The sequence below is a fragment of the Lolium perenne genome, chromosome 6 (assembly GCF_019359855.2).
Source record: "Lolium perenne isolate Kyuss_39 chromosome 6, Kyuss_2.0, whole genome shotgun sequence".
Classification (NCBI taxonomy): domain Eukaryota; kingdom Viridiplantae; phylum Streptophyta; class Magnoliopsida; order Poales; family Poaceae; genus Lolium; species Lolium perenne.
In genome coordinates this window covers 212,892,314-212,964,402 of record NC_067249.2, presented here as the reverse complement: position 1 = coordinate 212,964,402, position 72,089 = coordinate 212,892,314, and positions in this window count along the sequence as shown.

Genomic DNA, 72,089 nt, shown 5'->3' with positions numbered 1-72,089 from the left:
GTGGAAGAAGGAAGGCCATGGCTTCCCTTCTCATGTTGGTCTCGTGGGAGATTTGGAAGGAGCGCAATGCAAGAACTTTTAAGAATGTGGCGACCATGCCTACTATCATCTTCGCGGGGATCAAATCGGAGGCTAGAACTTGGGTTGTGGCCGGTGCTAAGCACTTGGGTTTTTTCATAGCGGGAGAGTAATCCTTTTGCCCTTCGCAGGGTTGTAACCCTAAGACCTTGACTATCGAACTTTCTTTCCTTCTCTATTAATGAATTAAGGCAAACCTTTTGCCTTTCTTTCAAAAAAAAAAAAATAATCTAATCAAGAGTTACATTAACATTAGAGTGGAACCGGCACTTTCATTAGCAAGAAAGAGATAATTCTAAGAAATCTTGAATATAATTTACTATTTCAACTAAAGTTTAGTTTTAGGGATCGACTTTCTGCCAAGCTCCAACGATGAATTCCACAGGCTTTGACTGTTTTATTATCATTTTATTAGTGGCCATTAGACCCACTACAAGGTCTGCTTGACACCGTCTATAGCTCCCTCCGCCTTAATATAAAAACCATAGGGGCTCCTCCCCTTGCTCATATTCAGGTTTTTTTGGGTATACTTGACACATACATAAGTTTCTTGACTTTCTTCTTACTATCTAGGAAATGGGGCAACTATATTGGAGAAGGAAATGGAACCTGAATTGGTTCAACCAATATAGTGTTCTTTTATGTATGTCAACCATTGCATGTAAAACTCGAGGTTTTAGATGAAATAACACACAAGGAAGTCTTCACGTTCTTTAGCAAGAATTGTACTTGTTCCTACTAGAAAGTGACGGGAGCAATGCACTTTTTTTATTGACAAAGAATGCAAAGCTATCTTGCTCTTTCCTAATGGTAATAGAAGGAAGAAAATGCAACTGTGTTCGGGCCTTTGTTTCTCAAGAAAAACAAAAGGAAGAGGTGGGCAAGTAGCAGCACAGGGATGAGAAGAGGTGGGCGCCTGTGGGCAACTAGGTGGTGTTGAGAGAACACCGAGGATAAAAGGTGGGGAAATTTAAACGGTCACATTGTTGCGCCGAAACATCGACTATGATGCTGCACTACCAAAAACTAAAACAATTTGTGGAACTAGCAGTCACTAAGTTCTCGTGGATATCATGTACCGACATTATGAAACCACACTAAAACTCACTGAAAACTATATGAAAAGAAATTAGTTTGTTTCAAAAAGTTCCAGAAGTGATGTTTCAAAACATGGAAAATATGAAAACATAATATTGAACACTGATCTTGTGTGAAATGTCTCGTGAAGGTAAAGGTAATTGTGAACGTGGATCATAAATCAGATGTTCGGTTTAAACAAATGGGTTTTTCAGTCTGGAAAAAGGGTAAATTACATGCGTTGATGGATGGAGGGAGTCACAGAGAGGTGAAGCGCGAGCTGATTTCGACGAAGTACGTACATAACTCTAAGACTAGTCACAATGAGAAGTATCATACACTAGTATCATGCACATGATACTAGTTTATGATACTACCCCCACAATGCATAATATCATAAGATAGTATCATAGTATCATCACATTTAATATTTTATAGAATCTCAATGTAAATTTGTGTACACTAGTAAGAGTGCACGTGCAACGCACGCCTCATGAATAAACTAATGCCTTTGAAATTTGTATCTATCTAAAAACGTAAAAAAAAATTAACAATGTGCACTCTCTATTTTGATTTTGCAAGTGTTTTCCATTAATCTCAAGTCTATCTTGCAAATAACAATTACAAGCCCAACATACTCCATCGAACCACCTAAGCTAAGCCCAAAAATACACTCATAATTATAGTGTATAGGTTCACTATACCTGTGACAAACTGACAACTAATTTGGATCATATGTAGTAACTAATTCTCATTTGATCATTACAATGGATGGCAGAGAAAGAACATCGCTCAGGTTGTAGTTTGTTGAGAATGTGGAAAACATTGACGGTTCAATCCATACAAGAACATATCATCCCACAAAAAAGCCTCCATGAGCAATCCATATCAGGAACATGGCTATGCAATGTTATTATAACGGATAGCAGAGCTCTAACTTGGTGATGCTTACCAAAATAACAATGCCATCAATGAATACAAAAGCAAAGACCTACAACGGATGATGGATCAATAAGCGAGCACGTTGGTATGTATAAGATGAAGAATCTCTAATGGTGAAAATTTAAACTAAATAGCAAGAACGTTTAAAAACTTGGAGCACACAAGTCACATTATACTTCAGTTGCCAAATCATAAACCAAAGAAACCTGGTGTCCTTGTGAAACCACATAACAAATGGGCACTTAATAATTATGCTTGACTTCCCATTGTCACAAAAGTTCATCTTAATTTCTCATATCATATCGTCACAAATAATAGACAGCCATAGTACACAGATGGTACATTTGAGGTATATCTTAAGCTTATACCCTTCATTGCTAAAATTATTTTCCACATATCTATACATGACAACCGAAATAAATTAGCCAAACACAACTGTGGACAAATATCACATATACCTCCACAACCACCAATCAAATCCATGATTCGTTACGCATGGCAAAGCTTGGACCTGCAAAAAATACTGGTTATACATACAAGAAGAAATCTAAAAACCAATATTATAGTGACTTCACAAACCTTGATGGCAAATTTGCTTATTACATAATACACACATGCCAATCAAACTGATTGGTGTAGCAGCTCCAGAAGACCGAATAAGCAGCAACTACTCAGAGAGAGTACATTACAACTCAATATTACTTTTTTTGCAAAAAACTTAATCACTATGTACATGCAAGCATCGGCCAGCTGAGTCATATTCACCATCTCTAATTTTTATCCGCTCAGTTGGAGAAGGATTTGCTGACTGTCTAATGGAGGTTCTTCCAATTACAATTTCGTCATCCCAGCCTTTTCATTCATGATTAAAAAGGAAATCATATTCTGATTACCTTTTCTGATAGTATCTTTGAGTTAGCTTGCATGTGACAGTTAAGTGCAGAAATTTTAGGCAACCAAAACTGAACTTACGATTATATGCGTGTATGAAATACTGTTAATATCTCTTGTTTGACTAATCCCTGCATCGGCTGAAAATGAAATTCTATGGCTTTGGGAGTTGCGGCTGGAAGCATACTTGGGTGTGGGTGTGTTGTGATTGATCCCTATGTGTATCTTCTATGAGCTGTAGAAGGTCAGGTACCGCTACCTCCACATAAGGGGCAACTGTAAAAAAATAAATGCACTAAAATTAACATGTAATTCCGAACATATGTTGATATCTGGATTTAATTTTCTTCGGAAATCTGCAGGAAGTCCTCCAGTGGTAATGACTGTAATTTCTGTGAATTTGTTCCAATGTTGTTAGCTATCAGATCTTAATTCAATAATAAACTTCTCTACCTTGAGTCACAGCTTGCTGAAAATATTTGAGATTTCTATGTTAAATTGGATGACCTGATTGACATTTGCAGTGAACATGATGCTCCGTAAGAACATTTCAAATTCAAATGACTGACACATGCCAAGTATTTTGCATTACAGTAATATCTAATTCTGAGCTATAATACTGCAAAATGATGCTTCTTCAAGCCACCGTAAGAAATAGGCTAAAATTAAGTGCAGAGAAACACATCAGCAATTGGATTGCAGGCTACGTACTTGCAGGGTGTTTGTACGATTGCACCAGCGGAGAAGCACAGAGCAGTTGCAAGGTGTTTGAGCCCCAGCGAAGAGACTCCCTGGCGGCCGGGACTGGATATGCTGCGGAGGGATAACGGGCGACGACGGTTCCTCGATGGGAATATGCGAGCGGGCAGGCGGGCTGCCGGCGGCGAGGACGCGGTGGATGACAGACGAGCGCGCACGACTATGTGGTGAGGAGGGCGGCGTGACCGAGGTAGTGCTGGATCTCGCCTTGGCGGTGGTGGCACCGGGCGCCGGCGGCCGTGGTGGTGCTGGATCTCGCCTAGGCGGGGGTGGCAGCGACCAAAGTACGATGTCCTCAGCGCCTCCAGCGTGGGGTCGTCGATGTCCATTGCAGCCGCGTTGGCAAGAATCGTTCATGAGACTTCATGAGAGCGGCGAGGATGGCAGGCGGAGCGCGACGATGGCAGGGAGCCAGGGATTTCGGAGCCAGGGAGCTAGGGATTAGACGAGCCGGTTAGGGAAGGAAAGAAGGGAAATAGGGAATGTGAGAAAATTAGGGAGGAGATCGTGCGAGAGAATTATTTCTTGAAGGTGGGACGGAAAGTTTCACATTATCCTCTGCGGGTGGAGTAGGGTCAGTCAACCTAAAATACAAAGCGCACACAGGCAACGGATTAGGCCAATGGTGGCTGTTAGATTGTGTTTAGTGGGCCTAATCATGCGGTGATAATCGTTCTGTGTACAGTAGATGGTGTGGTTTTAGAAAAATTCTTGTTTGCTCTTTTATTAGTAGTAGAGATGATATGTTTGCCACTAAGCTTTCTAGTTTTACGTGCTATGATACGGTATCATATTATGATATCACTTTCATCTCTCACCTCATTAATTGTTGCGCCACATCAGATTTTTGCCAACATGACATGCATGATACAGTACTATTTATAATACCTCCAGTGTAAGATATACTATCTGGTAAATGATTGCTGTACTGATCGTGTCTTGATTGCCCGAGCATATTTAAATCCTTGGTATTATTAATGTCTTGACTGAAGAAGAAGTTTTCTTGGATGCCCTTTCCTAGGTTCCAGGAAAGGACACGGCATATCGCCACATCCAGCCATCCGCGGCGCCCACATTGCAGTAGACGCGAGCGAGAATACAGCGAAGCGAACCAGGCCTTCCGGCGTGACTCTCCTAAACCTCGTTCAGTAATCATGGTCACGGAGTTTTAACGTTTGGCTCTGCCCTCTCCGACGTCTCAGAACGTCGAGCGAACCAGCCGGACTCCGCCCGGCAGATAGATTTGGGACGTTTGGCGGCGTCCGGGCGTTTTTGGGCGGCGATTGATCTGACACCAGCTAGCTCATTGTCGCATCGTATCGCTGGCAGCCAAAAAAACTCCAGATCGCAACTGGCTGTGCTCAGGCGCGCCCCGGCCGCCCTCGCCGTCCATCTGGCATGTGCGGCCAAACCGTACTACTCCACCACTCAAACACAAGAGAAAAATACATCATTAGTCATTAGTCACTGGACTCGAGCTCATCGCGCGCTTCCATCACCGTAGCTTGTAGCTTGTAGACTAATCACGAAATACGGTCAACTGAATACACGTTGGGCGCGTTTGGTAGCTTGTAGACTAATTTTTGCATGAGCTGAGAAGGAAAACGGGTTGTTGATTGCCTCAAGACAACCATGATTGTTGTACGAACCGAGTTTTAAAGCACCTTCAGGAGGTGCCTCGGAGGAATGCCTGGAATGGCAGCTGTGGAACTTGACCCGTTATCGCGAGAAGGTTGCACGCGTGGGGAAGGGAGACGGAAAAGTCGTGTCCCTTCGGCAACACGCGTTATAACTAGTCTCACCGCCCCCCCCCCTCTCCTTCGTCTCACCCGCGTCTTCACTCTCACCCCCCCCCCCCCCCCCCCAAACTGTCACATCACCAAGGCGGTTCCTCTACCGCCGACAAATCCTCCGCACCGCCGCAAGGAGGAGCAGCGGGACCGGAGGAGGAGACAACGGGGAGAAGCACCGCGACATCGGCTAGAACCTGCACCGCGCTCTTCACCGGCATCTCGAGTTCGGGCGCGAAATCGAGCTCATCCTCGACCGGAACAATAGCGGTAAGGTCCTCTTTCTCTTACCTTCGTCTTCGTTGTGCGAGAACAGGTCATGCCTGAGCATTTGCGACAACATGTAGATTAGATCTGCTAGAGTTTCCATTAGAATTGGGTTCGGATAGACGATTGCTTGGTGTTCGTCGCGATTTCTTGTTGTTCGTGTCGATTTCTTAGTGTTCACGGTTGTGATTTGCTTAGATCTGTTAGTGTAATCGGCAATCGCGGTAGATCTTTTATAGATCGGACTGAGATTGGTCAAACTGTCAGATTTTACTGTGCATGCAAAGAGAATAAGGGTTTTTTCGTGCTGGGGTTTTGCATGTTGTGATTGTTGTGCCAAAGATTAAGTTGAGTCGCGCTAGTTTGTTCAGACGCAAGAGGAGATATACGACTTGAAGAACGAGGTTGCTCTGCTCAAGAATCTGCAGAGAACTCAAGCACAAGTTATGAGGACTAAGAAACAGGAACGGGGTAGAAAGAAAGATGTTGGAGTCTGAAAAGAGAAAGCTAGAGTATGACATATACGATCTGCTCCAAGTAAATTTTGCAATCAAGGATAAACTCAAGAGGATCAGGGCTATTTGTGATGAGTAATGAATATGTTGTAGATGTATAGTAGGATATTGTGTTAATGGTTGAGTTAGGTAGAATTTGTAATGTACCCTAAGTATTATTTGTAATGTACACTGGCCTGCATTTGTAATGTACCCTAAGTACCACTCGTAGTGTACTCTATTTGAACTGATACTTGTGTTGTTTGTGATTGAACTAGGCCGATGATTATAACCAGTGATCATAGTATGAGGAGATGATTGATCATAACCTATGTTATGACTGAACATGACCATGCCATTGGTTCTGATCAAACACATCCCCCCCATATGTCCTCGTATTATGAGGCCTATGGTACCTTGCTTTGCATGTTTCTGCTTCAGTTCTGCATTGGCCAATGATTCAACAATGGCACAACGGAAGGCAAGGTGTTGCCCTCAAACTTAGTTGTGTGTTCTTGATGCATGTAAAATGCATACATGAACTTTTTCCTTTATCATATTGAATTCCCACATATTTGCAACATATATTATGGTAATACCATGTTTTACATTGATTTATGGGGATTTACCAATGATCCCCTTTATATGGTTTCTAACCCTGCAAAACAGGAAAACCCTGTTTCGCGTATTTTTCACTTTCAGAGATCTATACGGAGTTAAATTGATCTGGGATTTTTGGAGCATCATTTTTTCACCGGGAGGAACATAATGCACTTTTGGGGCACACCTGGAGAGGAACGAGGGCCGAACAAGGACAGCTAGCACGGCCCAGAAGTCTGGCCATGCCACCCACCTTCGTTCGCACCTCGATCGTCCGATTGCGCTGATTTTTTCGCCCACCGACGTATTTTCCCCTAAAAACGACTATATATATGGCTCTGAAGAATTATCGGAAGGAGAGCGCCGCAGAAAGATAGTAACACCAAAACGGAGGCTGCTGCATAGAAGATTGGAGGGGAAAACTCTGCCAGGATCACCGCTGGAGGGATCTCCACCTTCTCCAACGTCGTCATCATCATCACCATGACCAAGAGGGAGTAGTCCACCTCTGGACTACGGATTTGTGGCAGTAGCTTGATCTATTTATTTCATGCTGTTCATAGTACTTAGTGCCACATGAGCTGCCTATCATGATCATGGTCATATTTGTAATACCTATGTGGTGGATCCTTGTTATATGAGATCTGATCGTATTATATTTGTGAGATGTGTTGATATATGCATATTATGTACCCCATTCTTAAGTTCATGTTATGATCCAACATATATGCAAGAGCGTGTGTGGGGTGATGTGTGTGTTAGATGGAGTAGCAAGGTTTTAGTGATTGGATAGTGACAATATGTTCATGTTCTATTATCGATTTGCCTTTCTTTTGCTACCTCACTAGGGATAAAGTGAATGCATGTGCTATGTTCATCATGTGACATCAATTTTGATCTTGTTTATTCAAGGTAGCATATTTTATATGCAAACTTCATGTCAAAGTACTTATTGCTATGCTTTGTTAATTCTATATAATATTGATGAAGTTTCATTCTTGTGGAGTATAAGAGCAAGAACAATAGTATAGCCGGCAGTCGGCTATAACAATTTGCCACATCATCTATAGTCAACTTATAGCTAGCATGTACAATAGTAAGCTATAAAAGTGTAGTACTTTTACAATACATGGCCCACCATTTAGTCTCACATAGTGCCTAGGAGCACGTGCTAGAGCTGGCTATTAGATAGTAGCCCACTTCTCTTCTCTCTCCTAATCTCTCTCCTCCAACTAAGCAAACTTATAATATTTTATCTCTTATAGTCAGCTGACTGTACCTTATTGTACTTGCTCTAAGAGAGGTGTGTTGCATCATCTCTATGTTAGGACGTGATGCCCACATTAATATCTTATCTTACATATAATATGATTTGTACCTTCATATCTAATTCATGAATTGCTTTTTATCCACCACAACTTTACGAGAGAATAGTCAAGTGAACCCATAAACCCCGATCCACATTTTATCATAAGAAACACCTTTACCTGGCATTTACATTGTTTTTTTAGCTGCACTATTTATTCCGAAAATACAAAACATTTATCTTTCTTGTTTGCATCCAAAACACCAAAAACAATCAACCTCTTTACAGTTCTTACTTAGTTATTTTTTCTAGTTTAGTTTACTACTTATGTTATTTCCTTACTCGAAACCTTGTGTTGACAACCACATGGTGGAGTTGGGGACACAAGGCATTTACTTACTTTGCATAGTATTTTATTTGTCTTGTTTTTAGTCTTTGTTTGCTTGTTTTAAGTTTTGCTTGTTATTTCTCTTTGTTAAAAAATGAAAAACACATAAAAATAGTATCTATCATGATTAGGCAACACAAAAAAGTGAAAATGGCAACATGATACGCGTACAGCACGCGTCCGTTGGGAACCCCAAGAGGAAGGTGTGATGCGTACAGCGGCAAGTTTTCCCTCAGTAAGAATCCAAGGTTTATCGAACCAGTAGGAGTCAAGAAGCACGTTGAAGGTTGATGGCGGCGAGATGTAGTCCGGCGCAACACCAGGGATTCCGGCGCCAACGTGGAACCTGCACAACACAACCAAAGTACTTTGCCCCAACGAAACAGTGAGGTTGTCAATCTCACCGGCTTGCTGTAACAAAGGATTAGATGTATAGTGTGGATGATGATTGTTTGCAGAGAACAGTAGAACAAGTATTGCAGTAGATTGTATTCGATTAAAAGAATGGACCGGGGTCCACAGTTCACTAGAGGTGTCTCTCCCATAAGATAAATAGCATGTTGGGTGAACAAATTACAGTTGGACAATTGACAAATAGAGAGGGCATGACAATGCACATACATGATATGATGAGTATTGTGAGATTTAATTGGGCATTACGACAAAGTACATAGACCGCTATCCAGCATGCATCTATGCCTAAAAAGTCCACCTTCAGGTTATCATCCGAACCCCTTCCAGTATTAAGTTGAAAACAACAGACAATTGCATTAAGTATGATGCGTAATGTAATCAATAACTACATCCTCGGACATAGCATCAATGTTTTATCCCTAGTGGCAACAGCACATCCACAACCTTAGAGGTTTCTATCACTCCCCCAGATTTAATGGAGACATGAACCCACTATCGAGCATAAATACTCCCTCTTGGAGTTAAGAGTAAAAACTTGGCCAGAGCCTCTACTAATAACGGAGAGCATGCAAGATCATAAACAACACATAGGTAATAGATTGATAATCAACATAACATAGTATTCTCTATCCATCGGATCCCAACAAACACAACATATAGCATTACAGATAGATGATCTTGATCATGTTAGGCAGCTCACAAGATCCGACAATGAAGCATAATGAGGAGAAGACAACCATCTAGCTACTGCTATGGACCCATAGTCCAGGGGTGAACTACTCACTCATCACTCCGGAGGCGACCATGGCGGTGTAGAGTCCTCCGGGAGATGATTCCCCTCTCCGGCAGGGTGCCGGAGGCGATCTCCTGAATCCCCCGAGATGGGATTGGCGGCGGCGTCTCTGGAAGGTTTTCCGTATCGTGGCTCTCGGTACTGGGGGTTTCGCGACGAAGACTATATGTAGGCGGAAGGGCAGGTCAGGGGCCACACGGGGGCCCCACACGCTAGGGCCGCGCGGCCCCCCTGGGCCGCGCCGCCCTAGTGTGGCGGCGCCCCGTGGCCCCACTTCGTCTTCCCTTCGATCTTCTGGAAGCTTCGTGTGAAAATAGGCCCCTGGGCGTTGATTTCGTCCAATTCCGAGAATATTTCCTTACTAGGATTTCTGAAACCAAAAATAGCAGAAAACAGCAACTGGCTCTTCGGCATCTCGTTAATAGGTTAGTGCCGGAAAATGCATAAATATGACATAAAGTATGCATAAAACATGTAGATATCATCAATAATGTGGCATGGAACATAAGAAATTATCGGTATGTCGGAGACGTATCACAACACAAGGGTGCATCCATGTTATCCACGATAAGAAATTGAAGAATTGTAGGATAACGTTGCATAGAAAACAAAAATTTTCCTACCGCGAACACGCAATCCAAGCCAAGAGCAATCTAGAAGACGGTAGCAACGAGGGGATATCGAGTCTCACCCTTGAAGAGATTCCAAAGCCTACAAGATGAGGCTCTTGTTGCTGCGGTAGACGATCACTTGCCGCTTGCAAAAGCGCGTAGAAGATCTTGATCACGATCGGTTCCGGCGCCACGAACGGGCAGCACCTCCGTACTCGGTCACACGTTCGGTTGTTGATGAAGACGACGTCCACCTCCCCGTTCCAGCGGGCAGCGGAAGTAGTAGCTCCTCTTGAATCCGACAGCACGACGGCGTGGTGTCGGTGGTGGTGGAGAAATCCGGCGGAGCTTCGCTTAAGCGTGCGGGATATGGTGGAGGAGAGAGAGACCGCTAGGGTTTGGGGAGAGGGGCGCCGGCTAGGGCACCCTTGAGGGGTGCGGCCATGGTGGTGGCTTGAGTGGCCGGCCAGCCCCTCTCTCCCCCTCTTTATATAGGTGGAAGCCCCAAGGCTTAGGTCAAAGAGTCCGAATAAGACCCCAACCAAAACCTTCCAAGTGTCCAAACCTAGGGGGAGTGGGACTCCCCCCTTTCCTTGGTGGGGTGGTCGGCCACCATGGTGGGGAGTCCACTTGGGACTCCTCCTCCCTTAGGTTGGCCGGCCAAGGTGGGTGGAGTCCCTTTGGGACTCCACCTTCCATCCTTATTTCTTCCGGACTTTTCTAGAACCTTCTAGAACCTTCCGTAGAACCTTCCGGATCATTTTAATTCACATAAAATGACTTCCCATATATGAATCTTATTCTCCGGACCATTCCGGAACTCCTCGTGATGTCCGGGATCTCATCCGGGACTCCGAACAAATACTCGAACTCCATTCCATATTCAAGTACTACCATTTCAACATCCAACTTTAAGTGTGTCACCCTACGGTTCGTGAACTATGCGGACATGGTTGAGTACTCACTCTGACCAATAACCAATAGCGGGATCTGGAGATCCATAATGGCTCCCACATATTCAACGATGACTTTAGTGATCGAATGAACCATTCACATACTATACCAATTCCCTTTGTCTCGCGATATTTTACTTGTCCGAGGTTTGATCTTCGGTATCACTCTATACCTTGTTCAACCTCGTTTCCTGACAAGTACTCTTTACTAAATGCCGTGGTATGTGGTCTCTTATGAACTCATTCATATGCTTGCAAGACATTAGACGACATTCCACCGAGAGGGCCCAGAGTATATCTATCCGTCATCGGGATGGACAAATCCCACTGTTGATCCATATGCCTCAACTCATACTTTCCGGATACTTAATCCCACCTTTATAACCACCCATTTACGCAGTGGCGTTTGGTGTGATCAAAGTACCTTTCCGGTATAAGTGATTTATATGATCTCATGGTCATAAGGACTAGGTAACTATGTATCGAAAGCTTATAGCAAATAACTTAATGACGAGATCTTATGCTACGCTTAATTGGGTGTGTCCATTACATCATTCATATAATGATATAACCTTGTTATTAATAACATCCAATGTTCATGATTATGAAACTAATCATCCATTAATCAACAAGCTAGTTTAAGAGGCATACTAGGGACTTCTTGTTGTCTACATATCACACATGTACTAATGTTTCGGTTAATACAATTATAGCATGATATATAAACATTTATCATAAACATAAAGATATAAATAATAACCACTTTATTATTGCCTCTAGGGCATATCTCCTTCAGTCTCCCACTTGCACTAGAGTCAATAATCTAGTTTACATTTGTAAAGATATAACACCTTGGCCTTAGGTGTTTTATCATGTATTGCTCACGGGAGAGGTTTTTAGTCAACGGATCTGACACGCTCAGAAACGTATGTATTTTGTAATTCATTTGCGTCTCAACGCATCACTCATTTCCAAATGAGTCGGCATTAAATATGTTTGGTCTTCTGGTGGAACCTTAATTCCGCGGTCTGAAATATGTCACTAATATTGTCATACACAATATAGCTTCAAAGTTCTGATTCCGTCGGAACTACACCATGTTCTCAAAGAACCTCTTGACTTAACATCCTTTGTCATTGTCAAAACAATGACATACTCGCCTTCTTTTGTAGAATCCGTCACAATATTTAGAACTCTTCTAAATCTAGCATAGACAACTTCTAGCTCATTGTGCTACCTTTTAAACAACACTTAGTCTAATTTGAGATTGAAATTATATTTTATATGTGACAAAACCAATATCGGTGTAACACCTTACAGCGATTTGTTTGTCATTTCGTCATACAAATATATATATATATATATATCCTTAGTTCTTCTAAAGTACTCAAGGATATTCTTACTGTCGTCCCATGATCATCTTATGAATCATTCCGGTATATGCTCATAACATTTTAGAGCACAAGATATCTGATTTTGTACATTTTATTCGTGATCTAAAATCACTCATGTGTTTTTACTCATCGAGTGTCAGATACACTCAAGTCTTGTTAAACCTTCACATGACAAGAACATTTTCTTAATATTTCTATATTGAACTATTTCAATATCCATTCTATGTACTTTGACTTAAACTTATCATGTGTTTCAATCTATCTTCATAGATCTTGACACTAAATATGTTTTAGTCCATATCCTTTCATTGAAGTTAATTTTCAATGAAACATTTTAATCAAGTATATAATTACATTATTTATAACCAACTATATGTCATCTACATAAAGTATTATAAATATGTCTCAGCGCTCCCACTTAATTTCTTGCAAATGCAAGCCTCTTCATCATTTCTGATGAAATCAAAAACTCTTTGACTATTTCATCTGGTGAAGATTCCAACTCCGTAATACTCACTTCATCCAATTGAAGTTCGTATTCCTATCTAGTATTCTACGGACTAGCAAAACAATTGGTTGTATCTTGTATACATACTTCTGTTAAGTAGTGTATTTTGCCATCCTACTAGCATATCTCATAAAAGAAATATGTAGTGATTACTAGAATAATCCACATAGACTATAAGCATTGCTACGGAAGATCTAATCTTATCGTAGTCAACTCTTTGAACTTTGTCGTAAACAACTTTTCGACAAGTTGAGCTTCTTCAAGGATATTTCATCCAAGTCCATCAATTTCATAGATCCAATTACTTTCAAAAAGTATTCATCTATCTTGGATTTCATGGTGTATAGCCATTTTAACGGAGTGAGGGCCCATCATAACTTCTTTATTTGTAGTTGGTTTATCATTGTTCAAAATCAATCCTTTGTCCACAAATCATTTATTTGATCACAAAGTAAACCATATCTACAAGGTTCAATATGTACTTCGATCTCCATGGCTAAAACACTTTGTAGTCATGGGAGCCATGATCGTCGTGGCCGCTCCGAAACCAATTCCGATGCTGCGCTACTCTGATCATTATGCTCAGGTTCATAAACCTTATCAAATTATATTGTCCTCCCACTCAAATACTTCATTAGAAACAATTTCTCGGAAATAAGAAACATTGACAAACACTTTTGTCTTTGTCTCGTGGGAAGAATTCCCAATTAAATTCTCTGGGATAACCAACAAAGACATTCATCCGATTTTGGTTGTAAACTCTTAGACCAAAATTTAAAGAAAGGACTATTAGGGTTTATACCCATGCCATAACTTGTATGGTGTCATTTCATCGGATCATGATGATGCTCTATTCAGTGTAAAAGCGGTAGTCACTAAAGCATAATCCACAAAAATATAATGACATCAATATTTTATCTCATCATTGACCCAACAAGTATTGGATACATCTCTTGGATACTTCTTCATCACTATGATACTCCAAGAAACGTGAGTTGTAGAATAATTTCATAACTCTCTTAGATGTTCGCTAAAACTCGTAATTCAAATATTTCCACCATGATCCAATCATAGATATTTGTCTTTTCTATTACGATGATTTCCACTTCATGCTGAAATTTATTTGAATCCATTCAAATGTTTCAAACTTTTCCTTATTGAATATATCCACATATATACTCAATTCATTGTTTGAAAGTTTTCATGAAGTAGAAGAATCTCCCGCACACAACTATGCTCAGTGAACCACATACATCATTATGTATTTTTTCACTAAGTTTGTTGCCCGTTCAACTCTTGGCCTATGAATGGCATTTTAATCATTCTCTTTAGAAAAGATTTTGCAAGCGCCAAATGATTCAAAAATCAAATGACTCCAAAAATCCATTTGCATGGAGTTCCTTCATGCGTTCCTTTCTAACATGACCTAAATGGCGGTTCCACTAATAAGTGGAATTCAAATCATTTGCCGTATGGCATTTTAGCGTCAGTGTTATGTATGTGTGTTTCACCATTAAGATTTATAATAACTTATCCATCATATATGGAGTAATGTCATAATTTGAACAACTCATTGTTTTCATTTGACCAGAGCAAAATAACAATTATTAAGTTCTTTATTATAAATTCTAAGGGCTAGATAGAATGCCAACGACGGACATAATAACACTTTATTTTGTTCCAGACGTGCATTTCTATCATATTCTTTGTCAGTCACTTAGGCCATTGTATTCTTGTATTGCGTTGTATTGTATGACACTTCATACCAACCAATATAGTACTAATACCCAAGAATTTCATAGTGTGACTTAACTAGGAATACAACCATAACATGTATATCATTTATATACACCTGAGCTAGACTTTCTAGTCTTTTCTTTTCTTTTTGCCAAAATATCTTTTGCAGTTTCTCTTTTAGCTTTCCTCATTATTCAGAAAAACACTTCAACATCATTAACTTCTAGGTTTGTTGGTCAAATACCAATAACCTTGAGGTTCTTACTTTGAAATTGATCATCATATGACAAGTGTTCCATATTTCACTTATTAGTAACTTTGTAATATGATGAACAATTTCACTCATAATTTTATCCATCATATCATGACGACTTTCCGAGACCATGTCTGTACATGCTAGGCTCGTAAAGTTTTAACCTTGGTATTTGCATGTGCAAATCTAGCTTGCACCCGTTGTATGCACACGTAGAATCTATCACACCCGATCATCACGTGATGCTTCGAAACGACGAGTCTTAGCAACGGTGCATATTAAGGATGGTCACTTCATGGATATGTGAATATCGTTAGTGCCCCAATAGTTGGAGGATTGTGACGCCTTGCGTCTTCAACCTTCGTACATTCCCATAAAACTTATGAGTTCATGTAGTCTCACCAAAATATATTCTATCATCTTGCAATAAGGTCTTAGATATCACTTATATCTCATACCTTGATTATTTCTGAAAACTAAATTTTCAGCTCCTTACTTTTCAAACAAATTTGAACTTCAAGTTTCACGGAGACAAGATAACTTTAGGTACTAATTGAAACCATAGCTCTTTGAATCAACAATGTGAGGTTTACTAAAAGTTTGCAATAGGACTTAATCAATTCTTGATTCTTTAACAATACGGTACCAATCCGTAAAGTTTCTAATCAGATTTTAACAGTATTTCTATCTCAGTAACAAGACTAGCGCATAGTAGTAAACGGATGCCAATACTACAAAATTAATTCAAAATACTACTCAGACTATGTTTATGATAATTAGTTCATGTTCTAATCTTATTACTAATGAACTCCCACTTAATACAACATCCCTCATAGTTGTTAAGTGGTACACGATCCAAATCCACTACACCAAAACCGATCATCACGTGAGATGATGTAGCTTCAATGGTGAACATCAACATGTTGATCATATCATCCATATGACTCGTGTTCAACCTTTCGGTTTCCGTTGTCCCGAGGCCATGTCTGTACATGCTAGGCTCGTCAAGCAAACCCAAGTATTCCGCGTGTGCAACATGGCTTACACCCGTTGTATATGAACGTTGAATCTATCACATCCGATCATCACGAGATGCTTCGAAACGACGAACTTTGGCAACGGTGCATACGAGGGGAGAACACTTTATTATCTTGATATTAATGTGAGGGATCATCTTATAATGCTACCGTCGCGATCTAAGCAAAATAAGATGCATAAAGGATTAACATCACATGCAATTCATATGTGATATGATATGGCCCTTTAGTCTTTGCGCCTTCGATCTTCATCTCCAAAGCACGGACATGATCTCCATCATCAACGGGCATGATCTCCATCATTGTCGGCGTAGCGTCAAGGTTCATGGCGCCGTCTTCATGGTTGTTCACCTCATGTAGCAACTATTACAACTACTTTGAAATACTACTCAACATGAAATTTAAAGACAACCATAAGGCTCCTGCCGGTTGCCACAATACAATAATGATCATCTCATACATATTCATCATCACATCATGGCCATATCACATCACCAAACCCTGCAAAAACAAGTTAGACGTCTCTAATTTGGTTTGCATATTTTACGTGGTTTAGGGTTTTCGAGTAAGATCTAATCTACCTACGAACATGAACCACAACGGTGATACTAGTGTTGTCAATAGAAGAGTAAATTGAATCTTCACTATAGTAGGAGAGACAGACACCCGCAAAGCCTCTTATGCAATACAAGTTGCATGTCGAACGAGGAGCAAGTCTCATGAACGCGGTCATGTAAAGTTAGCCCGAGCCGCTTCATCCCACTATGCCACAAAGATGCAAAGTACTCAAACTAAAGACAACAAGAGCATCAACGCCCATAAAACCATTGTGTTCTACTCGTGCAACCATCTATGCATAGACACGGCTCTGATACCACTGTAGGATAACGTTGCATAGAAAACAAAAATTTTCCTACCGCGAACACGCAATCCAAGCCAAGAGCAATCTAGAAGACGGTAGCAACGAGGGGATATCGAGTCTCACCCTTGAAGAGATTCCAAAGCCTACAAGATGAGGCTCTTGTTGCTGCGGTAGACGATCACTTGCCGCTTGCAAAAGCGCGTAGAAGATCTTGATCACGATCGGTTCCGGCGCCACGAACGGGCAGCACCTCCGTACTCGGTCACACGTTCGGTTGTTGATGAAGACGACGTCCACCTCCCGTTCCAGCGGGCAGCGGAAGTAGTAGCTCCTCTTGAATCCGACAGCACGACGGCGTGGTGTCGGTGGTGGTGGAGAAATCCGGCGGAGCTTCGCTTAAGCGTGCGGGATATGGTGGAGGAGAGAGAGACCGCTAGGGTTTGGGGAGAGGGGCGCCGGCTAGGGCACCCTTGAGGGGTGCGGCCATGGTGGTGGCTTGAGTGGCCGGCCAGCCCCTCTCTCCCCCTCTTTATATAGGTGGAAGCCCCAAGGCTTAGGTCAAAGAGTCCGAATAAGACCCCAACCAAAACCTTCCAAGTGTCCAAACCTAGGGGGAGTGGGACTCCCCCCTTTCCTTGGTGGGGTGGCCGGCCACCATGGTGGGGAGTCCACTTGGGACTCCTCCTCCCTTAGGTTGGCCGGCCAAGGTGGGTGGAGTCCCTTTGGGACTCCACCTTCCATCCTTATTTCTTCCGGACTTTTCTAGAACCTTCTAGAACCTTCCGTAGAACCTTCCGGATCATTTTAATTCACATAAAATGACTTCCCATATATGAATCTTATTCTCCGGACCATTCCGGAACTCCTCGTGATGTCCGGGATCTCATCCGGGACTCCGAACAAATATTCGAACTCCATTCCATATTCAAGTACTACCATTTCAACATCCAACTTTAAGTGTGTCACCCTACGGTTCGTGAACTATGCGGACATGGTTGAGTACTCACTCTGACCAATAATCAATAGCGGGATCTGGAGATCCATAATGGCTCCCACATATTCAACGATGACTTTAGTGATCGAATGAACCATTCACATACTATACCAATTCCCTTTGTCTCGCGATATTTTACTTGTCCGAGGTTTGATCTTCGGTATCACTCTATACCTTGTTCAACCTCGTTTCCTGACAAGTACTCTTTACTCGTACCGTGGTATGTGGTCTCTTATGAACTCATTCATATGCTTGCAAGACATTAGACGACATTCCACCGAGAGGGCCCAGAGTATATCTATCCGTCATCGGGATGGACAAATCCCACTGTTGATCCATATGCCTCAACTCATACTTTCCGGATACTTAATCCCACCTTTATAACCACCCATTTACGCAGTGGCGTTTGGTGTGATCAAAGTACCTTTCCGGTATAAGTGATTTATATGATCTCATGGTCATAAGGACTAGGTAACTATGTATCGAAAGCTTATAGCAAATAACTTAATGACGAGATCTTATGCTACGCTTAATTGGGTGTGTCCATTACATCATTCATATAATGATATAACCTTGTTATTAATAACATCCAATGTTCATGATTATGAAACTAATCATCCATTAATCAACAAGCTAGTTTAAGAGGCATACTAGGGACTTCTTGTTGTCTACATATCACATATGTACTAATGTTTCGGTTAATACAATTATAGCATGATATATAAACATTTATCATAAACATAAAGATATAAATAATAACCACTTTATTATTGCCTCTAGGGCATATCTCCTTCAAGAATAACATAAACCCCATGACAATGGTTACCATCTATAGTACTAGATTTGCAAATGGGAATACCATAGCCGCTGAGTCGCATGTTAAGAATTTTGATGAACTCTGTGATAAAGTTAATTAAACCTGTTAATATGGATCCTGGGGTGTTAAGGGTTAAGTTATTCCCACACTCCCTTGTAGGATTAGCTAGGGCATGGTATGAAAATGTGCCTAAAAAGGAGAAAAGATTATGGTTTAATTTAAGAGCTTAGAATAAATTGGTAAATGCACTATTGAACATCAAGAACTTATGCTTGATTTTAAGCAACTAGATAAACAAAGCATTACTCAAGCTTGGAAATATTTAAAAGATATACATGCAATTTGGAACCTGGGCTAAGAGATTATATGCTTTTAAATAGTTTCTACTATGGCAGAGCAAGTATCTTTTAGATAAGGAATCCGACATAAGCTTTCTCTTTAATAAACGTTATGATGCTTTTACTATATTGGATAGAATGCTAGTAGAAGAAAATATATAAAAGAGCATAAAATAAGCGGGAATTAGAGATATGTGTGTAGAAATTATGTCGTAGAGGAAACTACACCTTTGAATGCTATGGATGAAAAAAAAACTCTTATGCTTACTAATGACAAATAAATTTAAGAAGCTAAAATGCTTAGTGAAGCTAGGGAACCACTCTTGTATCTTGATAAATGTAGCTTGAATGAATTGATTGCTATACTAGAGAAATTTTCTACAGATCCCACTGTCAATGTTAATCAAGCTGGTATTGGTTCTTATACTGACAACTATGTTATTAAAGAAAAGATCCGGAGGTATAATAATGAGGCCATAATACCACCTAAGCTTGGGGATGTGTGGATTCCCAATATTTTAATATCTATTGACAAAGAAACACACCATGATATTCTTGATCTAGGATCTAGTGTTTCTGTTATCTCTAAAGAGCTATATGATTTACTTAACCTTAAAAATAAGGAAAATTGTATCATGATAAATGTAGCTTGAATGAATTGATTGTTATACTAGAGAATTTTTCTACAGATCCCACTGTCAATGTTAATCAAGTTGGTTTTGGTTCTTATATTGACAACTATGTATTAAAGAAAAGATTCAGAGGTATAATAATGAGACCATAATACCACCTAAGCTTGGGGATGTGTGGATTCCCAATATTTTAATATCTATTGACAAAGAAACACACCATGCTATTCTTGATCTAGGATCTAGTGTTTCTGTTATCTCTAAAGAGCTATATGATTTACTTAACCTTAAAAATATGGAAAAGTGCTCTATTGATTTATTACTTGTTTATGATTCAACCACAAAGGCATGAGGAAAAGTAAAAGATGTTATGGTGTTGCCCTCAAACTTAGTCGTGCGTGTCACATTACTTGCACACTAGACTTAGTTTGAGGGAAGTCCCTTGAGATGCCGTGTGATCCAATGTATGAGGCCTCACTAATGTTTTTCATGTCCGTTTTCATCTATACTTATGAGAAGCCACACCTCTAATGGCATGTGTTGTTGTTGCAGACTGATAAAATCATGCTTGGGTCACGTGTTGAGGTACCCGACGAGGGACCATCGAAGAAGCGCCGAGGAAGGCCGGCTAACATCGGCCACTTCCACGACGAGGTAGGGCCGGACCAGTTCTTTCGCATCATCTTCAAGCCCGACTTCGGCTGGCTCCTGATCCCTGAAGCTTCCGTCAAGTGGTTCGGAGCCATCCCTTCAAACATCATCGTCTGCAGCAACACTGGATGCAGCTGGAGGATGACTACAAGGAGAGAAGGCAATGACGCGTTCATCGACCAGGGGTGGACGGGCTTCGCCATCGCCCATCAGCTTAAGGTAGGCCAGTTCCTCACCATCAAGAAGGTTTCCTCCTTCAAGTATCATGTGGTCATCTTCGACCACACCTGCACTGAGGTGATGACCAGGTGTCCGTACCATGGCGATTTCACCAGGTGTGTCGTCTGATACGTCTCTAACGTATCGATAATTTCTTATGTTCCATGCTTGTTTTATGATGATACACACATGTTTTATACATACTTTATGTCATTTAATGCATTTTCGGCACTAACCTATTAACGAGATGCCGAAGAGCCAGTTGTTGTTTTCTGCTATTTTTGGTTTCAGAAATCCTAGTAAGGAAATATTCTCAGAATTGGACGAAATCAACGCCCAGGATCTTATTTTTCCACGAAGCTTCCAGAAGTCCGAAAGGGAAACGAAGTGGGGCGACGAGGCGGCCACACAGTAGGGCAGAGCGGCCAGGCCTGGGGCCGCGCGGCCCTAGCGTGTGGGCCCCTCGTGGCGCCCCCTGACCTACCTCTTCACCTATAAGAAGCCTTCGTCGATAATAGTTCCAGTACCGAGAGCCACGATACGGAAAACCTTCCAGAGATGCCGCCGCTGCCAATCCCATCTCGGGGGATTCAGGAGATCGCCTCCGGCACCCTGCCGAAGAGGGGAATCATCTCCCGGAGGACTCTTCACCGCCATGGTCGCCTCCGGAGTGATGAGTGAGTAGTTCACCCCTGGACTATGGGTCCATAGTAGTAGCTAGATGGTCATCTTCTCCTAATTGTGATATCATTGTCGGATCTTGTGAGCTGCCTAACATGATCAAGATCATCTATTTGTAATGCTACATGTTGCGTTTGTTGGGATCCGATGAATATGGAATACTATGCTATGTTGATTATCAATCTATCTATGTGTTGTTTATGATCTTGCATGCTCTCCGTTATTAGTAGAGGCTCTGGCCAAGTCGTTACTTGTAACTCCAAGAGGGAGTATTTATGCTCGATAGTGGGTTCATGCCTCCATTAAATCTAGGACAGTGACATAAAGTTCTAAGGTTGTGGATGTGCTGTTGCCACTAGGGATAAAACATCAATGCTATGTCTAAGGATGTATTTGTTGATTACATTACGCACCATACTTAATGCAATTGTCTGTTGTTTGCAACTTAATACTGGAAGGGGTTCGGATGATAACCTGAAGGTGGACTTTTTAGGCATAGATGCATGCTGGATAGCGGTCTATGTACTTTGTCGTAATGCCCAATTAAATCTCACACTACTCATCATAACATGTATGTGCATGGTCATGCCCTCTTTATTTGTCAATTGCCCAACTGTAATTTGTTCACCCAACATGCTATTTCTTATGGGAGAGACACCACTAGTGAACTGTGGACCCCGGTCCATTCTTTTACATCAAATACAATCTACTGCAATACTCGTTCTACTGTTTTCTGCAAACATCATCATCCACACTATACATCTAATCCTTTGTTACAGCAAGCCGGTGAGATTGAAAATCTCACTGTTAAGTTGGGGCAAAGTATTTTGGTTGTGTTGTGCAGGTTCCACGTTGGCGCCGGAATCCCTGGTGTTGCGCCGCACTACACTCCACCGCCATCAACCTTCAACGTGCTTCTTGGCTCCTACTGGTTCGATAAACCTTGGTTTCTTACTGAGGGAAAACTTGCCGTTGTACGCATCACACCTTCCTCTTGGGGTTCCCAACGAACGAGTGCTTTACCGTCACAAGCAGCATCGTCTTCGAAGATCATGTCTAAATCTCACCTCATATTGTGTCGTGATGGCGTGTAACTCACACGTTCGTTGGGAACCCCAAGAGGAAGGTATGATGCGCACAGCAGCAAGTTTTCCCTCAGAAAGAAGCCAAGGTTTATCGAACCAGGAGGAGCCAAGAAGCACGTTGAAGGTTGATGGCGGCGGGATGTAGTGCGGCGCAACACCAGGGATTCCGGCGCCAACGTGGAACCTGCACAACACAACCAAAGTACTTTGCCCCAACGAAACAGTGAGGTTGTCAATCTCACCGGCTTGTTGTAACAAAGGATTAACCGTATTGTGTGGAAGATGATTGTTTGCAGAAAACAGTAGAACAAGTATTGCAGTAGATTGTATTTCAGTAAAGAGAATTGGACCGGGGTCCACAGTTCACTAGAGGTGTCTCTCCCATAAGACAAACAGCATGTTGGGTGAACAAATTACACTTGGGCAATTGACAAATAAAGAGGGCATGACCATGCACATACATATCATGATGAGTATAGTGAGATTTAATTGGGCATTACGACAAAGTACATAGACCGCCATCCAACTGCATCTATGCCTAAAAAGTCCACCTTCAGGTTATCATCCGAACCCCTCCAGTATTAAGTTGCAAAGCAACAGACAATTGCATTAAGTATGGTGCGTAATGTAATCAACAACTACATCCTTAGACATAGCATCAATGTTTTATCCCTAGTGGCAACAGCACAACACAACCTTAGAACTTTCTGCCACTGTCCCAGGTGTCAATGCAGGCATGAACCCACTATCGAGCATAAATACTCCCTCTTGGAGTTACAAGCATCTACTTGGCCAGAGCATCTACTAGTAACGGAAAGCATGCAAGATCATAAACAACACGTAGATATAACTTTGATAATCAACATAACAAGTATTCTCTATTCATCGGATCCCAACAAACGCAACATATAGAATTACAGATAGATGATCTTGATCATGTTAGGCAGCTCACAAGATCCGACAATGATAGCACAATGGGGAGAAGACAACCATCTAGCTACTGCTATGGACCCATAGTCCAGGGGTAGACTACTCACTCATCACTCCGGAGGCGACCATGGCGGCGTAGAGTCCTCCGGGAGATGATTCCCCTCTCCGGCAGGGTGCCGGAGGCGATCTCCTGGATCCCCCGAGATGGGATCGGCGTTGGCGGCGTCTCTGGAAGGTTTTCCGTATCGTGGCTCTCGGTACTGGGGGTTTCGTCACGGAGGCTTTAAGTAGGCGGAAGGGCAAGTCAAGAGGGGGCACAGGGGCCCCAGATGACAGGGCGGCATGGCCAAGGGGGGGGGCGTGCCGCCCTAGGGTTTGGGCTCCCTGTGGCCCCACTTTGTTTCGTCTTCGGACTTCTGGAAGCTTCGTGGAAAAATAGGCCCCTGGGCGTTGATTTCGTCCAATTCCGAGAATATTTCCTTACTAGGATTTCTGAAACCAAAAACAGCAGAAAACAGAATCGGCACTTCGGCATCTTGTTAATAGGTTAGTTCCAGAAAATGCACGAATATGACATAAAGTGTGCATAAAACATGTAGATAACATCAATAATGTGGCATGGAACATAAGAAATTATCGATACGTCGGAGACGTATCAGCATCCCCAAGCTTAGTTCTGCTCGTCCCGAGCAGGTAAAACGATAACACAGATAATTTCTGGAGTGACATGCCATCATAATCTTGATCATACTATTTGTAAAGCATATGTAGTGAATGCAGCGATCAAAACAATGTATATGACATGAGTAAACAAGTGAATCATAAAGCAAAGACTTTTCATGAATAGCACTTCAAGAGAAGCATCAATTAAGTCTTGCATAAGAGTTAACTCATAAAGCAATAATTCAAAGTAAAAGCATTGAAGCAACACAAAAGAAGATTAAGTTTCAGCGGTTGCTTTCAACTTGTAACATGTATATCTCATGGATATTGTCAACATAGAGTAATATAATAAGTGCAATAAGCAAGTATGTAGGAATCAATGCATAGTTCACACAAGTGTTTGCTTCTTGAGATGGAGAGAAATAGGTGAACTGACTCAACATTGAAAGTAAAAGAATGGTCCTCCATAGAGGAAAAGCATCGATTGCTATATTTGTGCTAGAGCTTTGATTTTGAAAACATGAAACAATTTTGTCAACGGTAGTAATAAAGCATATGCATCATGTAAATTATATCTTATAAGTTGCAAGCCTCATGCATAGTGTACTAATAGTGCCCGCACCTTGTCCTAATTAGCTTGGACTACCGGATCATCACAATGCACTGTTTTAACCAAGTGTCACAAAGGGGTACCTCTATGCCGCCTGTACAAAGGTCTAAGGAGAAAGCTCGCATTGGATTTCTCGCTATTGATTATTCTTCAACTTAGACATCCATACCGGGACAACATAGACAACAGATAATGGACTCCTCTTTTATGCATAAGCATGTAACAACAATTAATAATTTTCTCATATGAGATTGAGGATATATGTCCAAAACTGAAACTTCCACCATGGATCATGGCTTTAGTTAGCGGCCCAATGTTCTTCTCTAACAATATGCATGCTTAACCATAAGGTGGTAGATCTCTCTTACTTCAGACAAGACGGACATGCATAGCAACTCACATGAAATTCAATAATGAATAGTTGATGGCGTCCCCAGTAAACATGGTTATCGCACAACAAGCAACTTAATAAGAGATAAAGTGCATAATTACATATTCAATACCACAATAGTTTTTAAGCTATTTGTCCCATGAGCTATATATTGCAAAGGTGAATGATGGAATTTTAAAGGTAGCACTCAAGCAATTTACTTTGGAATGGCAGAAAATACCATGTAGTAGGTAGGTATGGTGGACACAAATGGCATAGTGGTTGGCTCAAGTATTTTGGATGCATGAGAAGTATTCCCTCTCGATACAAGGTTTAGGCTAGCAAGGTTTATTTGAAACAAACAAAAGGATGAACCGGTGCAGCAAAACTCACATAAAAGACATATTGAAAACATTATAAGACTCTACACCGTCTTCCTTGTTGTTCAAACTCAATACTAGAAATTATCTAGACCTTAGAGAAACCAAATATGCAAACCAAATTTAAGCATGCTCTATGTATTTCTTCATTAATGGGTGCAAAGCATATGATGCAAGAGCTTAATCATGAGCACAACAATTGCCAAGTATCACATTACCCACGACATTTATAGCAATTACTACATGTATCATTTTCCAATTCCAACCATATAACAATTTAACGAAGGAGAAACTTCGCCATGAATACTATGAGTAGAAACCAAGGACATAATTGTCCATATGCTACAGCGGAGCGTGTCTCTCTCCCATAAAGTGAATGCTAGGATCCATTTTATTCAAACAAAACAAAAAAAAAACAAACCGACGCTCCAAGCAAAGCACATAAGATGTGATGGAATAAAAATATAGTTTCAGGGGAGGAACCTGATAATGTTGTCGATGAAGAAGGGGATGCCTTGGGCATCCCCAAGCTTAGACGCTTGAGTCTTCTTGATATATGCAGGGGTGAACCACCGGGGCATCCCCAAGCTTAGAGCTTTCACTCTCCTTGATCATGTTGCATCATACTCCTCTCTTGATCCTTGCAAACTTCCTCCACACCAAACTCGAAACAACTCATTAGAGGGTTAGTGCACAATATAAATTGACATATTCAGAGGTGACATAATCATTCTTAACACTTCTGGACATTGCATAATGCTACTGGACATTAGTGGATCAAAGAAATTCATCCATCATAGCAAAAGAGGCAATGCGAAATAAAAGGCAGAATCTGTCAAAACAGAACAGTTCGTATTGACGAATTTTAAAATGGCACCAGACTTGCTCAAATGAAAATGCTCAAATTGAATGAAAGTTGCGTACATATCTGAGGATCATGCACGTAAATTGGCTTAATTTTCTGAGCTACCTACAGGGAGGTATACCCAGATTCATGACAGCAAAGAAATCTGGAACTGTGCAGTAATCCAAATCTAGTACTTACTTTACTATCAAAGACTTTACTTGGCACAACAAAACACAAAACTAAGATAAGGAGAGGTTGCTACAGTAGTAAACAACTTCCAAGACACAAAATAAAAACAAAGTACTGTAGGTAAAAACATGGGTTGTCTCCCATAAGCGCTTTTCTTTAACGCCTTTCAGCTAGGCGCAGAAAGTGTGTATCAAGTATTATCAAGAGATGGTGCATTGTCAGTGGGGTGTGGAGTTTTCTCAACCAGGCATAGTATATTAGATACATAAGTTTTAGCATCTCCCTTTTCATTAGTTTTAGGTGTGCTACTCTCATCAAACAAATTTTCAGGAACAAGCCAAGCATAGTTATTTTCTAGTGCATCATTCATAGCTAAGAGTTTACATGGTATTGGTGCTTTGATCTCCCCACCATCATCAATATTATTAGTGTATCTTATTCTATCCATGTCCATCTTTTCAAGCAGACTAACAAAATTAGTATGAGAACCAAGCATATTAAATTTAGCAAACACCTTTCTAGCTTCTCTTGCTAGACCGCCAAATTCTCTAAGAAGGGTTTCTAAAACAAAATCTTTCTTTTCCCCTTCTTCCATATCGCCAAGTGTGAGAAACATGTGTTGGATTATAGGATTAAGATTAACAAATTTAGTTTCCAACAGGCGAACTAAATGAGCGGCAGCAATTTCATAAGTAGGCGCAAGGTCTACCAAGTGTCTATCTTCAAAATTTTCAATGGTACTAACATGATTGAAAAATTCTTCTATATTATTTCTCCCAAATATAGACCCACGTCCTACCGATATGTCTTTTGTGGTAAAATTAAAAGGAAACATGATGAAATAAGTAAAGTAAATGCAAGTAACTAATTTTTTTGTGTTTTTGATATAGCAAACAAGATAGCAAATAAAGTAAAACTAGCAACTAATTTTTTTGTATTTTGATTTAGTGCAGCAAACAAAGTAGTAAATAAAACTAAGCAAGACAAAAACAAAGTAAAGAGATTGAGAAGTGGAGACTCCCCTTGCAGCGTGTCTTGATCTCCCCGGCAACGGCGCCAGAAAATATGCTTGATGGCGTGTAACTCACACGTTCGTTGGGAACCCCAAGAGGAAGGTATGATGCGGACAGCAGCAAGTTTTCCCTCAGAAAGAAACCAAGGTTTATCGAACCAGGAGGAGCCAAGAAGCACGTTGAAGGTTGATGGCGGCGGGATGTAGTGCGGCGCAACACCAGGGATTCCGGCGCCAACGTGGAACCTGCACAACACAACCAAAGTACTTTGCCCCAACGAAACAGTGAGGTTGTCAATCTCACCGGCTTGTTGTAACAAAGGATTAACCGTATTGTGTGGAAGATGATTGTTTGCGTAAAAACAGTAGAACAAGTATTGCAGAGATTGTATTTCAAGAAAGAGAATTGGACCGGGGTCCACAGTTCACTAGAGGTGTCTCTCCCATAAGACAAACAAGATGTTGGGTGAACAAATTACGCTTGGGCAATTGACAAATAAAGAGGGCATGACCATGCACATACATATCATGATGAGTATAGTGAGATTTAATTGGGCATTACGACAAAGTACATAGACCGCCATCCAATCGCATCTATGCCTAAAAAGTCCACCTTCAAAGTTATCATCCGAACCCCTCCGGTATTAAGTTGCAAAGCAACAGACAATTGCATTAAGTATGGTGCGTAATGTAATCAACAACTACATCCTTAGACATAGCATCAATGTTTTATCCCTAGTGGCAACAAGACAACACAACCTTAGAACTTTCTCACATCGTCCTGTGTGTCAATGCAGGCATGAACCCACTATCGAGCATAAATACTCCCTCTTGGAGTTACAAGCATCTACTTGGCCAGAGCATCTACTAGTAACGGAAAGCATGCAAGATCATAAACAACACGTAGATATAACTTTGATAATCAACATAACAAGTATTCTCTATTCATCGGATCCCAACAAACGCAACATATAGAATTACAGATAGATGATCTTGATCATGTTAGGCAGCTCACAAGATCCGACAATGATAGCACAATGGGGAGAAGACAACCATCTAGCTACTACTATGGACCCATAGTCCAGGGGTAGACTACTCACTCATCACTCCGGAGGCGACCATGGCGGCGTAGAGTCCTCCGGGAGATGATTCCCCTCTCCGGCAGGGTGCCGGAGGCGATCTCCTGGATCCCCCGAGATGGGATCGGCGTTGGCGGCGTCTCTGGAAGGTTTTCCGTATCGTGGCTCTCAGATCGGGGGTTTCGCCACGGAGGCTTTAAGTAGGCGGAAGGGCAAGTCAAGAGGGGGCACAGGGGCCCCAGATGACAGGGCGGCGCGGCCAAGGGGGGCCGCGCCGCCTAGGGTTTGGGCTCTGTGGCCCCACTTCGTTTCGTCTTCGGACTTACGGAAGCTTCGTGGAAAAATAGGCCCCCGGGCGTTGATTTCGTCCAATTCCGAGAATATTTCCTTACTAGGATTTCTGAAACCAAAAACAGCAGAAACAAGAATCGGCACTTCGGCATCTTGTTAATAGGTTAGTTCCAGAAAATGCACGAATATGACATAAAGTGTGCATAAAACATGTAGATAACATCAATAATGTGGCATGGAACATAAGAAATTATCGATACGTCGGAGACGTATCATGTCGCTGCTACTATGCCGCGTCTAGTATCTACTGGTGTCTGAACAACTGTCGCGTCATCTCCTGAACTATGGTGTGTCTGAACAATGGTGTCTGAAACTATTTCGTAGCGTATAGGATCACTGCTAAGTTTGTTTGTGCTTCCATTGTGTTCTTGCTTCTGTTGTTGATCACTCGTAACCTAACCATTGAAGGGAAGAGGTAACCATAAGCGGATTTTGGGTTGCAACCAAACAACAGGGGCGCCGTTATGGGCTGCTACTTGGCCTTAAAACCGACCTACCAAACGGGCAGAGCCCAATTCTTCACGGGGCCAAAAAACTCTGTGCAGGCGACCAAACGAGAGGCCTTTTCTGGCCCGTGACCCGTCTGGAACGCGCGGGGGGAGTTCTTCTCACTGGCGCAGTGGTGCAAGAATTCGGCCCAGGCTACCAACCGCGCTCGTTGTTGCGTCGTACACTGTCACTGCCAACGTTCTGGTGCAAGTATTAATCATGTGATTGTCCGTTGAACCCACTGTCATTATGTGGTTGACGATTCCTTGTCGGAGTGGCGCAGTTTTTCGACACCCCCCTCAACTTTGTTTTCCTCCCACTTCAACCCTCCACCAAAGCAGCAAAGTAGGTATTTGAGCTCTTTGTCTCCATCACCTTCGCAATCGTTCGGGGGAGGAGGAGGTTTCGAGGTCAGGCAAAGGGAGAAGCTTTGTGGTGACTAGGGGTGGCGGTGGTTGTCGCTGGTGACCGGAATTTGCTGGCGATCGGTGCGGTGACGCTCGGCTGGTCGACCATGTCGTTTATGTCTGCACAATGACCGCATGAAGGAGATCCTCCCCTCGTCTATGGTAAGCCCCTTAATCGGCGAGAAATTTCCATCAAGAAATCCTCGTTTTTCCATTAGGGTTAGAATTTTATTCTGCAGTGCGGTTTGTTGTTGTCTACTCGGTTGAATAGGACTATTTTCTGCGCAGTAGGTTCAGTAGTTCCTCTTCTTTAGGTGGTCGGTTGTGTTGGCATCGATCTACCACAAATTATAGGGGGGATGTCATCGATCTTGAGATGGAGATGGTGATGATGGTGGTGTTGGTGAAGATGGTGTTCTTGACACTCCCCTATGCCAAGGAGGAGGTGGTGATGACAATGGCGGCAATTTCCCCTTGGCGGAGGCCCCAAGACATCAGAATCTGGCCTTTTTCAAGGTGGAAGAAGGTTTCCACCTCTGGTGCCGCCTCGGAAAATTCTTGGAAAAATAAGGCGTAGGGTTTTCGCGAGGCGAAGAGGTCGTAAAATGGGGAGGCTGAGGCGACGCTCAGAGGCCGAGATGGCCAACATGGCGTGGTCCCACCTTTTGACGTGCCACTTGGCCTCTTTTGGGCCTCGTGGCTCCCCTCGTGTCGTCCAAGTGCCAAGGGTCTTTGTTTCGATGAAAAGCTTCTTTCCCTGATAGATTTGAATTCTAGAGAGGGTCCCTGAAACATTAAAATACGAAAAAGGAGGTTTTCTGCTTCCTAGAAATTAAATACTAAAACAAGGGACTTTATAGGAAAGTCTCGTAAATCATATAAAAATGCAAAAATAATGTAAGAATAATGCAAATAACAATTAAAACTAGTCATATATGTTGCTATTATGATGATGAAAAATGCAGGTATCACTTGCGCATCTCCATGGCACAAGCACGAGCATCTTCGGCATTCTTCTTAGCAACTTTCATTTCCCCCATTTCTTGCATCACATCATTGGAGAACATTTGAAGAAACTTATATATATTCTTGATATTGTTAAACCTATCCTCTTCAAAAGGCATGAAGGCCTTAATATACCTCCTCTTGACCCAAGTATCACCAACATGATATGCACCAAGATCTCCGAATGTTGTAGCAAGTGCTTTGAGCCGACGATACATATCTTCGTGAACTCTTCCTCACGCATGTAGAAGCCCTCGGATTCGTTACTCGCTTCTTCAAACTTATGGATCTTCATGCTATGATTGCATATGAACACTCGGAGAGAGTGTTCCATGCATCCTTGGCTCTGGTGAAGTGTTGAATGTGTGGCATGTCCGTCTCACACATGTCTTGGTGAATCGTGTACAAGGTAGAGGCATTGAGTTAACTATAAACCACTTCTCTCTGATTCAAGTTGTTTGGGGCCATTATCACCTTCCTCCTCAACATTGGTTTCGGCAACCGAAGGAGCACCATTGATAGGATCCTTCACTACGGGAGTGATATTGTAAGGGTATTTTACCCTTATCCATTATTTTGGTAACAATGACATCGTGCTAAGAGTATTTGGCCTAATACATGTTTGTAAGGATAATCCCAGGTATTAGCCAAAGAGGCATAAATGGTGTACCAAAGGAACAAGAAGGCTAAAGGAGACCCCCCACTTCGACAACAATCAAAAAGGGGGTCTACAGCAGGGTACCGGTCATAGGACCGGTTGGACCGGCCCGTGCGCCGGCAGACTCTGGTCTGCCGCCCGGTTGACCGGGCGCTGGGCCAGGCGCCCCGGCGCCAACCGGCCCCTGCGCTTACACCGACCGGGCGGGCTACTGTAAGCCTCTGGAAGGCTCCGGTTGACGTCCGGTCTGCCGCCCGGTTTGGACCGGCGGGTCCGGTCTCTGCCCACTGACCGGGCGCAGACCGGCGGGCGCCCTGGCGCCAACCGGGCCCTGCGCTCACACCAACCGGGAGGGTTACTGTAAAGGATTTCGAGGCTCCGGTTGGGGTCCGGTCTGCCGCCCGGTTTGGACCGGCGGGTCCGGTCCCTGGTCCGGTCTGACCGGGCCCTGCGCCGGACGGTCCGGTCCCTGGTCCGATTGACCGGGAATCTCGGGGAAAAGCTGATGTTTCAAGTGGACAACGGCCATATTTCAAGTGACACTATAAATACCCCTTCTCCTACCTCTGAAGGGGTAGGCACTACACTACAAGATGTTCTTGAGCTCTCTCTCTCTCTCTCTCTCATACTCCATTGCTAGAAACACCAAAAGCCTCAGATCTCCCTCCTCCTCCACCCAAACTCAAATCCCTCTAGGGAAACGATAGAGGAAGACCCGATCTACTGTTCTACCAAGCCAAATCTCATTCCCCCTTGTATTCATCAAGAAGCTTGCTCTCTAGGGTTCCTTGGAAACCCTAGGTGGGTAAGAGTGGTCTGTAAGCATCCGGGCTGTGGATTTGCTCCTGACAAGATTGTGAAGGTTTGGAGGCTACCTCAAAGTCTACCACAAGTGAGTGAGCTATTCCTTCGTGGGATAGGCTCCGGAGAATAGGGTGAGCCTTCGTGGCATGGGGAATCCTTCGTGGGACCTCCACCCCTCCAAACGTGACATACCTTCTTGCAAAGGAAGGGAACACGGGAATACATCCTCGTCTCCACGTGCTATCGGTTATCTCTAACTGAACTCCTTACTTGTGATTTAACTGCCTATGAGAGCCTTCATGCTCGAGTTAGTTGTATCCTCATATAGGTTGTTTCACCTAGTTTGCATTAGGCTCACCTTTATATTCCGCAAAGCCTAATATTGCAAAGAAAGAATTAAAATCTGTAGAAACCTATTCACTCCCCCCTCTAGGTTTACCATCTCTGAACTTTCAATTGGTATCAAAGCCTGGACTCTTATTAAGGGCTTCACCGCCTTAAGAGTGAGATGGATAAACTATTTGAGGGTCTAGATGAAAACTCTAACCTTTCAGTTAAAGAGATGAAATCTAGATTCTTGGCATATGATGCCGAGAAGAAGAAAAAGGAGGATGCCCTACAAAGCCAAATGGCAGAAATGTCTGCCATGCTTAAGAACTTGACTAGTGGGAATCCTAGTGGGGCTTCGGCCCCTCAAGGAAGTTTCCATGAAGTCAACCATGACTATCCCAAAAACACATCACCCATGCCTCATATAAACCATAGTGGGAATGTTCCCCATTTTAATGGAACTCACTTTCCTTTTTGGAAATCTGCTATGGAATCTCATTCGCAGCTGCAGTGTGGAGTTATGGGAGATCATTGTTCATGGATACTGGGAGCCACATGATCCCGCTCGGTTGAACTCCACCGAATTATACAACCGTCAACTCAATGCCTCCGCACGTGATAAGATTAGAAGTGGCATCAACCGCAAGCTCCTTGATCAAGTCAATGACATTGACTCCGCTAAAGAGTTGTGGGATCGAATCGTAGTACTCCAAGAGGGAACCGATTTGATCCAATCAGCTCTTTATGAGACCGCAAAGCAAGAGGCTCACCAGTTCATGATTCGAGAAGGAGAATCCGTGGCCGATGCCTATGCAAGGCTTGGTGCTCTTACAGTAAGGGTCAAGGGACTTGGAGTTGAGAAGTACAATGACGGAATAAAGTCCAAGGTCATTGCTATGATTGCTGTCAAGCAAGAAGACACCAACCTTGCACTCAACTTGCAAATCATGACCAAGAGTGTTGATCTGAACTCCGATGACCTAGTCTCCTATGTGGCCGCCAATGAAAACATGGCCAAGGCAGGAAAAAGGCTCATGGCAATGAACCGTGTTGATGAAGCCTCACACAACCATGAAGCGTCACACAACCTTTCTCTCAAAGCTAGAGTTGACCATGAAAGAGTAGAAGACTATGAAGTTGAAGAAGATGAGGAGATGACTTCAACTAGTAACATTGCTACCGACTTTGCCTTCTTTGCCAAGAAGTACAAGTCAAAGTTCCCAATGCTCCTCAATGACAAGAAGAAGAAGAAAACTTGCTACAACTGTGATGAAGATAGCCACTTTGCAAATGAGTGCCCTTATGAAAAAAGGGTAGACAAGCCAAAGTTCATCAAAGGGGTCAAGCCAAGATTGAAGCCAAACCCAATCAACGATCGATACAAGAAGAACAAGGGAAGAGCCTTTGTTGGGGCCGGGTACTTGTCCGATGAAGAAGAGGAAGATGAGGAGAAGGAGGCCGGAGTGGTCGGTTTGGCTTTCTCCAAGCCCGGGTCACTCTTCACATATGACTACTCCAAGGATTACTCCACGGAGAATGATGTTGGTTCTTCCTTCATGGCAAGGACAACTCAAGATGATGACTCTGATGACTCTCTCTCCTCTACAATCGTTGGCTCTTGTCTTATGGCAAGAGAAACCAAGGTAATGGAATCCCCACCTTCTCTATCTAGTGTTCTTGATGATGAGACTGAAATTCAAGAAGAGTTAATTGTGCTCAAGGAACTTTACAATGTTAGATGCACCCTTCGTGGTGAAGCTCTTGTCAAGTTTGATTTCTTGATGGACTCTCTCAAAGAAAAGGATGAGTCCATTGAGGAATTAGAATATCATTTGAATGAAAAAGAACGGAGATTCAATCTCCTAAGACAAGAGCTAAAAACCGAAAGGTGCATATCTCAAGGCCTTAAGCAACAAATTGAAACTTATGAACTTGATAAAGTTAAGGACCTAGAAACTATTGATAGGGCTCAATCATTGACCTAAGAGCTCAATGCCTTAAAGGAGGAGCTTGAAGTTGCTCATGCTTCTCTCACTAGGGATCTTGATCACCTTGAAAGAGCTAACAAGCTTGTTAAGGATGAGCTCAAGAAACTTGGAGAGAACCATGATCTTCTCCAAGAAACCTACAAGAAAGCTCTTGGATCAATGAAGGATCCCATTGTTGTAGAAAAGGTTGCTAGTTCCTCCACCTCTTTTACTAGTGAGCATGCTAAGCTTGTTGAGGAACATGTTCGTTTACAAGAGGAACTCTCTTTGCATGTTGAGACCAATGCATATCTTGAATCCTTGGTGACCAAATATGGTCTCAACTATCATCCTAGTGAATCTTCTTGTGAGCAAGCAGCTATTCTTGAGGAAAATGTTAGGTTAACAAATTAAGGAACTTGCAAAGTTCACCACCGCCAAGAATAAGATGGGATTGGATGAACTTTTGAGTAAGCAAAGGTCAAACAATCAAAAGTTTGGACTTGGATATGTTCCAAAGTCTCACAAGAAGAAGAACTACAAGAAGGAGAAGCCCGCTCAAGAAAAGAACAAGAAGGTCACTAATGATGGCAAGGCCCCAAAGGGCAAAGCCGCTAGTGGTGATCGCACGGGGCCAAACAATCACTATGCTTTATTTGTTGATTATTATGGTGATGTTTATGCTAGCTATGTTGGCCCTCGTAATGGCTATGCTTATAGAGAGTACTCAATTTGGGTACCAAAAGATATTGTTGCCATTGCAAAGGAACCCATTAATCGATGGGTTCCTAAATCCTCTACTTGATTTTGTAGGGGTATTCCTCCGGTGGTCCAAAATGGGTATTTGATAGTGGATGCACCAATCATATGACCGGGGGAAGAGGTGTGCTAGATCAATTCATTGAAGATATCAACAAGAAGTCAAGCATCACCTTTGGTGACAACTCAAAGGGAAAGGTACTTGGGTATGGCAAGGTGGCAATCTCTAAGGACTTGTGCCTTGAGACGGTCATGCTTGTTGAATCCCTTGGCTATAACTTACTTTCTATATATCATCTTGCCGATGCCGGTTACAATTCATATTTTACTAATTATTATGTGAAAGTCTTTAGGAGTGACAATCTCAAATTGGTTCTTGTTGGATATGTGGAGAACAACCTTTACGTGGTTGACCTCTCGAAAGAGAGCCCCTCTCCCTCCACATGTCTAATGGCGGCCAAGCATGACGAAGGTTGGTTGTGGCATCGCCGCCTTGGTCATGTCAACATGAGAATCTTAAACAACTCCTAAAGGGTGAGCACATTGTGGGATTAACTGGCATTTCTTTTGAGAAAGATCGTGTTTGCAGTGCATGTGTAGCCGGAAAGCAACTCAAGAAGAAACATCCTATCAAGAGTATTGTCACCACATCTAGGCCTTTGGAGCTCCTTCATTTGGATCTCTTTGGGCCATCACATTATGATACTCTTGGTGGGAGCAAGTATGGACTTGTCATTGTTGATGATTACTCAAGATACTCTTGGGTCTTTCTCCTTAAGTCTAAGGACGAGACCCATAGAGAGTTCATCACCTTCGCCAAGAAAGCTCAACGTATGTATGAATCCGAGATCAAGGCGATTAGGACCGACAATGGCATCGAGTTCAAGAACTACACCATGCAAGAGTTTGTTGATGATGAGGGCATCAAGCATGAGTGTTCGGCGCCATACACCCCTCATCAAAATGGTGTTGTTGAAAGGAAGAACCGGACTATCATTGAGATGGAAAGAACCATGTTGAGTGAATTCAACTCACCCCACAACTTTTGGGGAGAAGCCATCTCTACGGCTATCCACTACTCCAACCGGCTCTTGCTCCGCCCCCTCCATAACAAAACTCCATATGAGCTTCTCACAGGTAACAAGCCTAATGTCATGTACATTCGTGTCTTTGGATGCAAATGTCTTGTTAAGAACAACAAAGGAAAGCTCGGTAAATTTGAAACTAGAACCATAGAGGGCATATTTGTTGGATATGCGGAGAACTCTCACGCCTATAGATACTACAACCGGTCTACTAGGACTATTGAAGTATCTTGTGACGTGGTGTTCTTGGAGGATAATGGCTCCCAAGTGGAGCAAGTTGTTCCATGTGTTGCAGGTACTAGTGATGATCCATCTAGTGCCATCAAGCATATGGGCATTGGACACATCCGGCCCATGGAAGTTCATAATGATGATCAAGATGATGGAATAGAAGTATCAAACACGGCTCAAGTGGAGCCTAGCTCAACTCAAGCCGAACCATCAAGTGCAACTCAAGAACCATCCTCCACTCAAGATGAGTCACATTCCGAAGAACAAGAAGAAAGTCCTCATTCCACTGAGCAAGACCATGATGATGATCAAGAGACATCCTCAACTCATGATCAAGCTCAACTGGTCCCTCATGATCAAGTACTAGCAACAGATGAGTTCATTGATCATGAAGGAACCATTCGGAAGATCAAGGCCGCTACAAGGGCAAGTGACATGAAAGTAGATCAAGTCCTTGGTAGCATCTCAAAAGGAGTGGTAACTCGTAGACACCATGCATTACTTATCACTTATTGTCAACACCATGCTTTTGTGTCTAGTTTTGAACCACTCAAGGTACATGAAGCCTTGGTTGATCCGGATTGAGTAATTGCCATGCAAGAAGAATTGGAGTGTTTCACTCGTACTGAAGTATGGTCTCTAGTTGAGAGACCCAAGGATCATCGCATCAATGTTATTGGGACCAAATGGATATTCAAGAACAAGCAAGATGAGAATGGCATTGTCATACGAAATAATGCAAGGTTAGTGGCACAAGGGTTTGCCCAAATAGAAGGTATGGATTTTGAGGATACCTTTGCGCCGGTAGCCCGTCTTGAAGCTATTCGTCTTTTGCTTGCATTTGCATCTTTCCACAATTTCAAACTATTTCAAATGGATGTGAAAAGTGCATTTTTGAATGGTCCCCTAAAAGAAACCGCATATGTGGCTCAACCGCCGGGTTTCGAAGACCCATGCCGACCCAACCACGTGTATTTACTCCATAAGGCACTCTACGGTCTCAAGCAAGCTCCACGTGCTTGGTATGAGTTCCTTAGGGATTTCTTACTACATGATGGGTTTTGCATGGGTATGGTCGATTCCACCCTTTTCACCAAGCGGGTTAAAGGGGGTGGCTTATTTATATGTCAAATATATGTTGATGATATTATCTTTGGTGGAACTAACCCCAATCATAACAAAGCTTTTGAGCTATTGATGACTAGGAAATTTGAGATGTCCATGATGGGAGAGTTGAAGTTCTTCCTAGACTTCCAAGTGAGGCAACCTGCAAAAGGCACCTTCATCTCTCAAGAAAAGTATGTGAAATACATACTCAAGAAATTCAACATGACCAATGCAAGTCCAATGAAGACACCCATGCCCGTAAAGGGGCAACTTGGCTCATGTGACAGTGAGAAGGATGTTGATATAAAGGTATACCGCTCCATGATAGGATCCTTGCTCTACCTTTCACTACAAGAAAAGTTCTGATAGACAACGTCTCAAAATCGTCCGCTAAGGGGTATTTTTCGTCGCCTATGGGCCTAACCCGACGATATGGGTTCTGTTGTGGAAACTGCGCCAGGCAAAGTCCTACGACGATTTTTTCGGTCCGTCGCGCTTGGGCGCCCTTCCGCCACGGAAAATCGCACCGTTGCCCAAGTGTTTCCGGGAGCCCATTGACTGCTGACGTCATGCAAACTAACACGTGGCAGACGCCGTTAACTGGCAGTTAACGGCGTTAACCGGCTGAAACCCCGTGGTAGATGGTAGGCCCACGCGAGGCCTGCCACGTCTTAAGCGGGCCGGCCCATTAAGTTTGCGGGCCGGGCCAGCTGACTTAGTTTGACCGGTCAACTATATAGCTGGGCTGGTCCATTAGTTACGTGGGCCGGGCCTAACCTCTAAGGTTGACTGGTCAAAACTTTAATGGGCCGGCCCACTAAGCATGTGGGCGGGCCGAATGCACTCGTTTGACCGGTCAACAGCAAAAGGGCCGCCCACAAGACATGTGGGACCCACTTTCTGGTATCGGCCGCCCATTTACAAAGTGGGGTCCACATTAAAGCAACTGGGCCGGCCCAAGAAGTTATTGGGCGACCCAATTAGCATGTGGGTCCCACTTTCTGCTATCGGGCCGGCCCATTTAGTACGTGGGGTCCACATTTGATCAAATGGGTGGCCCAACAAGCCGATGGTCGGGCCAAAAGCACCGGTGGGTCCCACTTTCCTGTTAAAGGGCCAGCCCATTTAGTATGTGGGGTCCACCATATAGCAAGTGGGCCGGCCCAACAAGATAGTGGGCCGGGCCAAAAACACAGGTGGGTCCCACTTTCCACTTAAAGGGCTGGCCCATTTAGTATGTGGGGTCCACCATATAGCAAGTGGGCCGGCCCAACAAGATAGTGGGCCGGGCCAAAACACTGGTGGGTCCCACTTTCCTGTTAAAGGGCCGGCCCATTTAGTATGTGGGGTCCACCGTATAGCAAGTGGGCCGGCCCAACACGCTAGTGGGCCGGGCCAAAAACACAGGTGGGTCCCACTTTTCTGTTAAAGGGCCGGCCCATTTAGTATGTGGGGTCCACCATATAGCAAGTGGGCCGGCCCAACACGCTAGTGGGCCGGGCCAAAAACACAGGTGGGTCCCACTTTCGTCTTAAAGGGCCGGCCCGTTTAGTATGTGGGGACCACCACAAAAGCAATTGGGCTGGCCCAACTAGTTAGTGGGCCGGCCCAGTAGTGGGTGGGGTCCACCTTAAAGCAAGTGGGTCGGCCCAATAAAAGTGTGGGGTCCATAGTAAATCAAGTGGGCTGGCCCAATAAGTAAGTGGGCCAGCCCGTTTAGTTGCTGTTTTTATGCCGGCGTAATAGGCGCTTTAGGATTTTGCGGGCCGGCACATATGTGATTTCGCTTAATTGGGCCATTTAAGGGATGGGAATTCGTGATTTAGATACTGAGAATATTTACGCAGCATTGATTTCTGTCGGATAGCCTCACTTACCACAAGCACCAAAGAAAAAATGCGCGAAAGAACTATAAAAACTAACTAAATATTACATCACCGTAAGGCATTGAAAAAATATTACAGAACCCAGAGAAATTGAATGGTAATTAAACCTAGCAATACAATGAAGGGATCCGGCAATCTTTTAAGTTGTCCATGCAGCACCTATATCCGAAACAAAGACATTACAAGTTAAGACAACAACAATGGAAAGGCAAAGACACTACAATATTGTTTGCCAAAGAATTTGGAACTCATCATTTCGTCGTTATAACAAGATCATTGTAATGCGCACAATAAGCAAACAAAGAGTGCATGCCGCATACCAACAGCCAATATAACAGAGCATGTTAGAATGAAACAAATAGACTTACTACTGTCGAGTCCCATGCAAACCAACATGTTCAGGGAGTACAAAATTGGCATGAACAACATAGTAGCAGGCTATAAATTTTGTAACAACGACTGAGCAAGATGAAGTTATGATGGCTACATCTACAGAGCAGGGAATGTAAACCAAAAATAGAAGTTACGATGGCAAAAGCTAAAGAGGAGGGAATGTGAACCAACATGTGCCAAGTGCAATTACTTCATTTTGGCCGTGAAATAAATAATACTCCTGAACTTATAGTGAAGGGGATGCAAATCAAGATGTTTCGGGATATAAACTTGTAATGAGCAACACATAGAGGATAGTTAATGCTGGAGCTTAGGATGGACCAGATACAGAATATAGTGGGATCACCTGTGAACTTGTATAAGAGGGAATGCAAACCAATATGTTCAGCTTTCCATATGTGAGTGTCATGCCAAGTCAGAGAAACAAGTCAATAATGCAGCTTTTGAAGAACAAGATGGCACGCAAAATTATTATCTAGTACTATGACAAGTTTATTTGTACTATAGGCTAGATAGCAGAGTGATAGCATGCCAAACTAAGTCCTTACTTTGTTAGCTTACAATGAACTAGATACAAAAAATGGCATCACCTGTAGTACAGGGAATGCAAGCCAACATGTTCATGGAGTAAAAAATTGGCACAAACAACATAGTAGCAGGCCATAATTTTTGTAACAACGATCGAGCAAGATAAAGTTATGATGGCTAGATCTACGAGAGCGGGGAATGTAAACCAAATATAGAAGTTACAATGCCAAAAGCTATAGAGCAGGGAATGCGAACCAACATGTGCAATTACTTAAAATTGGCCATGAACTAAATAATAGCAGGATGTTACTATAATACCTATAATTTTTGTAACAACGACTGAGCAAGATAGAAGTTATGATGGCTACATCTACAGAGCAGGGAATGCAAACCAAAATGTTCAATCGCTTAAAGTTAGCAATGAAGTAGAAAATAGCAACGTGTTACGGTCATAGCTAGGAATGAACTAAAAGAGCTTCAGACAAACAAGCATCTGAACCGAACATGGCGCTAAAACAAGGGACTTACATTAGGAGAAGCACTACGTGGGAGTCACAGCAGATCTTCATGGGGTTGATAGATCCGGTGATGACTTACTTTACATGTTCTACTTTGGGTTTGAGAGACGTCAATTACACTTCATTATTACTCATCTCATCTCGCAAAAACGTAACGTCGCGTCGTTAGCACAAACAGTTCCCCCAAGATTAAACAAGACCTTGCAGGTAAGCAATAGAAAAGCGACAGTAGAAGAGTTTAGATCATGCACGGCGCCGGTGAAGCAGATCCGGTTCGTGCACAGCGGTGTCGGTGAGCAAGATCCGATGCGGTGGACGACGGATCCGGCGAAGCGGCTCCGGTGGGGTGGACGATACCGCAGCTGAAGCGACTGCGGTAGACTGCTAGATGAGCATATGGTTTCGAGGTTCGGCGGGGATGATCCGCTCCGGTTGATGACGGCATCGATGAAGCGGCTCCGGCAGGCAGCCGGATGACGAGGATCGCGAGGGCTCGGGTAGGCCAGGGAAGTCCGGCGGGGATGTTCCGGTGCGGTGGTCGTGGAGGTGGGAGAGAGGGACTTGGGAAGTTCCGGTGGGTGGTCTGAGGGAAATGAATTTTTTTTGGGAGGGTTTCCGGGCTAGGGAGGTGGTGATCCAAAAAATGACGGGCAGACCCCCCCACCAACCGACTTTGCTGTCATCTCCACAGGGGTAGAATGGGAATTTGGAAGCGTGTGAAATTTTTGTATTTTGTAGGCGGGAAGTTTTGCCGCTATGAGATTTTGAATTTCGCTAAGGTCCAAGTATAATGATAAAAAATTGTGAGACCGTACTAGTACCTCTGTTCAAGGCCGAGTGCAAAATCAAATCATCGTCACCTTGAATATTGGTCACTACCATGGTCATGATCTATCTCTGAAATTAGCGTATCCGATATATCTTGCAAAGTATAATGATAAAAAAATTGTGAGACCGTACTAGTACTTCTATTCTAGGCCGAGTGCAACATCAAATCATCGTCACGTTGAAAATTTGTTACCATGATCATGATCTATCTCTGAAATTGGCGCATCCGCTATATCTTTCAAAGTATAATGATAATAAAAATTGTGAGACCATACTAGTACTTCTGTTCAAGTTCGAGTGCAACATCAAATCATCATCACGTTGAAAATTTGTTACCATGATCATGATCTACCTCTGAAAATGGGCGCATCCGCTAAAACTTGCAAAGTATAATGATACAAAATTGTGAGACCGTACTAGTACTTATGTTCAAGGTCGAGTGCAACATCAAATCATCATTACATTGAAAAGTGTGTTACCATGATCACGATCTATCTCTGAATTTGGCGCATCCGCTAAATCTCGCAAAGTATAATGATAAAAAAATTGTGAGACTGTACTAGTACTTCTGTTCAAGTTCGAGTGCAACATCAAATCATCATCACGTTGAAAATTTGTTACCATGATCATGATCTATCTCTGAATTTGGCGCATCTGCTAAATCTTGCAAAGTATAATGATAAAGAAATTGTAAGACAGTAGTAGTACTTCTGTTCAAGGTCGAGTGCAACATCAAATCATCATCACGTTGAAAATTTGTTACCATGATCCTCTGAAAATGGGCGCATCCGCTAAAACTTGCAAAGTATAATGATACAAAATTGTGAGACCGTACTAGTACTTATGTTCAAGGTCTAGTGCAACATCAAATCATCGTTACATTGAAAATTGTGTTACCATGATCATGATCTATCTCTGAATTTGGCGCATCCGCTAAATCTCGCAAAGTATAATGATATAAAAAATTGTGAGACTGTACTAGTACTTATGTTCAAGGCCGAGTGCAGGATCAAATCATCATCATGTTGAAATTTGTTACAACGATCATGACATATCTCTAAAATTGGCGCATCCGCTAAATCTTGCACGTGGCGCATCTCGGTGCGGAGCAACAAGCCGGTGCTATCAAGGTTGAGGCGTCGGTAGCGTCATCGGGCTCTCCTCTTTTGATAGATCTTCTACATGGCGTGGCGCACCGCCCACCGAGAAGCGATCACATGTGAGATCGAGGTGGAGACGTCGCCGGCATCCTCGAGGCGCGACCGCCCTTCTACGAGCCAGAGTCGACTCAAGGTATGAATCCATGCGCTGTCGCGTCCCTTCTGCATATGAAGTGGGATGCCTTAGATTTATTGTTCTTCTCTTACGATTATTTCTAGCCGGACATGTGTGCTCTTTCTCTGAATATATTGCTTGAAAAGCTAACCAAGTTACTTAAATTCACTTCGTTCTTAATCTTGCGTGCTAATTTTGTTATTTTTGCTGACAGTGGTGCGCGCAAGGAAATTTATTTCTGGGTGTGCTGAGCTGTTAGGCCTAAGTCGAAATCCTCAGCTAAACAAGACCTCAGCTTAACACATAAAAAGGTGTTCAATCTCGCCCACAATGTCCTCTTCTTTCCTCTTCCTTTATTGGAACTTGTTTTGCAGACAAGGAAAGTGGCACGTGTAATGTGAGTAAAACCCTCTTAGCCAAAATCAGCTACGAGCAAGATTTTATGTATTGTAGATTCCCCAATTGACTCTCATCCCCAATGTAGTCTTTTTTATGTCAAGATAGACTTCTTTCTTGGATGTATACTATCGTACATGGCATGCATTTGCCTAATGAGGAGCATTGTATTGCCATTCTAGCCAACCTGATCGATCTGTCAAGCTTCATGCACGAGATGCCATGTTTAATTTACTCCCTCGCTCCGATCCATATTTCTTGGTGTAAAATGAATGTGAATCGGAGGGAGTACTCTTCTTAGATAGTACTATACCAGTTCAAAAAAAAGTACTGTACTACTACATCACAAATGCATCAAAAGAGTACTACATCACAAGACCACCACGGTTGTACTAGTAGAGTTTAATGCTTAACTTCCAAAGGGAATAAGATTACACATATGAACTTTAAACAGACGCTGTCCGATGTCTGCTTGTTTGGGAGCACAACATAAATAATACTACCCCCGTCCATACATAAGTGACTAAACTTTGTCTGAAGATGGTTTCATCTATATATGTTTTTAGTGTGTAGATACATCCGTATCTTGAAGGAAAAAGGTGAGCCGCTAACTTTTTGAATCGAGTGAGTAATACAATTCGGATAAACAATGGTGTAGTAAAACAAATACTCCTGCCCATCATAAAACAAAACACAGATTGACTCAAATATATGTACAGATCACAAAAAAGGCTTCATCAGAACCCGAACATATACATGCAGAGATGACCGTTTGATCACATAAAACAAAGGTTTCGTGGCATATTTATGCCCCCAAAACAAGCAGACGTAGGACAGCGCCAATGTACTAGCAGCTAGCACTATGGAGCTGTAGTACAAACAAATGGTGCAGCGACATTTCCACCAGAACGAAAACTAAAAGACATCAGACCAAACAAAAGCTGGGCTATCACTTCTTGCCCAAACAAGCCTTGCTCCTTCATATGCGACTTCCTTTTCTCTTATGGATGTTGAACTTTGAATTAGATGGGTTCCTGACAGCGCGTTCTTTTTCGTGTCCTTGATGTTGCACTCTGGATCAGGTCGGTTCTTGTCGGAAATGAACAAATTGATCAGCAAAAGTCATATGTAAATGAATGCAAAGGTTACATATGAATGACTAACCCGGTCTAACTGAGTAGGGATGTAAAGTGCACCAACGTCTAGCAGAATTGTACTTTCTCCACTGCCAGTTGCTCATATCTAATTGGAATACTCCCTCCTTTGCCCGTACAACCAGCTCATTTTTGTCCTCAAATACGCAGAGTAACCTTACTGCATGTTTCCAATTGTATGGAAATGATGTGTCAAGGCCAAAAAAAGTATCCAATTCAAAATTTATATGACATGTCCATGACTCGTGATCGCCTGTTGATGATCTTGTACTGGCCCATGTTTGTAGGGTGAAGTCTCTTATAACAGCAAGGGCAACATCTTCATTATGTCCCTTGAAGATGTGAATGTTAAGCATGAATATATCATGCATCTCATGAGGGCACTGAATATATTTCAGAGCCTTCTTTGCATGGTCAAGCTCAATGATATATCTAGACTTCGTTGGCCAGTACAAAATACCCCCATGAGAGTTGCCGGTCTACGGTCAATCTCTGACAGCATCGGAGTTGATCGAGCTAGAAACTCCCATTCTTTTGAATCTAGTGAGTAGATATGAGCCTGTGCATCGTAACGTTTAGTTGTTATCCAAACAACCGAGAACTTGCCACAATGTGTAAACGGTTCAGAGTTGTTTCTCGAACAGAGAATTGAGCCGCTGCTTTCAATTGTGTGATTGCGCCACAATGGTGGTTCTGGTATCGCTGTGAGAACTTGCCTAATTGGATCACAGACTGATATATACCCACTGGATACATTAGAATGGAGTAGCACCATACCATCGCGGCATCCCAGGACATAGATTTTGGGACCGTTCACTTGAGACGGGATTGCCAGCATCTTCAAGATGGCCGGGTGAAGATCATGCTCTGTGATGAATCGATTGTCCTCGGAGTTGTGGGTGAAAAACCCTAGCAACGGGTTTCCTCCGTTGTGTGTGATGACCCACAAGTATAGGGGGTGTATCGTAGTATTTTCGATAAGTAAGAATGTCGATCCCAACGAGGAGCAGAAGGTGTTGACAAGCAGTTTCGATGAAGGATTCACTGTAAATGCTCACAGACAAGTATTCAGGGGTTTTTGATGTAACAGTTGAATAAAGTACGAGTAAGTAAAGTGCGAGAGTAATAATTGCAGCGAGTGGCCCAATCCTTTTTAGCACAAAGGACAAGCCGGTTTGTTTACTTATAATGACCAAACGTTCTCGAGGACACACGGGATTTTAGTCTAGTGCTTTCGCTACATACGGCTAAATAATCTTCATTGTTATGATAAGTGTTGTGTGGGTGAACCTATGCTAATGTACCGCCCTTCCTAGGACTAATACATACTTGTGATTATACCCCTTGCAAGCATCCGCAACTACAAGAAAGTAATTAAGAATAAATCTAACCACAGCCTTAAACTCTGAGATCCTGCTATCCCTCCTGCATCGATATACCAACGGGGGTTTAGGTTTCTGTCACTCCGGCAACCCCGCAATTGGCAAAAGAATACAAGATGCATTCCCCTAGGCCCATAAATGGTGAAGTGTCATGTAGTCGACGTTCACATGACACCACTAGAAGAATAACACCACAACTTAAATATCATACCATTGAATATTACTCAACCATAGTTCACTACTAACATTTAGACTTCACCCATGTCCTCAAGAACTAAACGAACTACTCACGAGACATCATATGGAACATGATCAGAGGTGATATGATGATGAATAACAATCTGAACATAAACTTGGTTCAATGGTTTCACTCAATAGCATCAACAACAAGTAGAGATCGATACCGGGAGAGTTTCCCCTATCAAACAATCAAGATCAAACCCAAATTGCTATGGCGGTGACGGTGTCCAGCGGTGGAGACGGCGGTGATGATGGTGGAGATGATGATGATGGTGATGGAGATGATGTCCAGCTCGATGACGGTGACGATGGCGTCGATTTCCTCCCGGAGGGAATTTCCCCAGCGGATTCCTGCCCGCCGGAGAGCTCTTTCTCTCTGGTGTTCTCCGCCCGCAGAGGCGGCTGTAACTCTTCGCGAGGTACCCTCTGTGGCTTAGGTTTTCGGGACGAAGGATTTCGCGAAGAAAAGGAGGCGAAAGGGGTCGTGGGCCCCCCAAACCACATGGCGGCGCGGCCAGGGCATGGGCCGCGCCGCCCTAGGGTGTGGGCCCACCCTGGGTCCTCCTGGCCTCTCCTTCTGGCTTCCTTCGTCATCTTGAAAAATAGGATTTTTGGTATAATTTCCTTCCACAGTTGATCTTCCGAAATATTGCGTTCTGACGGTGCTTTTTCCAGCGAGAATCCTGGCTCCTGCTTGATCCTCCAATAATGATGAAACATGCAAAATAGATGAAATAACATAAGTATTGTGTCCCAATATGAAATATATCAATGAATAACAGCAAATTATGATATAAAATAGTGATGCAAATTGGGCGTATCAACTCCCCCCAAGCTTAGACTTCGCTTGTCCCCAAGCGAAACTGAGCTCGATAGACAGGACCACATGTTTATGGAGTGAAGAGTCGATAAATAAAATACGGACAAGAAGCATCATATTCATTCACACAAGACATTATAGTAAACAACCTCTTATAACTCAACTTGAAACAAGTATAAGGTAATCACAAATAAAGGTGCATAAGAAATCATAATTGGTGATGGCAAACTTCGTTCTTGGTCAGAGAACAATTAACAGATTATACTTATCTCATTGAGCAGCGCTCTCATGTTAAAGTTTATAAGGCACAACTTGCATACTCAATCATAATGGTCTCTTCATAATCATTGATAACGTGCAAAGCTATATTCATTCAGATAAAACTTGTACTAAACAAGGAAGAATAAAAGACATGATGAAGCAAATCACAATATAATGGTTTGATCACAACTACTCAAATGCTTGCTTGAGATGGAGGGAAATAGGTTTACTGACTCAACATAAAGTAAAAGACAGGCCCTTCGCAGAGGGAAGCAGGGATTAAATCATGTGCTAGAGCTTTTTTAGTTTTGCAATCATATAAAGAGAATAAAAGTAACATTTTGAGAGGTGTTTGTTGTTGTCAACGCATCGGTAGCGGTACTCTAACCCCTTGCCAGACAACCTCCTAAGAGCGGCTCCCATATTATTTTCATTTTGTGTGGCACTCCTTCCAACCTTTCTTTCACAAACCATGGCTAACCGAATCCTCGGGTGCCTGCCAACAATCTCATACCATGAAGGAGTGCCTTTTTATTTTAGCTTTATTATGATGATGACACTCCCCCCAACCTTTGCTTACACAAGCCATGACTAACCGAATCCTTCGGGTGCCGTCCATCAATCACATACCATGGAGGAGTGTCTATTTAGTTTGATTAATTTGGGACTGGGAATCCCAATGCCAGCTCTTTTTGCAAAATTATTGGATAAGCGAATGAAGCCACTAGTCCATTGGTGGAAGTTGCCCAACAAGATTGAAAGATAAAACACCACATACTTCCTCATGAGCTATGAAACATTGACACAAATAAGAGATACTAAGTTTTGAATTGTTTAAAGGTAGCACATGAAGTATTTACTTGGAATGGCAGAAAATACCATGTAGTAGGTAGGTATGGTGGACACAAATGACATATGTTTGGGTTAAGGTTTGGATGCACGAGAAGTATTCCCTCTCAGTACAGGTCTTTGGCTAGCAAGGTTAATTAGCAAGCATGAGAGTCGAGAGAAACAAACAAATATACATGTGATAGAAACAATCATGCATCTTCCTTGTAAGCACAAACAATTTTAACTTCAGAATAGTAAGCTATGAGCTAACAAGAAAGACAATAAAACATCTACATGTATTTCTCTTTTCTACTTAAACCTCAAAGTGTTGTTGCTATTGACCAATGCTAAGTTTGCCAAAACCAAATAGATTTATTCAATGCTCCCAAAGTGATACCAATACTAACAACAAGGTAAATCATATAATAGAGATTGCAAACTAGAATAAGATGTGCAATATGTAAATGATAAGACTTCTCATTAATATTCCATAACGATAACTCACACCAAGGGATACATAGATAACCAACTAAAGGAGAGATACTTCCAAACGCAACCCATCTTATATGATAACTTCCCTACTCATGATATGACACTACTTGACAATAAAAGTAAAAGGTAGTGATAATGTGATACCGCGGCACTCCCCCAAGCTTGGAACAAACCAAGGGGATGCCAATACCGATGATGAATTACTCCTGCGGCGATGGTGGTGATGAACTCCCGTCATCAGACTTCCAAGGAAGAGGCTCTCCATCAAGAAACGACATCTTGGTCTCGGGAATCCTGAAACTAGCAGCACGGCTTATGTATTTAAACCTGTTTTCATACTCACAGTTCTGATTCTGAACGTCATAGAGTTGTGCTTGGAGCTTGTTGGTGGTGTCGTGAAGTGAGAGGATGTCGCTCCAAAGCTTTCCAGTTTCCTTCTTATGTTCAGCAATGAGTTCGGACACAATCCTGTGGAAGATATCCACCTCACGCTCAGCCATCTTCTTGTATTTGAAAACCTCCTGTTCTAGCTTCTCCATCCTGTCTCCCAAGCTTCCTTCTCCTTTAGGACCCTGGACATCCTTGACCTGCAGTTCTCCTTCAACGAGCAGCAACTCCTTGGGGTGCATCCTCAACTCCTCCATGTACAAGTTGCCAACATCCTTGCTGGAGCTGTCCTTCGGAGTTTCCGACGAAGACATGATGGCTTTAGATCCGAAACAAATCCTGGCAGAAACAGCTCGAAACAAAACACGTCGAGAAAACGATATACGGACCTCCAGGGGTCCGGGGGATTATATAGCAAAAATTTTCACGACAAAAGGAAAGTACCAAATCGAACTAGAGTCGAAAAGGGGCGACGAGGCGGCCAAACCATAGGGCGGCGCGGGCCCAGGTCAGGCCGCGCCGGCCTATGGTGGCGCCCCCTCGTGCGTCATTTTCACTCCGTTTCGAACTCGTAATTTTTCATATTTTCCAAAAACAGCAAAAATATTGTTCGGAAAGTAAATTGCGTACTTTTCATTACCGATCGTTACCTATTCAAAGTCGAGTTCGCGGATTTGTCAATTTGCCCTTTGATGAAAGCTTCCGGTGTTTCTACTTGAATAATATCAATATCAACATTATAGGAATCACCTGAGATATAATGCTTGAGTCTTTGTCCATTCACCACTTGCGTAGCATTGCCTTGGAGAGAGCTAATTTTGATTGCTCCTGAACGATACACCTCCTCGACAACATACGGTCCTTCCCATTTCGAGAGTAATTTCCCTGCAAAGAATCTGAGACGAGACCGATACAATAGGACTTTATCCCCAATATTAAATTCTCTTTTGATAATCCTCCTATCATGCCATTTTTTAACTTTCTCTTTAAAAAGTTTAGCATTTTCATAAGCTTCACTTCTCCATTCATCTAGAGAACTTAATTGCAACAACCTCTTATCACCGGCAAGTTTTGGATCTTTATTTAATTCTCTAACAGCCCAATAAGCCTTGTGCTCTAGTTCTAAAGGTAAATGACAAGCTTTCCCATAAACCATTTTATAAGGTGACATTCCCATGGGATTTTTATAAGCAGTTCTATAAGCCCATAGTGCATCCTTCAATTTACTAGCCCAATTCTTTCTAGTTTTATTAACGGTCTTTCCCAAAATAGATTTAATCTCTCTATTTGATAATTCTACTTGACCACTAGTTTGAGGATGATAAGCGGAAGCAATTCTATGATTAATACCATACCTAGCAAGAGTTTTTCTAAAACATCCATGAATAAAATGAGAACCTCCATCAGTCATAATATATCTAGGTACTCCAAATCTAGGAAAAATAATATCTAAAAGCATTCTTAAAGAGGTCTCACCATCAGCACTTTTTGTAGGTATAGCTTCCACCCATTTAGTAACATAATCAACAGCAACAAGTATGTGAGTGTTACCTTCAAGACGGAAAAGGTCCCATGAAGTCAAATCCCCAACAATCAAACGGTTCAATAACAAGAGTATAATTCATAGGCATTTCATTGCGTCTGGAGATATTACCAACCCTTTGGCATTCATCACAAGATAAAATAAACTTTCTCGCATCTTTGAAGAGAGTTGGCCAATAAAAACCTGATTGTAGAACCTTTTGCGCGGTTCTTTCTCCGGCATGATGTCCTCCATAAGCACTACCATGACATTTACTCAATATCTCTTGTTGTTCATATTCGGGAACACATCTTCGCATAATACCATCCACTCCTTCTTTATATAAGTGTGGGTCATCCCAGAAATAATGCCTCAAGTCATAAAAGAACTTCCTCCTTTGCTGAGCTGAAAAGGTTGGAGGCAAGTACTTGGAAACAATAAAGTTAGCATAATCAGCATACCAAGAATTTGTCTCGTGAGCTCACCTTTATTACAGCCAATTGTTCATTTGGAAAACTATCATTAACAGGAACAGGATCATAAGCAATATTTTCCAATCTAGACAAATTATCAGCAACAGGATTATCAGCACCTTTCCTATCTACAATATGTAAATCAAATTCTTGCAAAAGAAGTACCCATCTAATAAGCCTCGGCTTAGCATCTTTCTTTGTCATTAGGTATCTAATTGCAGCATGATCAGTATGAATAGTAACTTTTGAATCAACAATATAAGATCTAAATTTATCGCAAGCAAAGACTACAGCTAATAATTCTTTTTCAGTTGTAGCATAATTTCTTTGAGCAGCATCAAGAGTTTTACTAGCATAATGAATAACATTCAGTTTTTTATCTACTCGCTGTCCAAGAACAGCGCCTACAGCAAAATCACTAGCATCACACATAATCTCAAAGGGTAAGTTCCAATCAGGAGGTTCAACTATAGGAGCAGTTGTTAAGGCTTTCTTAAGAGTTTCAAAAGCTTCCTTACAATCATCATCAAAAACAAATGGTACATCTTTTTGAAGAAGATTAGTAAGAGGCTTTGAAATCTTGGAGAAATCTTTAATAAATCTCCTATAAAACCCGGCATGACCAAGAACACTACGAATACCTTTAACATCCCTCGGATAGGGCATCTTCTCAATTGCTTCAACTTTAGCTCTATCAACTTCAATACCTCTCTCAGAAATTTTATGTCCCAATACAATTCCTTCATTAACCATAAAGTGGCATTTCTCCCAATTAAGAACAAGGTTAGTTTCTTCACATCTCTGCAAAACTTTATCAAGGTTTCGCAAGCAACTATCAAAAGAATTCCCATAGACGGAAAAAGCATCCATGAATACCTCTACAATACTTTCACAAAAACCATGAAAAATAGCAGACATGCATCTTTGAAAAGTAGCAGGAGCATTACATAAACCAAAAGGCATGCGTCTATAAGCATAAGTTCCATAAGGACAAGTAAAAGTGGTTTTCTCTTGATCTTTAGCTTTAACAGCAATTTGTGAAAACCCAGAATAACCATCAAGAAAGCAAAAATGAGTATTTTTAGACAATCTTTCTAGCATTTGATCAATAAATGGTAAAGGGTAATGATCTTTCTTAGTAACTTTATTAACTTTTCGAAAATCAATGCACATTCTATACCCTACAACTACTCTTTGAGGGATGAGCTCATCATTATCATTAGGCACAACAGTCCATTCCTCCTTTCTTGGGAACGCAATGCACAGTGGCTAACCCATCTACTATCAGCAATAGGATATATAATACCAGCTTCAAGAAGTCGTAATACCTCATTCCTTACCACTTCCTTCATCTTCGAATTAGACGACGCTGATGTTCAACAACAGGCTTTGCATCATCTTCCATATTAATAGCATGTTGGCAAATAGAAGGAGAAATCCCTTTCAAATCATCAAGAGTGTAACCAATAGCTCCTCGGTGCTTCTTCAATATTTCCAATAACCTTTCTTCCTCAATCTCTGAAAGCTTAGAACTAATAATAACAGGATATATTTTCTTATCATCAATATGAGCATATTTAAGATTATCAGGTAAAGGCTTTAAATCAAAAACAGGATCTTCCTTTGGTGGAGGTGTTGTACCCAAATCTTCCACCGGTAAATCATGCTTGAGAATAGGTTGGCGAAGAAAAATTTCCTCGAGCTCATCTCTTTCTTTCCTAAAAACTTCACTCTCGCTATCCTCCAAATGTTGCTGCAAAGGATTATTAGGAACAAGAACAATAGATGCACACTGCTCCATTTTAAAATCATTACTAGGCAAATCAGCTTTATAAGGAGTTTTGGTAAATTTAGAGAAGTTAAACTCATAAGATTCACCAGCAAATTTAGTCAAAATTTTCTCTTTCTTACAATCTATAATAGCTCCACAAGTATTTAGAAAAGGTCTACCAAAAATAATAGGACAATAATCACTAGCAGCAGAACCAAGTACCAAAAAGTCAGCAGGATATTTAATCTTACCGCATAAAACTTCCACATCTCGAACAATACCAATTGGAGAAATAGTTTCTCTATTAGCCAGCTGAATAACCACATCAATATCTTCAAGTTCAAAAGAATCAATTTCGTGCATAATCTCCGTGTAAAGCTCATACGGAATAGCACTAACACTTGCACCAATATCACATAATCCATAATAGCAATGATCACCAATTCTAACAGATAGCATAGGAACACTAGCTTGTTTGGGTTTATTAGGATGTGAAACCATATTAGAAGCATCTTCACAGAAAATAATATGACCATCCTCCACATTTTCAGTCACAAGATCTTTAATTATTGCAACAGCAGGTTCAACTTTTATTTGTTCTTCAGGTTCTACAGGTTTCTTTTCACTTTTATGAACCGCACTATTTATAACAGAGTACTCCTTCATTTTAGCAGGGAAAGGAGTTTTTTCAATATAAGCTTCAGGAATAACATGATCAGCAGTTTCAACTACAACGCATTTATTAATAGATGAATCAATTTTATCTTTATACCGTTCATGATACTTATCAAAATTCTTCTTTGGCAATTCATAATGAGAGGCAAAAGCTTTATAAAGATTTACAGCAACTTGAGAATCAAGACCATATGTAGCACTCATATTACGAAATTTATCAGTATCCATAAAAGCTTCAATGCATTTATAATCATAAATTATACACGATTCTCTATCCTTGTCGTTCTCCCAACCTTCGGTATTTTCTTGGATCCGATCAAGAAGGTCCCTTTTAAACTCTTCTTTGTTGCGTGTAAATGATCCAGAACAAGAAGTATCCAGCAAGGTCTTGTCTTGAAAAGAAAGTCTTGCATAGAAATTATCAATAATAACATTACCAGGAAGCTCATGAATGGGGCATTTGAGCATTAAAGACTTCAATCTCCCCCAAGCTTGGGCAATACTCTCTCCATCATGAGGCCAAAAATTATATATGCGATTCCGATCCTTATGAATTTCACTTGGAGGATAGAACTTAGAATAAAACCGGGCACAATATCATTCCATTCAAGAGAATCCCCATTATCCAAAAGAATTTATACCAATGCGCCGCCTTACCAGACAGCGATAAAGAGAATAGTTTCTTCCTCACTTCATCCATAGCAATACCTGCACATTTGAATAACCCGCATAATTCATGCAAAAACAGTAAATGATCACCGGGATGGACAGTTCCATCCCCTTCATAGCGGTTATCCATAACACGTTCAATAATTTTCATAGGTATTTTATATGGTATCACTTCCTCACCTGGTGCCTCATCCACTACCGTTACAGTAGTAGTAGATTTCCCAAATAAAAATTGAAGAGAAGATCTCTCCATAATGACTTATAGCAAGAAAGGCAGAAATAAAATCAGCACAAACAGTAAAGGTTTTCCTTACCAATTCCACTTACCAATAGCGCTTCACTCCCCGGCAACGGCGCCAGAAAATAGTCTTGATGACACACAAGTATAGGGGGTGTATCGTAGTATTTTCGATAAGTAAGAATGTCGATCCCAACGAGGAGCAGAAGGTGTTGACAAGCAGTTTCGATGAAGGATTCACTGTAAATGCTCACAGACAAGTATTCAGGGGTTTTTGATGTAACAGTTGAATAAAGTACGAGTAAGTAAAGTGCGAGAGTAATAATTGCAGCGAGTGGCCCAATCCTTTTTAGCACAAAGGACAAGCCGGTTTGTTTACTTATAATGACCAAACGTTCTCGAGGACACACGGGATTTTAGTCTAGTGCTTTCGCTACATACGGCTAAATAATCTTCATTGTTATGATAAGTGTTGTGTGGGTGAACCTATGCTAATGTACCGCCCTTCCTAGGACTAATACATACTTGTGATTATACCCCTTGCAAGCATCCGCAACTACAAGAAAGTAATTAAGAATAAATCTAACCACAGCCTTAAACTCTGAGATCCTGCTATCCCTCCTGCATCGATATACCAACGGGGGTTTAGGTTTCTGTCACTCCGGCAACCCCGCAATTGGCAAACGAATACAAGATGCATTCCCCTAGGCCCATAAATGGTGAAGTGTCATGTAGTCGACGTTCACATGACACCACTAGAAGAATAACACCACAACTTAAATATCATACCATTGAATATTACTCAACCATAGTTCACTACTAACATTTAGACTTCACCCATGTCCTCAAGAACTAAACGAACTACTCACGAGACATCATATGGAACATGATCAGAGGTGATATGATGATGAATAACAATCTGAACATAAACTTGGTTCAATGGTTTCACTCAATAGCATCAACAACAAGTAGAGATCGATACTTGGGAGAGTTTCCCCTATCAAACAATCAAGATCAAACCCAAATTGCTATGGCGGTGACGGTGTCCAGCGGTGGAGACGGCGGTGATGATGGTGGAGATGATGATGATGGTGATGGAGATGATGTCCAGCTCGATGACGGTGACGATGGCGTCGATTTCCCCCTCCCGGAGGGAATTTCCCCGGCGGATTCCTGCCCGCCGGAGAGCTCTTTTCTCTCTGGTGTTCTCCGCCCCGCAGAGGCGGCTGTAACTCTTCGCGAGGTACCCACTGTGGCTTAGGTTTTCGGGACGAAGGATTTCGCGAAGAAAAGGAGGCGAAAGGGGTCGTGGGCCCCCCAAACCACATGGCGGCGCGGCCAGGGCATGGGCCGCGCCGCCCTAGGGTGTGGGCCCACCCTGGGTCCTCCTGGCCTCTCCTTCTGGCTTCCTTCGTCATCTTGAAAAATAGGATTTTTGGTATAATTTCCTTCCACAGTTGATCTTCCGAAATATTGCGTTCTGACGGTGCTTTTTCCAGCAGAATCCTGGCTCCGGTGCTTGATCCTCCAATAATGATGAAACATGCAAAATAGATGAAATAACATAAGTATTGTGTCCCAATATGAAATATATCAATGAATAACAGCAAATTATGATATAAAATAGTGATGCAAATTGGGCGTATCAGTGTGACACAGTTAGCTTTCTGAAATAATTGCTTCCCATACATTGCCTCCATGCTTTCTTGGTGCCTGATGCAGCTAGTAAGCAGGTTGGATGGGGAGAAAACCTGACAAGAATCTGAGAGACTACATCTCCAGGCAGATCGTTGATTGTTGTGGGTGTCCTTCGACTGAAGCTGGTAGGATTATGCAAATCGCACGATGCATCGTCAAAATTATGTAAACAGCACACTGCATCATCTATTTTTTAAAACAAAATGCAACATCTAATTTGACTAAGCAGCAAAATGCATCATCTAATTCATCATCAAAGTTTCCTAAACTGCACGGTGCATCAGCAAAATCAAAATAGTGTAAACAACACAATGCATCAGCAAAATCAAAATAATGTAAACAGGACAATGCATCAGCAAAATCAAAATAATGTGAACAGCACAATGCATCAGCAAAATCAAAATATTGTAAACAGGACAATGCAATTGTAATCCTGTTGCATAATCAATGAAGCCCTTAATTTGCAAAAAAAAACACCACAAAAATAGGACGCACCAACGGAAGGCAATCTCGCATATACAGTAATAATTGCTAACGTGTCAACACGATTGGAGGAAAAAGAGACCTCTACAGGACCCAAAACGCTGTGGTAACATCAGATGGGGTTAGCTTTGATATAGGTAATAAAATGTAAACAGCACAATACATCATCTAAGTTGACAGCAAAATTCTTCATCGAAATTTCCCACACTGTTCAAGGAATCAGAAAAATTACCTAAAAGGCTAAAAGAGCAAAATGCATCATCAGAGTAAAATATATGTAAACAGTACAATGCATCATCCAACTTTTGGCTAAACAGCAGAGAGCATTAGCTAGGTTGACAGAAAAAAAAACAAAAAAAACCATGAAAAATTCCTGAAGAGGTGAGTGCATCGAGAAAAATTACTAGTACCTAAAAAGCATAATGAATCACCCAAATTACAAAAGAAGCAGAATGCATCATCAAAAATACAAAAACATCTCAATGCATCATCACGTCTGGTTTGGGCAAAAAACCCAATCCACCAGATCTAACCTCATTGCAGTTGGGGAAGGTAGAACTTATAAAGGGGTTGACGAGTCACGATCATATGCAACAAGCGCCGCCTTAGATGAAGTCACCATCCAAGCTCTCGACGTGTTCAAAGCAGCCAGCTTCGAAGCCTCCGACGGTTCTCCCGGCTGCGCTGCCAAAACTCTCGAAGCACGCGCCAAGACTTTCCAACAAAATGCAGCTTCGATACGAGCATTTGCCAGCGCCACAGCGCCCGGGCCCGTCCTAGCCACCGCCTTCGCCTTTGCCTCCGCATCCGCATCCGCTTTACATGTCTCCGCCGATGCATGCAGAGCATCCGTCTCCGCTTTCCATGTATCCGCCGACGCAGTGTAGGCATCGAGCGACGCCGTTTTCATTTCCTAGAAAACCCAGTAAGTTACTCACATTGCAATCCCCAAATTAAGGTTATATCGAACACAATGACCGATGAACCTCTGTACTCGCCGGAGGTTGGAGATGTACATACCTGCGAGGATCGGTCCGGTGGTGCTTGACGGTGGTGCGTCGGGGACGGGGGAGAACTCGGCGGGGAGAATGGTGGCGCGGCCCAAGACGGCGGCGCGGAGAGGGGCGACGGTGCGGTCATCGAACCTCGGCAGACAGTATTTTGTATATATATATGAGAAGAAGAATAAAGTCTGGTCGAATGAGGCAGCGCGACCGGCAGAGTACAACCGAAGGCTACTAGTGCTACCTTGGAGTATTGTAGTAATATAACATAATAAAAATAATGGCCTTGTTTAAACCACTCTTGTCAGTGTGGCATCGCGTCCAAATTTAATGCATTCTGTGGAAATCGGAATAATGTTGTAAAAACTCTCATACTAGTGTGGTATATAGCATGCACCGAACACTTTTCAACAAAATGTCGTCTCCATTTCATAGGAGACTGCTTGCACACTGGGATACGATGCTGACATGACGAAGGGCGCAGAAGTATTTTGGAGTATTTCATTCGAGCAGATCGGGGCGACGGTGCGTCTTTGGAGGGAATACCGTGTGGTGTGTCTTTGGAGGGAATACCGTACGTACTTAGGAGTATTTCATTCGAGCAGATCGCTTGCACAATCGGGATACGATGTCGACATGACGAAGGGCGCAGAAGTTTGCGAAAATGGTTGTACTACCATCCGACCATTAGTATAATCATTGCGCGATAGCTTACACGAGAAGGAAAAGAGCCGAACAGCTGTGGATAATAAAAGCATTTGTCTCTTCGAGGATCCTTCTTCTACTGCCTTCTCAAAGGAGTACTACTATTGTAATCTTTTTTGTTTTTCTGGGACCTTCGGGTTCCTTCCCCGTTGAAAAGTGAAGTGTTTCGAATACATTCATATGCCTATGTTTCTATTTTTACAAGCAAATAAATAACAAAGGATGACTCAATGCACAAGTTGATCTCATTTTGAATTTTTTCTAAACTTCTTCTATTGTATTCAAATTTGATTAGAAGGAGTCGATCGATTGTACATGCCAATCGTATAGCTTGGTGGGTGGATTGGCATTTGAAGTTTGGTCATTGTGTTCTTGTTTGTTACCACCCTCGCAAGGCACGTCCAAGTATTTCCTGTCAGAATTTATGGCATGTATGTAGTTAAATAACCTACATTATTTCAATTATGAGTTTAATTACTAGGCAAAAGCTTAAAAATCCATATATAGTTGCAGATTAAGATGAACAAATCCTTGAACCTATATCTACAAAATTGATGGCACTAACACATCCTACCAAGCGGAAAGCATGTCTACCCTACTGCTTCCAAAAGGTGGAATTATGACAATAATGTGCAACTGTTAAAATTTGGTAGCCCTCCTTCACAAATAACACACATCTAGCCATTTTTGTAGAGGAATAAAAAAGGGAAATCATTCTTTCATGCATGCATATAATTGTTAGAATCTCTTGTTTGTGAAGTTGCTTAAAATACGATCTCTTCCAAACTTGAGGTCATATGATAACTAAAAAGTTTTGTATGGCGGGATTTTGCATCAAAGTACATGCGCACAATACTCACTTGTGGGCAGAAAGCCAAACAAACTCATATTACTAGGTTTGTATTAATTTGTTCTAGAAATTTCACCATCACACATGATTTTGTGCTTGCGTTAATTTTACTTAAAAAACTTCTTCCAAATTCAAATTTTCTTCAAACATGCCAACGGTACATGTCTACCAATTAATAATTAAGGGTACACCACACGCATCGCCTCGTAGGGTACATAAAAAATTACTATATTTTATGGCATGTACTAATTTCACATAATCTACAACTCAATGTTGAGTTTAATGATCAGCCCGAGAACTAGAAAACAAATATACATAAACTTGCAAATTAACCTAGAAAACCTCTAGTATCCTTTAAAACCCAAGAAAATGGCCAATCATGCATGCATCCTACCCATAATAATTAATTAAGGTCTCGATCTCTGTACTGCTCACGAAGTTTGGAATTCTGGCAAATATGCAACTTGTTTCATTAATTTACCATGGCGAGATAGATGCATGCACATCGATCTCTTAAAAAATATCCTATAGGAATTATTCCTATAGGAATCTTGTAGTACAAATCCTATAGGAAAAAAGCATTAGCTCATACCTCATGGAAAAATTCCTTTGCTACAATCAAAGACACACCATATTCCTATAGGATTCAACTTGGCATGACATTCCAATCCTACACCTTTCCTATTCCTACACTCTTCATATTCCTATGAATCAAAGGAGCCCTAAGTTTGTAAAGGATTTGGCATCCATATATGCTCACCGGATATATAGATAAGGCCAAGCAAACACATCGAATATTTGTGAAGAAATGTTTTTGCTATAACCTTCAAATTTTTAGATTTACATCACACACAAAGAACACACCTTTAATTTCGCCAGGTTTGTGCACTAATAAAGTACTCCTACAGTACTAGAAATTGGATTGTTCTACTCCGGAGTGATATGCTCACCGGAGTATTTTTGGATCTTAGCTGGAGCGGCGTTTGGCGGTTGCACGAAGCCGTGCTGGATGTTAAGCCTGTCGAGGCACGCCTGGTGGAAAGCGTGCGCCACCTTAGCCTCATCGGCGCGCCGCTGCAATGCTGCGTCCCTGGGATTTGCAGCCGCCGCATTCTTAGCCTGCACGAAAGCTTGCAGAGCATCCCGGCATCTATAGAGTGCCGGGAACATCACGTTATATACGAGCTCCTTGGCGGTGTTGCTCCTGCAAAGGGCGTCGCCGTGATGCGCTTCGAAAGAACGGCCTGGCTCCACGGCCGGCACCGCCTGAAGTGCGGTCGGATTAGGCGGCTGGCCACGAGAGCTCCTCGCCTCCGCATCGTTCGCGCCGGCCGGGAAGGGGATCTCACCTGCTGGCAAAGAAAACCATGCGGCATGCGCGGGCGGAAAAGCCGGCCAGGGCCGAGCGGGCGTCGCATGCGGGGTTGCGTGGGAGATCCCTGCCTCTGCATCCATCGGCCCGCACGGGAAGCGGCTGGCGAGGGGCTCCACGGCCAGCGCCGCCGCCGCGGGCTGAACAACCGGCCAGTGCAGAGCGGGCGGGTTATGCCTTGGTGCGCGATGGACGAAGCGAAGGCGGCGCTGATGCTCCGCTTCCTCGTCGGTGGTAGGACTACGCGCGCGGCGACCAGAGCCAAGTCGGAAGGCCATAGCTATGTCGATTGGTCACTTAAGCTGGAGAGGTTCTCTTACCATTTCGGAGAAGCGGAGTAAGAGGAAGTTGTTGCTTATACGGGTTCACTGCCACGTTGGGTTAAGAGGGGCAAAGTTGGTCAATGCCTAGGAAGTTGGAATCATTTTGGCCCCAATTTTTTAATTACCTTGCGGTTCATCTCTCGGTCTCTCCCACCTCTTCACTATCCCTCCCCTTGCCTCCTTTCATGCTTCATCGTAGTGCATCTTGTTTTTCTAGCACCTTCACAAAAATCATACACATTTGGCCGATTCTGTCATTGTGTGCACTAATAAAGTAAAAAAAAATCCATTATATGTGAATAAACGTTTAATACACTAGCTCGCAAAGATGTTTCTCAAGGCGATATGCACAATGCCTGCCAAAAATGGGTCATGATAACTAAATTTCGTGTTAATTTTTGCATGACATGTACTCACTTGTGTATGAAGCCAAGCAAACTCATAATCTATACCAAAAAATGTGAAAGAGTTCTTTTTAGTATCCTTCATACATGGGGTTCCTATTTTTACTTTCTATTTTTACTAGTTACAAGTACTCATGCATGAAAACTTTTGAAAATATGTGCATTTTGGGCTGTGTGGAGACATGGTACAATAATATATTCAAGTTGATATACAAAGTCTAGACATATTCAAACTAGACAAATAATGTATCTAACCCCCTAACCCTAAACTCTGTCTTATGAAGTCAAGCATGCATGAAGAGAATTGGTTTTGGATTTCAAACATGGAAATTTCAAAATCATCCCAAAAGCTTCATTTTAGAGTGACTAAGAAGGATCCAGGCTTACCTTTCCATTTTCATGTTTTAAACTTGTTTAAATCTTGGTCAAATCTAGGATTTGACCACGATTCAAATGGGCATAAAATAAAAAAATGAAAAAATGAAAAACCAAAGCGCACATAGTCTTCTTATATGTCATATAGTAAGCATTAAAGTTGGTAAACAAGGTCTAGACATATTCAAACTAGACAAATCATGTATCTACCCTCTAACCCCTAAACTCTATCTTATGACGAAGTCAAGCATGAAGATTAAGTGGTTTTGGGTTTCAAACATGGAAATTTCAAAAACCTCCCAAAAACTTCATTTTAGGGTGAGTAAAAAGGATACAGGCTTCCCTTTTCATTTTCATGTTCTATACTTGTTTAAATCTTGGTCAAACCTAGGATTTGACCAAGATTCAAATGTGCATCAAAATTCCAAAAAAATCAGAAAAATGAAAAACCAAAGCACATAGTTTTCTTATGTCATATAGTAAGCATTAAAGTTGATAAACAAGGGTCTAGACATATTCAAACAAGAAAAATCATGTATCTACCCCCTAACCCTAAACTTTGTCTTATGTAGTCAAGCATGAAGAGAAGTGGTTTTGGGTTTCAAATATGGAAATTTCAAAAACCTATCAAAAGCTTCATTTTAGAGTGACTAAGAAGGATCCATGCTTACCTTTTCATTTTCATATTTGAAACTTGTTTAAATCATTGTCAAACCTAGGATTTGACCAAGATTTAAATGGGCATAAAATTAAAAAAATCGGAAAAATGAAAAACAAAAGCACATAGTCTTCTTATGTCACATATATATATAGTAAGCATTCAAAAGTTGATAAACAAGGTCTAGCGAGACATATTCAAATAAGACAAATCATGTATCTACCCCTCTAACCCTAAACTCTGTCTTATGAAGTCAAGCATGAAGAGAAGTGGTTTTAGGTTTCAAACATGGAAATTTCAAAAACCTCCCAAAAACTTCATTTTAGAGTGACTAAGAAGGATACATGTTTCCCTTTTCATTTTCATGTTTTAAACTTGTTTAAATCTTGGTCAAACCTAGGATTTGACCAAGATACAAATGGGCACAAAAAAATGAAAAACAAAAAGCACATAGTGTTCTTATGTCATATCGTAAGCATTCAAGTTGATAAACAAGATCTAGATATATCCAAACCAGACAAATCATGTATGTACCCCGTGTCGATCTTATGAAGTCTAGCGTGAAGAAAAGTCGTTTTGGCCGGGTTTCAAACATGGAAATTTCAAGAACATCCCAAAAGCTTCATTTTAGAGCGACTAACAAGGATCCAGGCTTACCTTTCCATTTTCATGATTTAAACTTGTTTAAATCTTGGTCAAATCTTGCTCAAGCATGAAGATAAGTGGTTTTGGGTTTCAAACATGGAAATTTCAAAAACCTCCCAAAAACTTCATTTTAGGGTGACTAAGAAGGATACAGGCTTCCCTTTTCATTTTCATGTTCTATATATACTTGTTTAAATCTTGGTCAAACCTAAGATTTGACCAAGATTCAAATGTGCATCAAAATTCTAAAAAAAAATCAGAAAAATGAAAAACCAAAGCACGTAGTCTTCTTATGTCATATAGTAAGCATTAAAGTTGATAAACATGGTCTAGACATATTCAAACCATACAAATCATGTATCTACCCCCTAACCCCTAAACTATGTCTTATGAAGTCAAGCATGAAGAGAAGTGGTTTTGGGTTTCAAACATGGAAATTTCAAAAACCGCCCAAAAACTTTATTTTAGAGTGACTAAGAAGGATACATGCTTCCCTTTTCATTTTCATGTTTTAAACTTGTTTAAATCTTGGTCAAACCTAGGATTTGATAAACATGGTCTAGACATATTCAAACCAGACAAATCATGTATCTACCCCCTATCGACCCTAAACTTCGTCTTATGAAGTCAAGCATGAAGAGAAGTGGTTTTGGGTTTCAAACATGGAAATTTCAAAAACCTCCCAAAATTAAAGCTTCATTTTAGAGTGACTAGTTAAGAAGGATCCAGGCTTACCTTTTCATTTTCATGTTTTAAACTTGTTTAAATCTTGGTCAAACCTAGGATTTGACCAATATTCAAATGGGCATAAAATAAAAAATAAATAAAATAAAAAACCAAAGCACATAGTCTTCTTATGTCATATAGTAAGCATTCAAGTTCATAAACAAGGTCTAGACATATTCAAACCAGACAAATCATGTACCCCCTAACCCTAAACTTTGTCTTAATTATATATGAAATCAAGCATGAAGCAGAGAAGTGTGGTTTTGGGTTTCAAACATGGAAATTTCAAAAACCTCCCAAAAAGCATCATTTTAATTAGACTGGCTGGTTAATTAAGAAGGATCCATGATTAATTACCTTTTCATTGTCATGTTTTAAACTTGTTTAAATCTTGGTCGAACCTAGGATTTGACCAAGATTCAAATGGGCATAAAATTTCAGAAAAAAATCGAAAGAATGAAAAACCAAAGCACATAGCCTTCTTATGTCATATAGTAAGCATTCAAATTGATAAACATGGTCTAGACATATTCAAACCAAAAAAATCATGTATCTACCCCTAACCCTAAACTCTGTCTTATGAAGTCAAGCATGAACAGAAGTACGGTGGTTTTGGGTTTCAAACATGGTAAATTCAAGAACCTCCCAAAAGCTTCATTTTAGAGTTACTAAGAGAAAGATCCAGACTTAATTACCTTATCATTTTCACATGTTAAACTTGTTTAAATCTTGCTCAACAAACCTAGGATTTTACCAAGATTCTCAAATGGGCATAAAAATCAAAAAATGAAATACCAATGCACATAGTCCTCTTATGTCATATAGTAAGCATTCAAGTTGATAAACAAGGTCTAGACATATTCAAACAAGACAAATCATGTATCTACCCCCTATCGACCCTAAACTTCGTCTTATGAAGTCAAGCATGAAGAGAAGTGGTTTTGGGTTTCAAACATGGAAATTTCAAAAACCTCCCAAAATTCAGCTTCATTTTAGAGCGACTAAGAAGGATCGATGCTTACCTTTTCATTTCCATTTTTAAACTTATTTAAATCTTGGTCAAACCTAGGATTTGACCAAGATTCAAATGGGCATAAAAATTCAGACAAAAAATCTAAAGAATGAAAAACCAAAGCACATAGCCTTCTTAATTATGTCATATAGTAAACACTCAAGTTGATAAACAAGGTCTAGACATATTCAAACCAGAAAAATCATGTGTATATCTACCCCTAACCCTAAACTCTGTCTTATGAAGTCAATCATGAAGAGAATTGGTTTTGAGTTTCAAACATGGAAATTTCAAGTACGTCCCTGATGACCCACAAGTATAGGGGGTGTATCATAGTATTTTCGATAAGTAAGAATGTCGATCCCAACGAGGAGCAGAAGGTGTTGACAAGCAGTTTCGATGAAGGATTCACCGTAAATGCTCACAGACAAGTATTCAGTGGGTTTTGATGTAACAGTTGAATAAAGTACGAGTAAGTAAAGTGCGAGAGTAACAATTGCAGCGAGTGGCCCAATCCTTTTTAGCACAAAGGACAAGCCGGTTTGTTTACTTATAATGACCAAACGTTCTCGAGGACACACGGGATTTCAGTCTAGTGCTTTCGCTACATACGGCTAAATAATCTTCATTGTTATGATAAGTGTTGTGTGGGTGAACCTATGCTAATGTACCGCCCTTCCTAGGACTAATACATACTTGTGATTATACCCCTTGCAAGCATCCGCAACTACAAGAAAGTAATTAAGAATAAATCTAACCACAGCCTTAAACTCTGAGATCCTGCTATCCCTCCTGCATCGATATACCAACGGGGGTTTAGGTTTCTGTCACTCCGGCAACCCCGCAATTGGCAAACGAGTACAAGATGCATTCCCCTAGGCCCATAAATGGTGAAGTGTCATGTAGTCGACGTTCACATGACACCACTAGAAGAATAACACCACAACTTAAATATCATACCATTGAATATTACTCAACCATAGTTCACTACTAACATTTAGACTTCACCCATGTCCTCAAGAACTAAACGAACTACTCACGAGACATCATATGGAACATGATCAGAGGTGATATGATGATGAATAACAATCTGAACATAAACTTGGTTCAATGGTTTCACTCAATAGCATCAACAACAAGTAGAGATCGATACCGGGAGAGTTTCCCCTATCAAACAATCAAGATCAAACCCAAATTGCTACGGCGGTGACGGTGTCCAGCGGTGGAGACGGTGGTGATGATGGTGGAGATGATGATGATGGTGATGGAGATGATGTCCAGCTCGATGACGGTGACGATGGCGTCGATTTCCCCCTCCGGGAGGGAATTTCCCCGGCGGATTCCTGCCCGCCGGAGAGCTCTTTTCTCTCTGGTGTTCTCCGCCCCGCAGAGGCGGCTGTAACTCTTCGCGAGGTACCCTCTGTGGCTTAGGTTTTCGGGACGAAGGGTTTCGCGAAGAAAAGGAGGCAAAAGGGGCTGTGGGGCCCCCACACCACATGGTGGCGCGGCCAGCCATGGGCCGCGCCGCCTATGGTGTGGGCCCACCCCGGGTCCACCGGCTCCTCCTTCCGGCTTCCTTCGTCATCTTGAAAAATAGGATTTTTGGTATAATTTCCTTCCACAGTTGATCTTCCGAAATATTGCGTTCTGACGGTGCTTTTCCAGCAGAATCCAGGCTCCGGTGCTTGATCCTCCAATAATGATGAAACATGCAAAATAGATGAAATAACATAAGTATTGTATCCAAATATGAAATATATCAATGAATAACAGCAAATTATGATATAAAATAGTGATGCAAATTGGACGTATCAACTCCCCCCAAGCTTAGACTTCGCTTGTCCCCAAGCGAAACTGAGCTCGGTAAACAGGACCGCATGTTTATGGAGTGAAGAGTCGATAAATAAAATACGGACAAGAAGCATCATATTCATTCACACAAGACATTATAGTAAACAACTTCCTCATATAACTCAACTTGAAACAAGTATAAGGTAATCACAAATAAAGGTGCATAAGAAATCATAGTTGGTGATGGCAAACTTCGTTCTTGGTCAGAGAACAATTAACAGATTATATTTATCTCATTGAGCAGCGCTCTCATGTTAAAGTTTATAAGGCACAACTTGCATACTCAATCATAATGGTCTCCTCATAATCATTGATAACTTGCAAAGCTATATTCATTCAGATTAAACTTGTACTAAACAAGGAAGAATAAAAGACATGATGAAGCAAATCACAATATAATGGTTTGATCACAACTACTCAAATGCTTGCTTGAGATGGAGGGAAATAGGTTTACTGACTCAACATAAAGTAAAAGACAGGCCCTTCGCAGAGGGAAGCAGGGATTAAATCATGTGCTAGAGCTTTTTCAGTTTTGAAATCATATAAAGAGAATAAAAGTAACATTTTGAGAGGTGTTTGTTGTTGTCAACGACTGGTAGCGGGTACTCTAACCCCCTTGCCAGACAACCTTCAAAGAGCGGCTCCCATATTATTTTCATTTTATGTGGCACTCCTTCCAACCTTTCTTTCACAAACCATGGCTAACCGAATCCTCGGGTGCCTACCAACAATCTCATACCATGAAGGAGTGCCCTTTTATTTTAGTTTTATTATGATGATGACACTCCCCCCAACCTTTGCTTACACAAGCCATGGCTAACCGAATCCTTCGGGTGCCGTCCATCAATCACATACCATGGAGGAGTGTCTATTTAGTTTAATTAATTTGGGACTGGGAATCCCATTGCCAGCTCTTTTTGCAAAATTATTGGATAAGCGGATGAAGCCACTAGTCCATTGGTGAAAGTTGCCCAACAAGATTGAAAGATAAAACACCACATACTTCCTCATGAGCTATAAAACATTGACACAAATAAGAGATACTAAGTTTTGAATTGTTTAAAGGTAGCACATGAAGTATTTACTTGGAATGGCGGAAAATACCATGTAGTAGGTAGGTATGGTGGACACAAATGACATAGGTTTGGGCTAAGGTTTGGATGCACGAGAAGTATTCCCTCTCAGTACAGGTCTTTGGCTAGCAAGGTTAATTAGAAAGCATAAGAGTTGAGGGAAACAAACAAATATACATGTGATAGAAACAATCATGCATCTTCCTTGTAAGCACAAACAATTTTAACTTCAGAATAATAAGCTATGAGCTAACAAGAAAGAAAGACAATGAAACAACTACATGTATTTCTCTTTTCTACTTAAACCTCAAAGTGTTGTTGCTATTGACCAATGCTAAGTTTGCCAAAACCAAATAGATTTATTCAATGCTCCCAAAGTGATACCAATACTAATGACAAGGTAAATCATATAATAGAGATTGCAAACTAAAATAAGATGTGCAATATGTAAATGATAAGACTTCTCATTAATATTCCATAACGATAACTCACACCAAGGGATACATAGACAACCAACTAAAGGAGAGATACTTCCAAACTGCAACCCATCTTATACGATAACTTCCCTACTCATGATATGACACTACTTGATAATAAAAAGTAAAAGGTAGTGATGATGTGATACCGCGGCACTCCCCCAAGCTTGGAACAAACCAAGGGGATCACAATACCGATGATGAATTACTCCTTTGGCGATGGTGGTGATGAATTCCTGACAAGCTTCTCAATAAGCTCCTGAAGCTCATCAATCCTGTATGTGAGATTGCGAATCATCTCCGAATTGTGCTCGACGCAGTTAAGGAGTCTGTCCGACGGCGAGTCCCAACTCTTGGAGTTATTTCCCCACTCTTCAGCCTCAGGCTCCCTCCTTCCTGCAGTGTTAGAGCGATCTATATCCCACTGGCTAGGCAATGCTGCCTTGGGAGTCCCTTCAATTTGATTATTGAAAATTAGATTGTGGAAGGGGTGATGAGTGCCTGATAAGGATGTCTTCGGAGCTAGGTAATGACGTGGAACCGCTCCTCCAGTGCGAATTCTTGCGCTCTTGTTTGCACTAAAAGGGTTGTCCACCACCTTGATGCTTGCGATGGTAGCACGCGGGTGTGCGCGCGAATCTTCCTCCATCTCTTCTTCACCCTCTTCCTTGACGTCCTTGTCCTCCTCTTTCCACTCAAGATCTTGATTATCTTCATCCGGAAGCTCCTTACCCTTGTTCTTGGAGACCATGGTGCTTCTAGACCGAAAACAGATCCTGGCAGAAACAGCTCGAAACAAAACACGTCGAGAAAACGATATACAGACCTCCAGGGGTCCGGGGGATTATATACCAAAAATTTTCACGACACAAGGAAAGTACCAGATCGAACTAGAGTCGGAAAGGGGCGACGAGGCGGCCAGACCATAGGTCGGCGCGGGCCCAAGCCAGGTCGCGCCGGCCTATGGTGGCACGCCCTCGTGCGTCCTTTCCACTCCGTTTCGAACTCGTAATTTTTCATATTTTCCAAAAACAGCAAAAATATTGTTCGGAAAGTAAATTGCGTACTTTTCATTACCAAGATCAAGTTACCTATTCAAAGTCGAGTTCTGGCGGACTGTCAATTTGCCCTTTGATGAAAGCCTCCGGTGTTTCCACTTGAATAATATCAACATCAACATTATAGGAATCACCTGAGATATAATGCTTGAGTCTTTGTCCATTCACCACTTGCGTGGCATTGCCTTGGAGAGAGCTAATTTTAATTGCTCCTGAACGATACACCTCCTCGACAACATATGGTCCTTCCCATTTCGAGAGTAATTTCCCTGCAAAAATCTGAGACGAGACCGATACAATAGGACTTTATCCCCAATATTAAATTCTCTTTTGATAATCCTTCTATCATGCCATTTCTTAACTTTCTCTTTAAAGAGTTTAGCATTTTCATAAGCTTCACTTCTCCATTCATCTAGAGAACTTAATTGCAACAACCTCTTATCACCAGCTAATTTAGGATCTTTATTTAGTTCTCTAACAGCCCAATAAGCTTTGTGCTCTAGTTCTAAAGGTAAATGACAAGCTTTTCCGTAAACCATTTTATAAGGTGACATTCCCATGGGATTTTTATAAGCAGTTCTATAAGCCCATAGTGCATCCTTCAATTTACTAGCCCAATTCTTTCTAGTTTTATTAACGGTCTTTCCCAAAATAGATTTAATCTCTCTATTTGATAATTCTACTTGACCACTAGTTTGAGGATGATAAGCGGAAGCAATTCTATGATTAATACCGTACTTAGCAAGAGTTTTTCTAAAACCTCCATGAATGAAATGAGAACCTCCATCAGTCATAATATATCTAGGCACTCCAAATCTAGGAAAAATAATATCTAAAAGCATTCTTAAAGAGGTCTCACCATCAGCACTTTTTGTAGGTATGGCTTCCACCCATTTAGTAACATAATCAACAGCAACAAGTATATGAGTGTTACCTTCTGAAGACGGAAAAGGTCCCATGAAGTCAAATCCCCAACAATCAAAAGGTTCAATAACAAGAGTATAATTCATAGGCATTTCATTACTTCTGGAGATATTACCAACCCTTTGGCATTCATCACAAGATAAAATAAACTTTCTCGCATCCTTGAAGAGAGTTGGCCAATAAAAACCTGATTGTAGGACCTTTTGCGCGGTTCTTTCTCCAGCGTGATGTCCTCCATAAGCACTACCATGACATTTACTCAATATCTCTTGTTGTTCATATTCGGGAACACATCTTCGCATAATACCATCCACTCCTTCTTTATATAAGTGTGGGTCATCCCAGAAATAATGCCTCAAGTCATAAAAGAATTTCCTCCTTTGCTGAGCTGAAAAGGTTGGAGGCAAGTACTTGGAAACAATAAAGTTAGCATAATCAAGATACCAAGGACCTGTCTCATGAGCTCACCTTTATTACAGCCAATTGTTCATTTGGAAAACTATCATTAACGGGAACAGGATCATAAGCAATATTTTCCAATCTAGACAAATTATCAGCAACAGGATTATCAGCACCTTTCCTATCTACAATATGTAAATCAAATTCTTGCAAAAGAAGTACCCATCTAATAAGCCTCGGCTTAGCATCTTTCTTTGTCATAAGGTATCTAATTGCAGCATGATCAGTATGAATTGTAACTTTTGAATCAACAATATAAGATCTAAATTTATCGCAAGCAAAGACTACAGCTAATAATTCTTTTTCAGTTGTAGCATAATTTCTTTGAGCAGCATCAAGAGTTTTACTAGCATAATGAATAACATTCAGTTTTTTATCTACTCGCTGTCCAAGAACAGCGCCTACAAAGAAAATCACTAGCATCACACATAATTTCAAATGGCAAATTCCAATCAGGAGGTTCAACTATAGGAGCAGTTGTTAAGGCTTTCTTTAGAGTTTCAAAAGCTTCCTTACAATCATCATCAAAAACAAATGGTACATCTTTTTGAAGAAGATTAGTAACAGGTTTTGAAATCTTGGAGAAATCTTTAATAAACCTCCTATAAAACCCAGCATGACCAAGAACACTACGAATACCTTTAACATCCCTAGGATAGGGCATCTTCTCAATTGCTTCAACTTTAGCTCTATCAACTTCAATACCTCTCTCAGAAATTTTATGTCCCAATACAATTCCTTCCTTAACCATAAAGTGGCATTTCTCCCAATTAAGAACAAGGTTAGTTTCTTCACATCTCTGCAAAACTTTATCAAGGTTTCGCAAGCAACTATCAAAAGAATTCCCATAGACGGAAAAATCATCCATGAATACCTCTACAATACTCTCACAAAAACCATGAAAAATAGCAGACATGCATCTTTGAAAAGTAGCAGGAGCATTACATAAACCAAAAGGCATACGTCTATAAGCATAAGTTCCATAGGGACAAGTGAAAGTGGTTTTCTCTTGATCTTTAGCTTTAACAGCAATTTGTGAAAACCCAGAATAACCATCAAGAAAACAAAAATGAGTATTTTTAGACAATCTTTCTAGCATTTGATCAATAAATGGTAAAGGGTAATGATCTTTCTTAGTAACTCTATTAACTTTTCGAAAATCAATGCACATTCTATACCCTACAACTACTCTTTGAGGGATGAGCTCATCATTATCATTAGGCACAACAGTCATTCCTCCTTTCTTGGGAACGCAATGCACAGGACTAACCCATCTACTATCAGCAATAGGATATATAATACCAGCTTCGAGAAGTCTTAATACCTCATTCCTTACCACTTCCTTCATCTTCGGAATTAGACGACGCTGATGTTCAACAACAGGCTTTGCATCATCTTCCATATTAATAGCAT